The 70,892-nt window shown below is 41.0% G+C and overlaps 4 protein-coding genes across 7 annotated transcripts; 3 read left to right on the top strand and 1 right to left on the bottom strand.

Moving 5' to 3' along the window:
• Positions 1-12,659: 12,659 nt before the first annotated feature.
• LOC115685194 (malate dehydrogenase, glyoxysomal-like) lies at positions 12,660-22,640 on the top strand. 2 transcript variants are annotated; one of them, XR_008817923.1, is made up of 4 exons: positions 12,660-12,708; positions 22,149-22,238; positions 22,347-22,441; positions 22,541-22,640. XR_008817923.1 is itself a non-coding variant. In XM_056317751.1 (3 exons), the coding sequence occupies exons 1-3, from the start codon at positions 12,825-12,827 to the stop codon at positions 22,611-22,613; spliced, it is 264 nt and encodes an 87-aa protein (XP_056173726.1). In that variant the 5' UTR covers positions 12,810-12,824; the 3' UTR covers positions 22,614-22,640. The 2 variants fall into 2 exon arrangements, 1 of the variants encoding a protein (XP_056173726.1); XM_056317751.1 differs by lacking the exons at positions 12,660-12,708; positions 22,149-22,238 and adding an exon at positions 12,810-12,920.
• On the top strand, positions 14,427-21,902 carry LOC115685227 (disease resistance protein L6-like). 3 transcript variants are annotated; one of them, XM_056317691.1, is made up of 5 exons: positions 14,427-14,536; positions 14,703-15,216; positions 16,449-17,562; positions 18,023-18,295; positions 18,420-21,902. In XM_056317691.1, exons 2-5 carry the CDS (start codon positions 14,738-14,740, stop codon positions 20,028-20,030), a joined length of 3,477 nt encoding a protein of 1,158 aa, XP_056173666.1. In that variant the 5' UTR covers positions 14,427-14,536; positions 14,703-14,737; the 3' UTR covers positions 20,031-21,902. The 3 variants fall into 3 exon arrangements, with proteins under 3 accessions (XP_056173666.1, XP_056173669.1, XP_056173664.1); XM_056317694.1 differs by having other exon boundaries at positions 14,451-14,536; positions 14,748-15,216; XM_056317689.1 differs by lacking the exon at positions 14,427-14,536 and having other exon boundaries at positions 14,622-15,216.
• A 20,989-nt stretch (positions 22,641-43,629) lies between the features above and the next one.
• On the top strand, positions 43,630-50,216 carry LOC115665740 (disease resistance protein RPV1-like). Its single transcript, XM_056308647.1, has 6 exons — positions 43,630-44,141; positions 46,457-47,558; positions 48,031-48,303; positions 48,408-48,766; positions 49,046-49,751; positions 49,812-50,216. Exons 1-6 carry the CDS (start codon positions 43,630-43,632, stop codon positions 50,214-50,216), a joined length of 3,357 nt encoding a protein of 1,118 aa, XP_056164622.1.
• An 11,868-nt stretch (positions 50,217-62,084) lies between these two features.
• LOC115685200 (leucine-rich repeat receptor-like serine/threonine-protein kinase BAM1) lies at positions 62,085-66,395 on the bottom strand. The gene is made up of 2 exons (XM_030610223.2): positions 63,760-66,395; positions 62,085-63,153 (listed from the first exon to the last, which is right to left on the bottom strand). Exons 1-2 carry the CDS (start codon positions 66,353-66,355, stop codon positions 62,696-62,698), a joined length of 3,054 nt encoding a protein of 1,017 aa, XP_030466083.1. The 5' UTR covers positions 66,356-66,395; the 3' UTR covers positions 62,085-62,695.
• Between the last annotated feature and the right edge of the window lie 4,497 nt (positions 66,396-70,892).

Genomic DNA, 70,892 nt, shown 5'->3' with positions numbered 1-70,892 from the left:
GAGGCTTTAAATTGCTTTAAAAGATTTATGAGCTTAGTGGAAAATCAATTGGACAAAAAAATAAAAGCATTAAGATCCGATCGAGGTCGAGAATATCTGTTTGATCAGTTCAGAATTTTATGTGATGAAAAGGGAATAGAAAGACAACTGACTATTCCATATACTCCTCAACAAAATGGTGTTGCGGAAAGAAGAAACAGAACATTAATGGAAATGGTTAGATCAATGATGGCACAAGCTAACTTGCCTATCACTTTTTGGGGTGATGCTTTGTTGACTGCTGCCTACATACTTAACCGTGTGCCTTCTAAATCAGTTGCTTCTACTCCATATGAGTTATGGACAGGCAGAAAGCCTTATTTAAGTTTTCTAAAACCTTGGGGTTGTGCTGCCTATACTCGTGAGTCTTCTCACAAGTATGGAAAATTAGGCCCAAGAGGCAAAAAGAGTATTTTTATAAGATACTCAGAGCACTCAAAAGGATATGTATTTATAGGTAAGCAAGAAAGCGGAAGTATAACTGAATTTGAATTACGGGATGTCACATTCTTAGAGAATGAATTTCCTAAAAAGGGCGAAGTAGGTGAAGGTTACTCACTATACGAATCTGTGGATCGTGATAGTGAAGTTAGTGGGAGCATTGTGACAAATGAAGAGTTGAATGCAACCCAGTCTCAATTGCAACCACTTAAAGAGACAACACCACCATTATCTAATTCGAGTGGGAGCGCAATGGAACGTGGTGAATCATCAGGAGTACAGCATTCCATACGACAGTCAAGTCGTAATAGGATTTCCCGTCGACATTTTGACATTGAATGAGAAGCTTTCATGATCGCCCCACAAGATGAAGATGAGCCGAAGAATGTGAAAGATGCTCTAATGTGCCCTGATAAGGAAAAATGGATATATGCAATGGAAGAAGAAATGGAGTCATTAAGATCAAATCAAGTTTGGGAATTGGTTGACCTTCCAAAAGGACGCAAAGCCATTGGGAACAAGTGGGTTCTCAAAATAAAGCGTAAGGCTGATGGCTCAATAGAGAGGTATAAGACTTGTCTTGTGGCGAAAGGATATAATCAACAGGAAGGAGTTGACTTTGAAAAAACTTTTTCTCCTGTGGTTAGATTTACCTCTATTCGCCTTATTCTGGTAATAGTAGCTAGTATGGATCTTGAATTACATCAAATGGATGTAAAGACTGCATTCCTCAATGGAGAATTAGAGGAAGAAATTTATATGGAACAACCTATTGGTTTCATTACAAAAGGCCGAGAGCACAAAGTGTGTCGACTATTGAGGTCGATATATGGCCTTAAGCAGTCTTCGAGACAATGGTATATACGTTATCACAATGCCATAATAGCATATGATTTTGTAATGATTAGTGAAGACAATTGTGTATGTATCAAAAGATCCAAAGATCAATTTGTGATCTTGTCATTATATGTTGATGATATACTAATTGCCGGAAGCAGTATGGAGTTTGTTAATACAGTCAAGAATTGGTTATCTTCTAATTTTGAGATGAAAGATATGGGTGAAGCTGCATGCATTCTTGGAGTTAAGATTTTAAGAGATCGCTCAAAGAAATCCCTATCCCTTTCACAAGAGACGTATGTGAATAAAATCCTTGAGCGATTTCGTATGCAAGACTGTAAACCAATAGATACTCCTATTGCAAAGGGTGAAGCATTAAGCGACAGAATGTGTCCTAAGACTTCACAAGAAAAGGAGCAAATGGAACAAGTTTCATATGCTAGTGCTGTCGGAAGCTTGATGTACACTATGATGTGTACAAGACCTGATATTTGTTATACAGTTGGAATGGTAAGTAGATACCAATCCAATCTAGATCAAGCACATTGGATCGCTGTCAAAAGAATTCTGAGATATCTAAAGGGAAGTGCCGACTATGCGCTGACTTATCAAGGAAGTGATCTACACCTTGAAGGCTATATTGATGCTGACTGGGAAGAAGATTTAAAAGAAAGGAAATCTACTTCTGGATACGTATTCTTACTGAATAATAGCGCCATATCTTGGAGCAGTAAGAAACAACAGTGTGTAGCCTTATCTACAATGGAAGCCGGGTCCGTGGCTTTATCAGCAACGGCACAAGAAGCTGTTTGGCTTGGAAGATTTTTGGATCACTTAGGTGTTACTGAGAGTGCTGCAAACACAGTATTGGTCTATTGTGACAGCCAAGCAACAATAGCGTACACTAAGGATCCCAAGTACCATGGAAAGACCCAACATATAGATATCAAATATAACTATGTCAAGGACATAGTTGTACGAAAGGAAGTGACCGTGAAGTACATATCTACACAAAGGATGATAGCAGATCATATGACGAAGCCGATTCCTAGAGAAGTTTTCCATGGTCATGTGAGATCTCTAGGACTGTGTAGAATATGATGTATTGAATATTGTAATTTTCCCTAAATGTTCACTATTAATGAAGTTTGTTATTATCAATGCCTATAAGTTTGTATGACGTTTGTGAATGTCGATGCTGAGTGCATTATATTGAAAAGGTATGTTAGACAGATGAGAGATTAGCCCACTCACACGGGTAATCACCTCTACTCACTGTGTGATGAATAGAGATGAGACAGTTTTAAGCTTGTTATCTAGATGATAATTGAGAGCTCAAGCTTGAAGCATGGACGTCGCCTTAACAGAATGTTAAGATGAAGACATATAGATTATTATGTCCGAAAGTGAAATGACCCACATATTTCACTTTACCTGTCTTTAAATGCCAGATGTAAGTTCTGATAGACGCTTATGAATAGAGTAGATTTGTGAACTCAAGTTAGACATTGAGTATGTCTAAACTATCATATGTATGGTATTGAGAATAAAGACATACGCTCTATGGGAAAAGGAGAGAATACCGTAATACGTATTTCGTATTACGTATGCATGGGACGACCGATAAGAGTTGGCAAAAATTATGATCTCAATTTTTAAGTCGTGTGAGACTCGTGAGGAAAATAGTTTTTCTCAATTAAAGTGCCATCACGACTCTTACTTATTCTCAAAAATTCTATTCAGTGTTTGCTATCTTAGGATGTTGCCGATGATCATGATGATTCGGTCTAACGGGGCATTTCTAGAAAAGCGAGTTGGACTGAAATGGAGAGGTTTAAGGAAAGAGGAAGATCAATTTAATTTATGATGTCACATTCTATATTTGTATTCACAGGTCAACCAATTATGATTTGAGTAAATCATAGTTGTGAATACAGTATACGAGATACTAAAAGAGATTAAGAGAGATAAAAAATGTGACTGATCTAGGGAACTGCATACTAATTCTACTCTGGATAATGCCCAATTTGAGCTGTTATATATTCTTAACAGATGTATAACAACGAGCTCTCATAGTATGCTGGTCGTACGGATTATTTGCCGATATGAACATTGCAAGGAAGAGAGTTGTGTTTAGCCCATCGTGGGCGAGTGGGAGATGAAAGACATGGGTGGACCGCCCAAGATGGGCCAAACTCGGCCCGTGAGTCACAAGGGCCCACAAGGTAGTTATTTGCCTATCACTATAAATAGTAGGCACCCCTTGGAAAAACTAACGTGTTTTTCCATATGCAAAAGAACACACTCCTTCGAACATAACGTTTTCTCTACTTTTGCTTCGGAACGCAAACGAGTACGAAAGACGATCGAAGAACTCTCAAGCGTAAAGTGGCACTTAATCTGTGACAATACCAGATATGTTCGTTGTGTGATATGCATGTACGATCGGTGATACAAGTTGATGGTCCTCGGGCACGTTTTCCGCATTGATCGAATTCGTTTCGAATATGTTTCGAATGTGTCGATCGGGGATTGAGTTTTCCCAACATTCAGAATAAAAGATTTCCGAGTATATGTTTTTGCTGTTTCAATGAGAAAACAATTGATTTACAGAAAAAACAAAAACAGAAAGCTTTAGAAAGTTATCTTGAAGTTGGACGGGCCTCACAAAATTTGCTGCTTTCTCTGGCTGGTGGTTGGTTGCTCACCGACTGATGACGAATGAGTATTGCTTCAAGTTAAAGATCATTCGAAATACATTCTGCAAGTCTTGCTCTATTAGTCCTGAAATTATTTTTACATTGCAATGAAAATTTGGATCTAGATTGAGAGCCTTGCGCAGGACAAAAGAAGTTGGAGTGTGGTGTAGCATGAGCAATGTCACTCCTGAGCTTTGGAACCCTTCATACGGTTTCCTTAGAGATGCTCTGCAACGATACTTTGCAGTGTGGGTGGAGCAGTGCGATGGAGGCATGATGCACGAATTGTCTCAGAGTCGTCAACTAACGCCATAACAAATTTGATGACGCACGTAAAATCTCGATAACTAGCATACAGATTCTTATCAATCTTGCATTCTCATGTAGGTTCGGAGAGTGCAAATTGATCCCAAGTCGACTACATCCAACTGAAAAAACCGGGGATAGACTGCCCCAATTCCTATATATCTTGGTGAGCCAAATCACTATTGGCATAACATTGAGCGAGTAAATCTCACACCTGTTTGACAGTCTCAAAACTTAATAAACTATAGACCAGTGGATATTGTTGCAGATCCATATAATGATTGGGTGGTTTTTACTGATCTAATCTTCAAGTTTTTCGACATATTTTTTTTCTACAATTTCGTCAGGTGCTCATGTAGGTTCCATGGATGTCTCCTGTCAAATATTTTCGCCCCTTCAAAAAACTAGGCATGGCTTAACCCAGAAATAATAATTAGAACCATCATCGATGGTTTGGACGGGCTGTGAGAGCTCTGACTAATCTTTGTAGTGTACTGAAAGGTCGAAAGTAAAACTAACCTCAAACTTGAACAGGACAGTAAAGAAAGCTGGGGCTAATTTGAATCGACAATGAATCAGTCTAGAAGACCTCGAATCGATCAGTCAAGGTATTGAGCCAGTTCGCTCAATAACGCTATTGGGCTGCTGAAGTCTCCTGCTAACATGGCCTGTGACTTGGCCTACCAACATAGCGTGCTGACGTGGTAGGGTGACCTGCCAGGGCCAAACCCAACTTGGCGCTTGTAGGTGCGGGGGACCCCTGCCGGCCCAGGGGCGAGGGCCGCGAAGCCATTGCTGGCCGTGGGCAAGGGCGTCACAGCCCTCGCCCACCCTCACTATAGCCGGCGAGGGCGTTGAGAGCCACGGCGAGGGCCTGGGCTGTTGGAGTTGGCGAATACTTCGGGGATTCTTATTTCTCATACCGGACACGCTCACGTAAGCTTAGGGAAACCGAAGTATAATCCGACGATATGTAACCCCCGTGCACGGAATGCGGGGTTTCGAAGCGCGCCCACTGAACGGGGTCCCGCCGACCGAACAATGGGTGGGGGTTCCACTCCCCGATGCGCGGACGACGGCCCCGCTCGTTGGTGAGCAGGTGGGGGCTCGGGGGCAGCACCCCTGAAACAACATCAGGTTTGCTAGCCCGTTTATTATGGGATCAAAGGGATTTTTTATAGGTTTGAGCTTTGGGCCTATTTTAAGTCCTATATATATTGTACTCGTATGAGAGATCATTGTATCGAGTGGTTGTGGTTGTAAAATCTAAATATCATAGTGGAATCCCCTTGCAGGACGTAGCCCTATTTCTAGGAGTGAACCTGAGTAATCTCGTGTGTTAATTTTTCTATTATCTCTGTGATTGTTCTGATTTTGATTAGGATATAACCCATCATGGGCTAGGGCTCTCAATGCCCTCGCTGGCGCAAAGAAGGGTTGCGAGCCCTCGCCCGGCCGTCACCACCACAATGAGGGCAAGCGACGGCTTGCAACGCCCTCGCCGGCCACGGCGAGGACTTGCGAGCCCTCGCCAAATCCGGCGTGGGCTGCAACGCCTTCGCTAGATCTGGCGAGGCGAGGCGAGGGCATCACGGTCCTCGCCAGGCTATCACCGGCCATAGCGAGGGCAGGTGAGGGCCGCGACGCCCTCACTGTGGCCCGCGAGGGCCTGGGCTCGGGCTCGCAACCCTCGCCCAGATTTGGCAAGGGGCGACGCCCTCACCCATGGCCAACAAGGGCTTCACGGCCCTCGCCCACAGGTCGGCGGGGATCACCTGCCCTCGCCCGGGGGCCGGCAGGGGTCGCCAGCCCTTGCCCAGTGGCCGGCCACCTTCGCCAGCCCTCAACCAGCGACTCCCCGGCTCAATGAAGAAGAAAGGGAAAAAAAGAAGAAGAATAAAATAAAACAATCAATAAAAATCAGTAAAAATTTTGATTTTTTTTTTAAAATAGAAAATTATCCACGTCGGCGCCACGTAGGATGGCCGGCACCGACTAGACCGCCACGTCAGCAATTTCCAGCCAAAATTAGCCGAAATGACTAAATTGGCAATTCGTTAAAAAGTTTAAAACTAAATTGGCACAATTTAAAGGTTTATGACTGAATTTACGACTTTTTAAAAGGTTTAGGATTGAATTGACAAAATTGAAAGGTTTAGGATTGAATTGGTCGTCGTACAATTGATTTAGGACATTTTGGATAATTTTCGAGTTCACTAGCAGTGTCGATTGAGTTTGTGGAGGCACACTGTTGTTGTAGTGCACTTTGTAGACTAGGGTTGGAGTTCTAACGCCCATTATGTTCACTTGGAATGGTGCTGCAGTTGGATGGGATTGTCGACTATATGTGGCGACGATGATTAGGAGGAGGAGAAAGGCCACGCGTCCGATTGTGGTGAGATGGACGAGGACAGCAGTGGAAGGTGTTGCAGAGGAGGAGCAAGCAAACCGTTTCGTTGGTGGTGAGATGGATGAGGATGATGATGGAAAGTGTTGCTCATGGTAAGGTGATACTCACGGGGAGGGTGTGATGGGCTAAACTCAATTCGAGCGGAACTCTGGTTTCAACGCTGGAGGACTCCATGGTAATTGGCGCTGCTCTACGCCAACGAGATTTGCGAACCGAATCCCCACTGTAAATGTAAATGAACAGCTATTGAGTTTGCACGAAGAGATCATGGCATTGATACCAAGTTACAAATAGAACAGTAGTGAGAATGGTGTCATTTCTTAACTTCAATGTTATAACCCGTGGCTTATTTATAGGTCTCAAAGCCAATTGGAAAGAATACTGTTTCATTGTCAATATTGGTGAGGGCCCAATTTTTCAACTCACTTTGAGTGAACCAGGTTGCAAATGGGTCACTTAAACTTTTACAAATGGGTATAAATGGGTTTAAGATATCTCAGCCCAACTTCATATGGATTTGCACAACACCCATATTCAACCCATTTTGTTTATCAATGTCTTCATTTTACTCGGTCTTGACTCGCTAAAAAAAGACTCTGCTCGAGACAAAGAGCGAGCGGTCGTTTTCATTGACTTGACTCACTATAGTCTCCCTTTTTTACTTGGTCTTGGACTTCTATTTGATCTCCTCCTCTTCACCCCCATATGTCTTCCCTTCTTTAAAATTAGATTTTCAATTTTCAATTTCTTTTAATTTTTATGTTTTATATTAGTTTATTGGAAAAGTATGCGTTGCTATTCTTTTCCTATGTTGAAACAAACTTGAGTGGCAATTATATCCTACACCGCGAACACTTTTGACTCTCGCGAATCAAGTCTTAAAGAGTCGATAGTTGGAAAGTATAATTGAAAGTAAAAAAGAGAAAAGTTTAATATACGTTATTGACAAGATAAAAGGAAAACAATAGTCTTATACTTAAGTGAACCATAAAATTAAGAAAAGCTCATGTTAGCATCAAAATAAAGCCTCAACATATTTCTTAATTTATGGATGGCCTATGTTGGACTTTCACCACCACCTTCGCGCCTCCATCTATAACTGTACCCCAAGCTCCCTCAATAACTTAATGAGAATGTTCATGGAGCTGCCCATTCTTCAAAGGCAACAATTTAAGGGAAAAAATTGCTACAAATGGATTTGGGTCTAGTCGGGTACGGACGAGTCTGGGTTGACATATTTGTAGTTTACGTAAATTTGTCAAAACAGATTTGTGTCGGACCATTTTCAACCGAAGCCACTTATTTGACGGGTGTATATAGAATATACCTAATCTAGACACAAGTCTGACCGGGTATATATTACAGGAAATTAACAAAGATCAATATTCCACAACACACTACAGTTTTTGCTTATCTACAAAACAACATTCAAATGAAAAAATGGCATATTATAGGAAGAAAGACTAAACTAATGATTCATACTAGTAGAATTTTGTTGTTTGGTTGATAAATGAATGCTCACTTCGTAAAATTACACCATATATCTCCAAAACAAATATTTAAATAAATCAACTTCTAGTCGGTGCAACGCATGGGACTTCAACTAGTTTGGTAATAATGATTTATTGCCTCGTTCTTATACATTAGATTAATTTATTTTGATTAGATTATGTTTATCTTGATCATCAAGTTACTATCAAGAGGAAGTTTCATAGAAGGGAGTGGCAGGGATGGGGCTAGTTGGACTTGACGAGACTTAATAAATTAATCATAAAGGGCCTCATTGTTTAAGAAATTCGAGGCCCCGTCCCATGTGCATCACATAGGAATTTGGATCCACTTTTACTTTTGTTGCACTAATTTACCTGATTAGTGATGTTTCTTGGTATTAGCAACTCCGGTTAGCAACACCGGCTAGATGCATAAGCAACAACACAAGCTTTCAGTCAGTCTCATTCAGTAGGACAAGTAATATGGTAACCGTAACATGTCTTGCTTCAAACAAGCTCATTGACAATCGGGAGGCTTGGATCTAAGATCAATCTGCTCAAAACAGAATTTTGTTTAATTAGTGATGGGTAATCACATAGATAATAGAAAAATTGACAAACGAGTTTACCCAGATTCACCCCAGAATAGGATTACGTCTGCAAAGGGATTCCACTATGATATTTAGGTTTACAACCACAACAACTCGTCACAATGATTTCTCATATGAGTACAATATATACGACTTAAAATGGGCCCAAACCATAAGTCTATCCGAATTCCTTTGATCTCATAACAAACGGGTCAGCTTAAAACACAAGCCTAAACGAAAAAAACCCGATGTAGTTTCGAGGGCGCTACCCCCGAGCCCCCACTCGCTCACCGGCGAGCGGGCCCGCTGTTCACTCACCGGAGAGTGGAACCCCCGCCCATTATCCGAGCAGCGGGACTCTCGACATTCCGTGCATAGGGGTCACATGTCGTCGGTTCATATTTCGGTTTCCCTAAGCTCACGTGGGCGTGCCTGATATGAGAAATAAGGATCCCCGAAATATTCGTCAACTCCAACAATTAGGTCCCAAAACCAATTGGAAAAGATCCTTTTAAATATACAATATAACTAATCTAGACACAAGTCTTACCGAGTATAGATCACGGGAAGTCTACAAAGATCGAGATCCCACAATATGCTATAGTTTTTGCTAATCAAATATAACATCTACATAACAACATTCAAATGCAATATCGCATATTTTAGGAAGAAAGACTAAACGAATGATTCATACGTTCCTAGGAAAGTTTTGTTGTTTGATTGATATATGAATGCTCACCTCGTGAAATTATAGTATATATCTCCAAAACAAATATTTCAATAAATCAACTTTAGGTCTGGGGAACGCATGGGACTTCATCTAGTTTGGTAATAATGGTTTACTATCTCGTTATTATGCAATCTACATGAATTAAACACCACCAGAATATAGTATATCTGCTTATCTTGATCATTAAGTTGCTATCAAGAGGAAATTTCATGGAAGGAAGTGGTAGGGTTGGGGTAGAGTTAGGCTTGAAGAGGCTTAAATATTTAATAATAATAACTCCTAATACATTTTTCTAAAGGGGTCTCATGATTCATGGTAAAAAAAGTTCGACGTTGTCGGCTTGATTCTATCCCCATGTGCATCAGTTTTGATGGCAAATCTGTTTATTATTATTATTATTATTATATGTTTTGGTTTCCTGATATCAGCAACAGCAGCTGGAGCATCAGGAGGGCTTGGAAATCTAGACCTAAGGTGAATCTGCTCAAAAGGGCTTGCTCTTTTTTTCAGACTCTTTGATCCTGCCTGCAACATTTCAAAACAAAAAAGTGAACCAAGAGACCTATTCAATCACTGTACAATTGAAAGACGAAACAGGTTATTTTTAAGTGAAATAAATCATAACACCGGAGCCTCGTGATGAACAATACGAACGAATGTTATTCTTCGGCTTCGAAGGCCTTCTATCTCTTGAATGAGAGCCTTTAGCTTCATAATGTGGCGTTGGCAAGCGGGCATTGGGAATTATTCTGATCTTCCCTAGCAGGACTGGATTTCGTCATCAGCTTGCTTGGCGAGGCCAAGCACGATGGCGACTTTAATTCCCTCCTTCTTTCTCTTGGCAAACTGATGTCCTCCTCAATTCTTGCCGAGACATCATCGATCTCATCCACCTCGGGGTCTAACAATTTCTTGGGATATATGTGGTTTCGAGGGATATTCTATCTTGGATGCACTTTTATCGAATATTAGGATATGAAAGATTGCGTCCCCTTCATATGAAATGACTAGAAATGTCCATGATTGATGGAATAATAATCTAAGAAATTGCTCCATCATTTGGAAAGCCATACCGTGTCATTGCACTTAGCTAGGTCACTGACCAATTTGCATCCCCTGGAACTTCGAGAAACAATTGGTTTGGCAGGCGGTTACCGTACCTTATCATACTAAAGCGGCTCTTTTTCTATGAACCTCTTTCGTGTCATCTACGATGAAATTTTAAGCCTATGTCATTAGGAAAAAAAGTTGAATCGAAAGATAGTAAGATGCATTGGGTTTATGTGAACCCAATGCATCACAACTGTGGGATCGTGAGAAATGCATCACACCCAGCTATTAATTCATGCCATTCCAATGAGGGACAGTGGTGCAACAGGCTGGATGAGCTACCACAGTAAATGAACAACTATTGAGTTTGCACAAAAAGAGCATGGTTCTGACACTAAAGTTACAAATAGAATAATAATGAGAATGGTTTAATACCATAACTTCAAAGTTATAACCTGTGGCTTATTTATAGGTTCCAAAACCAATTGGACAAAGATCCTGTTAGATATAGAATATAACCAATCTAGACACAAGTCTGACCGTATATTACAGGAATCAACAAAGGTTAAGACCCCACAATATACTTCAGTTTGTGCGTCTCTACATAACAACATTCAATTGAAATATGACGTTTAGAAATAATGACTAAACTAATGATTCATATGTTCCTAGTAAGATTTTGTTGTTTGGTTGATAAATGAATGCTGACTTCGAAAATTAGACCATATATCTCCAGAACAAATATTTCAATAAATCAACTTTTAGTCGTGTAACGCATGGGACTTAAATTAGTTTGATAATAATGGTTTATTGCCTCGTTTTTATACATTATATTATTATTGCTACGTTAATTCAGCACCTACAGATTATTTTATATTTGTTTATGTTGATTATTAAATTACTATCAAGAGGAAGTTTCATAGAAGGGAGTGGTAGGGTTGGGGCAGAGTTGGGCATGAAGACACTTAATAAATTAATAATAATAATTAATAATAACTTTATCTAAAGAGCCTCATTGTTTAAGAAATTCGAGGTCCCGTCCCACGCGCATCACTTAGGAATTCGGATCCACTTTTACTTTTGTTGCACTAATTTACACTATTATAAATGTTTATTGGTACCAAGAACTCCGGCTGGACGCATAAGCAATAGCACATGCTTTCGATCTGTCTCGAATAGTTGGACGAGTAATATAGTAACCGCAACATGTCTCACCTCAAGCAAGCTCATTGACAATCAAGGATGCTCCGATTTCAATTTCCTGGCTTTTTTCAGAGCATCAGGAGGGCTTGGATCTAAGATAAATCTGCTCAAAATTGAATTTTGTTTAATTAGGTCCCGAAGCCATGAACATAGGAGAGCTTGTTATTATCTCTACTTGTGGAGGTCAAGGAGTTCGATTTACGAATGCCACCTTGGAAACCTATCCATTACCACTACCCAAGAAAAAGTGTTAAGAAAGATCTTTGTCCGAATTAACGGGACACCTCGCGTGTGAAAGTATGTACAAGGTGATTACTCTGTCTTGGGCTATAGGCAGAAGCAAGCAGTTGTGGAGAATATCTTAGTTTCTGATTATTTTGTCTGCTCCTCATCAATGGAAACAAAGGCAGGTAACAGAATGAATGTAGAAACAGAGCTCCATACATCATTTGTTGTTACGGCTAAGAGAATGACTTGCATTTTGATGATAAGAGGAGAAGTTCACACGGGGACAGAATTATTAAATACATCAGATTTTCTAGAAGTGATTGTTGATTTCTAATCGAAACTGGACTTTTTGCATCTGTTTCCACAATGAAATTATGACATGACATCTTAGTCTTTTTTTTTTTTTTGGTCGAATACATGACATCTTCACTTCTCTGTTTCCTTACATTATTTTGTGAAGCCAACTGAATTGTGTACGTCTGGGCTTTGACAACTTTCATGCTAAAGCTGGAGCTGGCTAGGCAACTCTCTCAATGAAATTATGTCCTGACATCTTAGACTTCGCTTCCCTACTTCCTTACATTTTTGTCGTGAAGCCAACTGAATTGTGTTCGTCCGTGCCTCAACAACTTTCAGGCTAAAGCTGGAACTCGCTCGAACTGGCTCGGCAACTCTCTCAATGGTCAGTCCTCTTTTTGTTCCTTGAGATATAGTCTGATCTCTTTCACGAAAAGGAAATTTGATGGCTCTTTGATATGCGGACTCTTTTCACATGCTCAAATAATGTGAAATTGAAATATGTGGGCATATGCTGCTTTGAAGTTTGCCGCTGCGTGCTTGCCTGGGTTGAGGGGCGACGCTGGTATTGTCGAGTGTGCATTTGTTGCTTCTCAGGTTTGGTGACTTAAAATAACTTGTTGAGATTGAAAAATCTTTGTATTTCTCTCAAATCCAAAATGAAACCACCAATGATGCTCTTTATCGTTGTCCCCATATTTCAGGTGATTAAGGGTGCGCATGGCAACGATTCTATAATCAGGAACTGATTCTGCTTAGAAATGATTTTTTTTTATTTTGTGTCTGGGAACAATTTCTAAGCATTTGAAGGCATTTGGTAACTGCCCAAAATTTCTATTCTTAGAATAGAAAAAGAACATAAATGCATTTGGTAACTGCACAAAATTTCTTTTTATTAATAAAATTTTAAATATTTTAATATTTCTTTCTCCTTTTTTTCCTTTTTTTTCTTTTTTTTTCCTTCCCGTCCTTGGCCATGGCAAGTCATCGGCGCCGGCGACCGGCCACAAGCCAGGGCCGGCGAGGGCGTCGCGGCCCTCGCCGGTTGCAACGGCGAGGTCGGCCTCGCCATGGTCGGGCAAGGCTTGACCTCGCCCAGATCTGGCAAGGTCGACCTCGTCGTCGCCACCCCCGGCGACGGCGAGGTCGGCCTTGCCATGGCTAGGCGAGGCCTCGCCGTCGCGGCCGCGAGCCGCCCTCGTCGGCCCTGACCGGTGGCCGGCGGCAGACTGGGAAGAAGAACAACAACAAACCAAAAAGGAAAAAGAAAACTAAGAAGAGTCAAAAATGGAAAAATTATTCCGGAATTAAGAAAATACTTTTATTTGCTTCTTAATTATGTTCCAAAATTAATTCTGGGAACAATTTTTTGCAAATTTGTACTCGGGCACAAAAATTTTAATAAACAGATTTCTGTTCCCAAACTGATTTTGGGAACAAAAGAACCTAAATTTTTACTATTTGACAACCTGCCAAACGCCCCCTAAGCTTCTGTTCTTTGCATCCAAAGTGTGCCTTGGTCGTACTGGGGCTGAGGAGGTTCTTCCCCGCGGTCCGCTGAATGAGTATGAAAGGTCTGGAGTTTTAATAATCTCGAATTTTTTATGTATGTTGTCATTGCATCAAAGGAAGAAGTTTTTAATTTCACGTTTGTTTGTTAACCTGTAGAGCTGGCTTGGAGTAAAAGACTATAGTATTTTCCCCACAAGTGTAAGGATTCATGTTTTTTTTTTACTTGCAAAAGTTCGAGTAAAATTTGTTCCGTTTGAATAATTAAATATTAAATTATGCTTTTATTTAATAATTTAAATTTTTAGAAAAATTGGAAGTGATTTCGTTAATATCCTCCATGTTGTAGAGTTTTTCTTTTGTTCTCCTTTTGTATTTGGGCATCGGTGGAAACTTCAAAGGACAGCCCCTGCAGAGGGCGGCTCAGATCCATAAGAATAATGCTAAAAAAGTACGTCACTCAGGCCTGGTAAAGATCTGTTCTTGGGAACCGGAGCTAAACCCTACAATACCTTGAATCTCAAACACTTTCCACTTTCTAGTTCTCTCTCAGATCTTGGCTCTCTCCCTCTTTTCTCCGGCGGCTCCCTTTGATCTCTCTCTCTTTAGTCTTGACTAAGTCCCTGTCTCATCTCATCTCATCTCTCTAGATCTCGACTCAGTCGCTGTCTCATCTCGCTTGGCCGTCGATCAGCGCATTCTAGGTACTCTCTCTTTATATCGGTTTCGTTTTCGATTTCTTGATCGAATGCCATCACCAATTGATGGCTGTGAGTTGGTGATTAACTAAACCCATCACCTGTTTTTCAGTTTTATCTAAACTGCGCTCGATTGATTTCTTGAGCAAGCCCATCGACTATTTTCGTTCAGCTCGATTCTGTCTCAAGTCTCAATTGCTTCGTGCCATGGCACCAGCCACTCGCACATCAGGAATGGAGTTCGAGGTGTTCCTGAGTTTCAGAGGACCGGATACTCGGCGCGACTTCACTAGTTGTCTCTACCGTGAAATGGTGGAGAAAGGAATCCGCGTCTTCAAAGACGACGAAGAGCTCCGAGTCGGTGAGAAGATTGAGGGAGAGCTCTTGCAAGCCCTTGAAGACACTCAAATCTATATCCCCATCTTCTCTAAGGGCTTCGCTTCCAGTCGGTGGTGTCTCCGTGAGGTTTCGCATATGATAGATTGCACTTTAAAGTCGGAAGGGAAGAAGGATATCCTTCCCCTTTTTTTCGACGTGGAGCCAGAGGATGTGAAGCTCAAAACTGAATTGTACAGGAATGCCCTGTCTAAGCATGCGGAGAAGTATGGCCCGGATGAGGTGAAGTGCTGGGAAGCTGCTCTTGTTGAGGTTGCAACTAGAGTAGGCTGGAAGCGGGAAGGGAAAGAGTAAGTTTCCGTAACTTTTTCCTGCTATTAATTTTAGTATAATCTGAAAAGAGCGCATTTTTTCTTATACATTTGAAAACATCCCAATTTCAATTTATCTTCGAGTAACTATAATTTATCTCTATAATTGATATAGTTGAAACAATTCAATGCGAATGTTTGAAGTCATTCTCAAGTTGTGGTTAAATGCTAAGTTTTAGCATCCTGTTTGGTTTGTGAAAAGCCTAAAACAAATTTAAATAGCAAAATAAATATTTTTCAACAATTTAGAGAAAAAGGAAAAGTACGAACAACAGAAAGACAAATATTAATGCTTGTTCAGTGTAGATCAAACATACTGATTTTATACTACTAGCACATGAACTAATTATATGTTTGATAAATCTCAAAATATTGCCTGCACATTAAAAATAACAAAAAATCATTTGATGAAAATCAGATTTCAACAAATAACAATTAATTTGTTTTATGTAGATAAGCAAGCACCTGAATCAGGTCACTTCGTCTCTACAATTACTAAAGGAAGTCTATTGTGTCTCCTAGATCTTATCGGGATTTAAGGAGAGAGACTTGGAGACGCGGCATAAAGTGAACCTTCTATGCCGCTCATATTTTTTTTTCATGAGCATTCTATGACATGAGTTAATTGTTGCTGATATTTAATTTTTAACCAGCCAAAGGCCTCGTTAATTCTCATTTATTTAATCTATGAATAAGTAGAAGGACAAAATAGTCACAAAGATATAATTAACTTCTTTTCCACTCTCTTCTCTGCTTCAACCAAATATGAAATGGCTTAATTTCCTTCATTTTCTTTTTTATCTTCCGTAAGCATACAAACAACTGTAAAATCAACCGTTTCTTTCTCTTGGTCATTACCCGAGTCCCTTCCATTTTCTCTTAGTCACTGCATCCAAACTGAGTGCTGGTGTTTAAACCCAATCAATGAGAGTTTGGGCAGCAGTGTTAGGGTTTAAACCCAACCAATGCAAGTCTGGCCAGTAGCCACGGTAGCTAATTTGAGCCCTTTATAAATTGAATAATTTCATTGTAACTTGGGGCTGTTATGTTTCAATGAAATCAAATTTGTTATTTGAAAAACTGCCACTCTTTGCAAAACAGTCTTAATATATGTAGATTATCTTATTCAAATCGGATATGCTTGAAAGCTAGGAATAGTACGTTTTCATCATTTTCTCAATCTGAATTTGTCCACCATCTTTGTATGGCAGGTATGGAGAACTTATAGGATCGATTGTTCGAGAGGTCCAACTTAAGCTGAAGGTGAAGAATAGATCTCTTCCTGACCATCTAGTTAAAGTGGACGATGAAGAAGCTATAGAGGAATTGTTGGATGTTGACTCTGATGGCGTACGATTCGTCATAATCCATGGTACGGGTGGTATTGGTAAATCAACTCTGGCTAAGGTTATCTTCAACAAATTCTTGTCTAAATTCGGTTGCTCCAGTTTCCTTGAAGATGTCCAAAGTCATCATCTTTTAGACATGCAAAAGAAGCTGTTATCCGACACAATAGGCGCGACCTCTACTGACGGAATCCATGACACTAACGATGGGATCAATCGCATAAGAAAAGGACTTAGCGAGAAAAAGGTTATGGTTGTTGTCGATAATGTGAACGACAAGGAGCAACTCGAGAACCTCGCAGGGAGCTACAAATGGTTCGGTTCCGGAAGCAGGATCATCATCACAGTCAGGGACAAAAGGACAATACCATATAGGACGATGCTAGATGAGGAGAACCAAACGCGACCTAGCTATTACATGGACTACCCAGTAAAGGAGATGCCTTTGGATCAAGCGATTTTGCTATTCAGCAAGCATGCCTTCAGAAGCGATACTCCTCCAAAAGATTGGCACAATTTCTCGAAAGTAGTCGTTTTAAGCATAGGGAGGCTTCCTTTGACTCTTGAAGTCGTGGGTTCTCTTTTCGCCAACACAGACAGATCGAAGTGGCACGAGACATTGAAGGACTTAAAGCAAGTCCCGCATGAGGAAGTCCGAGACACACTGATGATAAGTTTCAACAAATTGGATCCCAGAAAAAAAGCAATATTCCTAGATATTGCATGTTTTTGCATCGGGGAGGATAAGACGCATGCGTATTACATGTGGGATGATTGTGGATATTCTCCTCGTAGCGCAATTGATGATCTTCTCCTCATGTCGTTGATAAAGATTGATGAGCACAATAAGTTCTGGATGCATGATGAAATTCGAGATCTAGGAAGATACCTTGTCAAGGAAGAGAATTTTGAAGATGCTGGAAAGCGCCGTTGGGTGTGGATTGACAAGAACACTTTAGACGTGCTGAGGAGCAACAAGGTGAAAGTCACTAATGGTAGAAGATACGATCAATCCATGAAAATCTTTCGTCATGTGTTTAAAAATCTAGAATATCGGTTGATGACTTGCTTTGTTCACTAATTTATAAAGAAATAGAAAGCAACTCTATAAACAACAAAAGTATATGTTTTCATGCCTTCCCCATGTTCATTCGTTTCTTATTTCGGTGAGAATGAAAATGAGTTCTTTGTTTCTTTCCTTGAAAAGGTGTTTAGTCTGTGAAACGACAGAAATAGCAACACTGAATGAACATTTTAAACATGCTTGGTTTGTCTTCTTTTCAAATTGATAACAAATAAGGTGGCTGTTTTTTTTTTACAACATGGCGACTGATTTAATCAGTTTGGGGTCTAAGAAGAACTACTGATATTGATGACTACTTTGTTGGTTTATTGCTTTCTATGGTGCACTCATCTTTATTCTCTGATGCTACTGGCAGGAAAACCCAGATGTACGAGCACTCAGTCTGGGTATTAGTCACGACTTTACACCTGAAGAATTAGCTCGTTTTCCAAACTTGAGGTTCCTTGGAGGGGAAAGAATGGATTTCGTGGGCAACTTCGAAAATCTTCTTCCCAATCTAAGATGGCTTTCTTGGCGTTATCGCCCGCAGAATATTAGAGCGACGAATCTTCAACCGGTGAATTTGGTAGTGCTCAACCTTTCGCGGAGCGAAATCACCCACAAATGGGGTGGATGGAGACAAATCAAGGTACCAACACTCCTCGCTTACATTCCCTTCAAATTCTACTGATTGACCTTCGCTAGCTAGTTGTATGCTACTGTATTCTCATACTTGTCGTGGGCATGTCATTGGCCTTGTTTATCCACTGCAGATGGCGAAAAAGTTGAAAGTTCTAAATTTGGAAAATTGCTTTATGTTAACCGAGACACCTGATTTTTCCGAGTTTGGCCAGTTGGAGAAATTGATTCTCGCTGGGTGTATTGGTTTGTCTACAATTGATAGTTCAATTGGTAAGCTAAAACTGCTAAGTGCTTTGAATTTCGAGGGATGTAGCTCCCTTCAAGGGTTGCCCAAAGAAATCGGTTCCCTAAAATACTTGTCAGAGATTTTCCTTTGCTCAACAACGGAACATTTTAAATTTCCTGAGACACTAGGCAATCTAAAATCTTTGACCAAGTTTGAAATTTTTCGGTGTCCGGGTATCAGCCAACTTCCTCGGTCTATTGGAAAGTTAACGAATCTCACGCATTTGATTTTGCGTGAATGCGAAACTTTGCATGAGCTTCCGGACTCTCTTGGGGAACTAGAATCATTGGTCGAGTTGGATATACAAGGGTCATCTATCTTCACTCTTCCTGATTCCATTGGAAATCTGAAGAGACTAAAAGTCATTAGGGTGGCAAGTTCAAGGATACATATGATACCTTGTGCTCTTGGACAGGTGGAGACGCTCGAAGTGCTTGATGCCTCGTATTGTCAGCATATCATGAATGAAATCCCGTGGGAAATGTGGAGCCTGACTCGTCTGAGGACCTTGGACTTATGTATGATCCCAATCTCTACACTGCCGCCAAAAATAAGTGGTTTCTCTAGTCTCCAAACACTTAAATTTGAAATTGCAAGGGGCCGGTTTTGCCCATTGCCGGAGCTTCCCTCGAGTTTGAAATTCCTTGAGGTGGTGGGCGTTGTTAATTTCAATGTTCTTCCCGACCTCTCGAGCCTAGTCCACTTGGATCATCTCCACTTGTGTGGGCCATTTACTGCACTTTGGAGCGAGAGCGAGAACGAGGTCATGCTGTCCATCCATCGGCTTCCGCGTGGCTTATCAACCTTGAAACTTCACTATATCCCGCAATTGCCAGATTTTTCCGACTTCAAAAACTTGTCGATTCTCACCATCGGCGGATGTCCGATGCCACACTTCCCCGTCCTTAAATCCTTGGAGAGATTAAGGAAATTGGAGATAACTCACTGCAAATTCCTAGAGAAGACACCCGATCTTTCGGGCTTGAAGAAGCTAGAAGAGCTACAGCTCTGCCACTTAGACAAATTAGCTGAGATTCCAGGTTTGGGTGAACTGGAATCACTAAAGTTTTTACGCATTTGGTGTTGTAGGGAGATCGAACAATTACCTAACCTCTCGAAGTTGAAGAATCTACGTTATCTCATGCTATGGGATAGTTCTAAGATTAGAGCCGTGGAAGGCTTGGAAGAATTGATTTCTTTGAAGAATGCGGAGATCGAAGGATGCGAGTCCCTGGAAAGGTTGCCTGATTTGTCGGCATTCACCAAGTTGAAGACAGATTGGAAGCCGCCAAAATTTGCAGAAGACACCATTCAGTCTAATATGCCTGAACTCCCCCGCACCATTCGTGGGGTCGTCAAAAAAGCCCCGCCCCGCCCAGCCCGGTCCAAAATTTTGGGGTGTTTTGGGGTTGGGCCTTGGTCTTCTTTGCTTAAGGCTTTTAATCGTGGGCATTAGAAGGGTTAGGGCAGGGTCGGGTCCGACCCATTGACACCGCCGGGACCACCCAGTTACCCACTCATCTCTGCCTCTCTCTCGCCTTCTCCTCTTCTCTCCCTCTGCGCAGAGCGTGACGATAACCCAACACCGATCGCCCCTCCGCTCGCCGTGAACTTCAGGCGACTAATAGCCTTTGCCTCCATCACCGTTCGCTCCCTTGAGTGTGCGACGAAACCCTAGTCGCATGCAGTTGAGCGATCTCATCACGGCAATGGGCGAGAGATACGACAGCTCGTTTCCGCCTCTCTCTCTGTCGATTCCGTTGGATATCTTCTTGCGTGCTATCGTGAATTCTCGCGACTTGAACTCTGCCTTTTCGTTTGAATCGTGACAGCGGGGATCGAGGTGCACGAGCTGAGGCAGAAGTCGAAGGCCGATCTGCTGAGCCAGTTGAAGGACCTCAAGGCCGAGCTCTCCAAGACGTGTGTCGCCTTTTGGGTAGTAATGTCACACTAACAACACTAATTGCCTTGGAAAAGGCAGTGAAGGTACGATCGAGGTCTATGATGATTGCTCTGCTATTTGGAGGCAACGGGTATACTTAATTTAGGGTGGTTAAATGGTATTAGAGCTTGATTTTCCAGAGGCATTTTCTGGTCTTCTGACTCATAGAGAATTCGAATTGGTGAAGTTGTGTTATATCTTAAAAACAAAGTTTCAGTCGAAACTATGAGTGAGGAGGACAAATTGCTTTGTATGAGTGGTTGCATAAGTATCTGCTACATGGAAGGCTTTAAGCTCAACTTTTAATCCACCATGTAGCATTTGCTTGACTTTTTTGCATTGCAATCTGTGGGAAACTGGTATTTTGATGGGTGATGAATGTATGGGTGATGTGTACTTTCTGGTAATGGGTGGCAATGGCAACTTTGAGTTCTGTGCTGTAAGTCTGTCGGGTTATGGTAGCTTATTGGATGATTTTGTTGGATGCTCTACCGCTAATTATGTTATTTTGCCATTGTTTGCGATTATTCGAGTGTTACTACAAATATCGAGCTGTGTCGGCTTCTGGCTAGGTTCGGGGAAGTTTGTTGCGGTCTCAATGTTGGAGTGTACACAGTACGGTAGTTGTTAATTTGGAAAGATGAATGCAGGGGGATTTCATTAGATTTTGGTTTTACGCTCGATTAGTTAGTGTGAATATCGATTAAGGTTGTGCAGGTCAAGTTCTTGACTTCCTGTATTGATGCACTTGGATATGGAAACTAAAGAAAAGGGAAAATGGTCGTATATCTCACTAGGAGCTGGATCATCATTACATGTTTTTGATATCTTGTGTTGTGGCATTTGCATCTTCACCTTGATGGAGCAATTTACTTTTTGTATGTCATTTTGTTAATGCTTGTGACAAAAGCTTTGGAGTACTTAGGCTACCTAAGGGGTACACTGTTACAAGCAAGCAATTATGTCTCCCAGACACATGACTGCATGCTTAATCATGTAGAGTCTGTAAATTCTTTAAATTCACAAGCCATTTCGAAGATGTACTCTGCTGAGAAGTTTTTTTATGAGAAGGGTGAGATTTTTGCAAGAATCACTTCTTAGGTCCATGTGGGCATGAATCCTCTACCGAACATTAGAAAGCTTGTTATCATCTCTACTTGAAGAGGTCAAGGAATTCGATTAACCAATGCCACCTTGGCAACCTATCCATTACCACTACACAAGAAAGGTGTTAATAAAGATCTGTTGGAATTAATGGGACACCTCGCGTGTGAAAGTATGTAGAAGGTGATTACTTTGTCTTCGGCTATAGGAAGAAGCAAGCAGTTGGGGAGAATATCTTAGTTTCTGATTGTTTTGTCTGGTCATCATTAAGGAAAACAAAGGAAGGTAACAGAAAGAATGTTGGGACAGAGCACCACACATCTTTTGTTGTTACGGCTAAGAGAATGACTTGCATTTTGATAGTAAGTGGAGAAGTTCATCTTGAAGTGATCGTTGATGTCTACTCGAAACTGGATTTTTCTGCATCTATTTCTGCGGTGTAATTATGACATGACGTCTTTTCACTTCTATGCTTCCCTATATTATGTCTTGAAGCCATCTTAATTGCGTAAACAATGATATATGCAGGCATATTTTGCTGTCTAGTTTGGCGAGGCATGCCTACGTGGGTTGAGGGGTGATGCTGGCATTGCCGAGTGTGCATTTGTTGCTTCTCAGGTTTGGTGCCTTGAAAAAACTTATCAAGATCCAATCCTTTAACTTTCTTAAATTCAAACTGAAAAAACTAATGATTTGTTTTTTTTTTATTGTTGTCCCCATTTTCAGGTGACTGAGCTTCCATTCTTTGCATCCAAAGTGCACCTCGGTTGTACTGCGGCCAAGGAGGTTCTTCCCCTTGGCCCACTGAATGAGTACAAAAGGTCTGGAGTTTTAATAATCTTGAAACTTTTAGGTCTGCTTTGATTACATCAAAGAAAGATGAAGTTTTTTAATCTTGGCTTTTGTTTGTTAACCCGTAGAGCTGGCTTGGAAGAGGCAAGAAAAGAGTTAGCGGAGAGTATTCAGAAGGGCATTTCATTTATCAAGAAGTGAGTGGGTTAAAGACGTGGCTTTTCGTAACAAAGGTGTCCTCTTCATAGTTTCCGATTATTTTCCACTCAAAATTGGTTCTTGGGGTAAGTGGTTCAGACCTAGGAAGAAATTGAAGTTTATTCTGCATAGCTGGTGTAGAAAAATCACAAGTTTCTCTTTTCTTGCATGTAGCATACTTGTAATTTGTGTAATAACAAGGTGGACGGATATTTGTATATCATTGTCCTTTGTCCATCTCTCCATGTTCACGCCTGACTTTCTTATGCACCCACAATGTTGCCTCCATGTAGCACCATCAGTTGTACGACGCCGCAATTTGCACATGAGAGAGTGGCTGCTGAATAAGGTGAAGCTCCTCTTTGACTCAAGTGCAGCTTTTATGGTCTTGTCCATAAGATTTAAGAGACAAATGAGCAAGAGAGCCATCATGGAGGCTTTTCTTGGGTGTAGTGGGCAGAGGGAGTTGAAATCTATCTTCAGGACACAATAGCACAAGATTGAGAATTTTAAATTGGAGATGCCTCTCCGGAGATTCGCCCTAATCAACAGCAGCAATTTCTCAGCCCACATTCTCCTTACGTGGAGCATTCAGAATAAAAGATTTCCGAGTATATGTTTTTGCTGTTTCAATGAGAAAACAATTGATTTACAGAAAAAAGAAAAACAGAAAGCTTTAGAAGATTATCTTGAAGTTGTAGGGCCTCACAGAATTTGCTGCTTTCTCTGGCTGGTGGTTAGTTGCTCATCACCGATTGATGACGAATGAGTATTGCTTCAAGTTAAATATCATTCGATGTACATTCTGCAAGTCTTGCTCTATTAGTCCTGAAATTATTTTTACATTGCAATGACAATTTGGATCAAGATTGAGAGCCTTGCGCAGGACAAGAGAAGTTGGAGTGCGGTGTAGCAAGAGCAATGTCACTCCTGAGCTTTGGAACCCTTCATACGGTTCCCTTAGAGATGCTCTGCAACGATACTTTGCAGTGTGGGTGGAGGAGAGCGATGGAGGCATGATGCACGAATTGTGTCTGAGTCGTCAACTAACACCGTCAAAAATTGAATGACGCACATATGATCTCGATAACTAGCATACATATTCGCATCAATCTTACACTCTCATGTAGGTTCGGAGAGTGCAAACGGATCCCGAGTCGACTGCATCCAACTGAAAAAACCGGGGATAGACTGCCCCAATTCCTATATATCTTGGTGAGCCAAATAGCCAAATCACTATTGGCATAACATTGAGCGGGTAAATCTCACGCCTGTTTGACAGTCTGAAAAATAAACTATAGACCAGTGGATATTGTTGCAGATCCACATGATGATTGGGTGGTTTTTACTTATCTAATCTTCAAGTCTTTCGACATATTTTTTTTTCTACAATTTCGTCATATGCTCATGTAGGTTCTGAAGAATTTAGAGGAAAGAATTGTGATAATTATGTATCTCTTTTGTACAACGATTACAAGCTATTTATAGGACTACTTTAAGTACAAACTAGGAAAAAACATATCTGAAAAATACAGCTATAATCCCACAAATTAAGGGATACTACGAAATCATTTCCTAACTAATTATTTGCAGCTATTCCCTAATAATCAGGACCAAAAAATCAGGATCGAATATTCCTAATAATCAGGTCCTAGAAATCAGGATAATTCAACACTCCCCCTCAAGCTGAGGAATAGATATCTTCCATTTCCAGCTTGGAAATTATTTCATGAAAGATCCCATCATTGAGTCCTTTGGTTAGCACATCTGCTAGGTGATTTCCATAAGGTATGTAGGACATGCAGATCAACCCCTCTTCTAGCTTTTCTTTGATGAAATGTCTGTCAATTTCAATAGGCTTTGTCCTATCATGTTGTACGGGGTTATGAACAATGTTAATTGCTGATTATTGTCACAATATAGCTTCATAGGACCCTCCCACTCGACTTTCAAATCTTCTAGGATGATTTTGAGCCATAATAGCTCACATATTCCTTGGGCCATTGTTCGAAATTCTGATTCAACACTTGATCTTGCAACTACATTCTGTTTTTTACTCCTCCAAGTCACTAAATTTCCAACAAGAAATGTGCAATAACCAGATGTTGATGTTCTGTCCACCATGGATCCTGCATAGTCAGCATTGGTATAAGCTTGTAGCACCAGTTTTTGATTTCTTCTGAATAGGACTCCTTTTCCGGGACTTCCTTTTAAGTAATGTAGCACTCGATTGATGGCTTGTAAGTGTGATTCTCTTGGGTCATGCATAAACTGACTAATCACACTCACTAAATAGGCAATATCAGGCTAGTATGAACAAGATAAATGAGTTTCCCAACCAAATTTTGATACATTTCTCAATCTACAGCAAGTTCTTCCTTTGCCTCCCCAAGTTTTATATTAGGCTCAATAGGTGTAGCTACTGGCTTACAACCAAGTTTTCCGATTTCCTTCAAGAGATCGGTCACATACTTTTGTTGTGAGGCAAAAATTCCTTATCTAGAGTAAGAAACTTCAATGCCAAGGAAGTATTTGAGTCTTCCCAGCTCTTTTATTTCAAACTCTTTAATCAAACACCGTTTTAGCTCATGTTTTTTCTTATCATCATCACCCATGACAATAATATCATCAACGTACACTAGAAGTGCCGTCACTCTCCCTGTTGCCAAATGCTTAATGAAGAGGGTATGATTGCCTTGGCTTTGTTTGTAGCCCAAAGCTTTCATAACTCTGGAAAATTTCCTAAACCAGGCTCTAGGCGATTACTTGAGCCCATATAGTGCTTTCCGTAATCTACATGCTTTGTTTGTTTTCCTTTCTCCTTCAAAGCCTGGTGGAATACTCATGTAGATCTCATCTTCTAGGTCTCCATGTAAGAATGCGTTCTTTGCATCATACTGTTGAAGTTGCCAATTAAAATGAGCCGCCAGAGAAAGTAAAAGCCTCACAGTGTTCATCTTTGCCACCGGAGCAAATGTCTCCTGATAATCTACTCTATAAGTCTGAATAACCCTTTGCCACCAATCTTGCTTTATATCTCTCAAAAGAACCATCATCTTTGTATTTCAAGGAAAAAAACCCATTTGCAGCTGACAAGATTCTTTCCCTTCGGTTTTTCGACAATCTCCCAGGTATGATTTTTTTTCTAGTGCATCTATTTCTTCTCTCATTGCATTCCTCCATTCTTCTTTAGACAATGCCTCAGATATAGTATTTAGAATAGCAATGGTGTTCAGACTCAATGAAATTTCTATGAGGTGGTGATAAGCGTTCAAATGACACATAGTGAGATAGTAGATATAATGGTCGTTTTGTGCACTCTTTAGTACCTTTTCTAACAGCAATGGGAAGGTGTGAGTCATTTTCTAGCATATCAATCAACTAATTATGCAAATGAGAGTCAGAACTTATCGGTAATTCATTTGCAAAACCCAATCTTGAACCTGTGTTTGGTCTAGAACAGCTACCTTTCTTGAGTACACCTGAGCAAATCTCATAGTCATAAATACGAGTAGATACGGGGGTGGACACTTGTTCCGGAATAGACTCGGACGTAAGGAGTGAGTCCGGGATTGAAGTAGCATGAACTGGTTCATCAGAAACTGACTAGTCAGGAGCTGATTGATCAGAGGTGGGAGCTTGGATTGGAAGATTATTGGGAGGCAAGTCAAGATTAAGATTGTCAAAGTCTTTATCTTTCACTGATGATTTCTCCCCCTGAAGATAAGACTGTGGAAAGTAAGGTTTGTTTTCTACAAATGTAACATCAGCTAATAAGTAGGTCTTTGTTGATTATGAACGTGTACAAATGAGGTGCAACCGAAGACTCTAGGTGTGAGATTATTTGTTGTAACATCGTCAATTTCAGTCCCTGGAAAATGGCTATGGTTTAAATTTGGTAGTTTTTCAATTGGAACCAATTTTTACTCTTGTTTTGGAAAACCCAATTTCGGATCCTTTCTACCCCCTTCATTTTGTTATTTTTGTGGAGACTTTTATGATTCGAATTTCCAAACACTTCCTTCTTGAAAGTTTCTCCAAACATCTTGACGTTTTACATACTTTAATTTCAGAATTTTTGGACTTGATATGAGTAGTACAACAGCCTAATTTACGGACCATGTAAAACTGCCTAGAATGGGTATTTCGGTGATGTTCACACTTTCTTTATTTTCTACAAGCTTTTCTGGGCCAATTTTGGAAAATTTTCCTTCACAAAATTTGTTGAGAACTTTTATTTCTATAACATATATAAATTTGGGAATTTTTCGAGATGATTTGGATACTAGAAAGAGCTTACTTTGAGAAACAAGAATTCTGTTCCAGCGAACTGTTTTTAGTTTGACTTTGAGCTCCTAAAAATTGTGTTTATAGAAAGATTCAGATTTCGTGTTCCGCATGAAAAATGTTTTTTAAGGCCTTTTTTATGACATATTCAAATTTGAGAATTTTTGAGGTCTATTTACTATGTTTTCAAGTCCGATTTCGCGAACAGTGCAAAACTATTCGGTTTTGTCAGATTTCAAAGATTCATCATTTTCTACATAAGAACGTTGGAATCTCGACTTGATGTCTCTTGGTGATATTTGAGGATATTCCCGCGCCGAACCTCGGGTTGAACGAGATTATTATACGTGTTTTGTCGCGGAAAACCCTCGGAAAATCTTGAGAACTAAGCATGATGCGGGTTGTGATTTTAGTGCCAATGAGTCTATTTCGTGTGACCCGATTGGCCCGAATCAATTACGCAAGAAACCAACAAATCTAGAAGGCTCTAGGGAGTCCACGGTCTCCACGGTCTGGAAAAATTTAGAAAAGACTAGAAGATAAGGTTTTGACATAGTCAAAACTTCTCTTTCAAGCTTCCATTATTAAGGTTCATCATGACTCATTAAATGGCCTTTGACTTAGAAGCCCCCTTCATGATGACAAGCCTTAAATGAAGTTGGACTTTGAAGGCCCCTTCATCATGGCTTTTGTCCATTCTTTATTAAATTCTTGAGTGATGACCAAGGAAAGACGTCTATAAATAGGGAGAGAGAGAGAGAGAGAGAGAGAGAGAGAGAGAGAGAGAGCCTGACGTGAAGCCCTCCTCCCTCACGCCATTTCCTTTTCATTCTCATGCCATCACCATCTCGCTTCTTGCTTCCTTGCTTCTTGTTTACGCCAAATAGAGAGAGGGGGAGAGGAAGAACCGCACCGACCACCCTACCTCTCTAGTGTTCGGACACATAAAGTCCACGTTCAAGGGCTGTGTGATAGTGTTCAAGCCACACGCAACTTACTTTCTTTCTTTATCACGTGTGCTTGTTCCATCGTTGTGTAAGTAAACTTCATAATATCGGGAAAGGAAGTTGTGATGCATTGTGACACGGTTTGCTTGAACCGTTTCTCGGTCGTTTGGTTGGTCGTAGTTGGTTCAATCCCTTGATTTGACCATGTTTCATGTTTGATGTTTGTCTTGAGCTAGAACCGAGATTTGGCTAGTAAAGTGCACAGGTTATAGCTATGCGTGATGTTCTCTTGTATGAACTTTGCTATTGATTTGCCGTTGATGCGGGTGCAGTAAGAGCCGACTTGTGTTAACGGCGATCCCCTCGTCCTCGCTTGATATTAGTAGGTTTACTTGCTGAGTCTCCCCGACTCATCCCCGTTATTTTCTTTTCAGGTCCGAAGAATGGCGTCTCCCCCGACCCGGTTCGGCAACCCCGTGGAAATGAGAGCCGAAGTACTCATCGTGATAGATGCCCAAGAAGGCTGAGCCTACTACCGGATCATGACGTATGTGATGGTCGATGAGGGCCTAACAGACTTGGTGCCTCACCCGTACGTAGCATGGCATGGCTACACTGACGGAGAATGGGTTGAACCCCTACGTGGGTTCAATGGACCTTTTAGCGGTGTAGGCGGGCCGGCTCCGGGGCATGCCACGGGTGGGGTGTGGATCGGCCATGCGGACGGGAAACGGGGAGGAGATGTGGATGGAGTTAGAAGCGAGAAGATGAAGTAGAGGGGATAGGATCACCTAGGATCACCCAAGCCGAGTTTTGCTATTCATAGTCGGCTAGGAACGGATGAGCCTCTAGAATATGCATGTGAAATATGTGATGTTTGCCATGGCCCGAAGGGCTTATTAAAATATGGTTGCATGCACTGTAAACATAAGATTTGCTCATTATGTTGCTTGTCTAAATTCCGCCGTTGTTCTGAATGTGATTATCTCGAAATTATGCTTCCGTTTGTGTGTAAAGAAAGATAACAACGAACGGGGTGTCACGTTAATGACCCCGAGGTGGGGGCGTTACATTTGTTGTCTTGAATTGGGGATAAAAGTTGGAAAGAACTGTCATAGGAGTTTTGAAATCTAATACTCTTGATGGTAGTCTATTAATCATGTAGGTAGATGTAAGAACGGTTGCCCCCTAATATGACTTAGGGACATTTCCATGAAACAACAATGCTCTAGTAGTGCTAAGCAAATGACCATTTTTTCTTTTAGCAATCCCATTTTGTTGTGATGTGTTTACACAAGATGACTCATGAATGATCCATTCCTTTTGGAAATAGGTTGACAAGATCTGATTAAAGTAGTCTCTGGCATTATCTGACCTAAAGCTCTTAATTTTAACTCCAAATTGATTTTGAACCATGGAATGGAAATTAGGAACAATAATGCTTACATCATATTTGTGTTTGAGTAAGAATATCCATGTGACCCTAGTGCAATCATCGATTAGAGAAACAAACCATCGAGCCCCCGAGATATTTGGAATTGTGGAAGATCCCCAAATGTCACTGTGAATCAAATCAAAAGGATGAGAACTTCTTTTGTTGTTAATAGGAAAATATACGTGGGTGTGCTTGGCAAATTCACAAGTATCACACTGAAATTCACTCATATCTAATCCTTTAAACAAAGAAAGAAACATGATATTTAAGACACGGAAAGATGGATGACCAAAAAGAAAATGATAAAGCCAAATGACATCCTTATTTGAAGTACTAAGAAATGACATGGATGAATTATTCGTGACTTTCTTCGAAATACTCAACATCTCAAGATAGTGTAACCTATTCCTTTCCTTAGCAAGTCCAATCTTCCTCTCCGAATCCTGTTCTTGAAAAACACAGTAGAAAGGGTAAAAAATTGCATAACATTTGAGGTCTTTGGTGAGCTTTTGTATGAAGACAAGATTGGCGGATAGTTTCGGTACATGGAGGACACCATTGAAAGTGAGAATGGGTGTAATATGGATATCACCAATTCCTACAAACAATGGCCACGGAACCATTTGCCACCACTATTTTTTTATTGCTTGGACATGAGAGAAAATATTCAGTGGTTTGTACACGCCACGTCACGTGCCTACGTGGCGTGCACAAATTCACGTGGACCACTGATAAAGGGACACATGGCTCTGATCTGGAATTAAAAAAAAGGCTATATTTTGAGTCTCTCCTCTTGCACCCTAGGCAGACGAACTCTGCCTCTAGGAGGGGGCGTGAGCAAAAAGCAAAGCAATTAATGCGTGCATTAATTGCTGTGTTCTCTCTCTCCCCCTCCCCCTCCCCCTTTCCCTCTCTCTTCTCTTTCACTCATCTCCTTCCCTTCCATCTTCTATGAAAAAGAAGAAGCCCGCTTTCTTTTTTTTCAAAATACTCTCCCCATCTCTCTCTCCCTCCCAAGAGCCCCGCGGTTGCATCTCGAGCCCAGATCCGGCGCCTCTGACACGTCGCCTCCAGAGCCACTCCCTCTCCGTCGCTCCCAAGAGCCCTCGTCGATCGCATCCCATGCTCAGATCCGACGGCAAAGCCCAAACTCGGCCCCTCCGCATCCGCCGTCGCCTCCAGGAACCACTCCCCCCTCTCTCTCTCTCTCTCTCTCTCTCTCTCTCTCTCTCTCGCTCCCAAGAGCCCCCGCTGGTCGCATCCCGAACACCGTCTCCGCCTCCGCCGTCCCCTGCCGGTCGTCGTTGCCGGGTCTCGAGCTTATATCCGCCTCCGGCACGTCGCCTCTGCCTCCGCCCTCCTTTTGCATTATTTTCTTAGATTTCCCGAGCAGAGGGTTCGAGATTTGGAAAGTCCCATTGGATTTAGTACTTCTTGAACGGCGGCGGTGATGATGAGGATGAGAGGGTTGAGCCGTTCAGGTTGGTGCATTTGCCTCTGGGTTGTTTGCGAGGGTGGTGGTTGCAGGTTTCCTTCCACTGTTGATGAGTTTCTTCGTAACGATCCTCCTAGTTGAAGATTCAGGCCAAAAAAGATGATATTTGAGCCATCTTTACAAGATTGTGTAGTTGTTTGAGGTTGATCCTCGTGATTATTTTAGTTTTTTGCGAGGAATTCTCAGTTTCTTTTTATGGTTTATGTCGTGTTCTTGTTCGTCGGAATGTAATACTCTCAAGAGTGATTTTAAGTTTAATGCAACAAGAAGATATATTTGCGTAGTTCTTGTTTTTGGGCTTTTTTCTCTGATCAAGGTTTGTTCTACTTGTCATTGCCATTTTATTTTCAAGTTCGATCTTTAATTTTGATAAAGGAAGCTCGGGACAAGCAACTGGATTCTTTGATGTTTTAAGCATATCCAATGCAAGTAACTAGACTGTCAAAGTTATTCCGGACACTGAAGGGCATTCGCGTCGCTGTTGCAAGGATGAAGTCCATTTATCCGTGATGATCGCTGAAATGAAAACTTGACCTTGGACTCCATTCATTGTTGTGCAGGAATAAACACGTCTTTTTAGCTAATGAAGCAAAGCAAAACAAACGCAATTATGACAGTGATAATATTTAATTAAAAAACAAACAATGTACAGCCTACCTAAACTGAAGGACAACTTCTCGACCGAAAAAAACTGAAGGAAAACTTAGACAAAAAAAAAAACTAAAGAGAACCGGTTACACACCGGCACACCCAACATATAGGTAGGTTACAAACACCACCCTCATAAACCCGAGTAGAACAAATGATACATTATTTTCTTCCAAAACGAGACAAAAATGCAAATACAAATGAAAGTTCCCAAGTCCATGCGTTTCCGTTTCACTTGGACTTCGTCTTATCTTCCGCTGGGGAGAGAATGAATACACGAGAAGGAGAACGCTCAGCTCAGTTATGTGCAAAACCCAAAATGCCACGGCGGAGACGGTGTTCGGGATGCGACCGGCGGGGGCTCTTGGGAGCGAGAGAGAGAGAGAGAGAGAGAGAGAGAGAGAGAGAGAGAGAGAGAGAGAGAGAGGGGGGAGTGGTTCCTGGAGGCAACGGCGGATGCGAAGGCGCCGAGTTTGGGCTTCACCGTCGGATCTGAGCATCGGATGCAATCGACGAGGGCTCTTGGGAGCGACGGAGAGGGAGTGGCTCTGGAGGCGACGTGCCAGAGGCGCCGGGTCTGGGCTCGAGATGCAACCGCGGGGCTCTTGGGAGGGAGAGAGAGATGGGGAGAGTATTTTGAAAAAAGAGAAAGCGGGCTTCTTCTTTTTCACAGAAGATGGAAGGGAAGGAGAAGAGTGAAAGAGAAGAGAGAGGGAAAGGGGGAGGGGGAGAGAGAGAACACAGCAATTAATGCACTAATTGCTTTACTTTTTGCTCACGCCCCCTCCTAGAGGCAGAGTTAGTCTGCCTAGGGCGCAAGAGGAGAGGACTCAAAATATAGCCTTTTTTTTTAATTCATGGTCAGAGCCATGTGTCCCTTTATCAGTGGTCCACGTGAGTTTGTGTACGCCACGTAAGCACGTGACGTGGCGTGCACAAACCACTGAATATTTTCTCTGGACATGGGGTATAGGTACTAAAAAAATGTGAAGCGTGAGTCATGTGATCAATAGAACCTGAGTCTATTATCCAAGCTTCACTCGAAAGTGTTTTTGAGGCATTTAGACCAAAAGAGAATGGAGGCTTACCTAAGAGTGCCAAGGAACGTTCACTGGAGGGTTTTTCAAGAGACCCTAAAAGGCCTCTAATTCTTTCTATTTCCTTACTGTTGAAGGATTCTTTCTCCTGTCCTTCACTGTGATTGATTTGCTGGCTGGTCTGCTCAATTAGATGAGCCTGGGGCCTTAGCTGCCCTCCTTTATTTCCCCACTCTCGGCTTGAGGGTGTTGGTTTTCCATTCAGCTTCCAGCAACGCTCCTTTGTATGCCTTGGCTTCTTACAATAGGTACACCACATACTGTCTCGGTTATCCCTCCATGCGGACTTTGTAGCATCCATCCTTCCTCTTTCTTATGTTGACGCATTGTGAGTTATTAATGTTGATCCTTCCACAGCTTGAGGCTCTAGCATTATTCCCCTTGAACTTTCTTCTGCCCGAATTAGAGAGATTGTCTCTTCTAAAGAAGGGATTTCTTTCCTTCCAAGTATTTGAATCCTGACTTGATCAAACTCAGAAGTAAGACCAACGAGGAAATCATATACTCGATCCTTTTCAATGAAGGTTTTTAGAGTTGCAACATCATCCACGCACTTCATCTCAAATATTCGATAATGATCGAGTTCTTGCCATAGATTTTGAAGAGAATTGGCATATTCCGTCACGGTTTTGCTCCCTTGTCTTGTTGCACTTGTCTTAATCTTGATTTTTCATACACTTGTGCTGCATCTTGAGCCTTTGAATAAGTCATGAGAATAGAATCCCAAATCTCCTTTGCAATCTTGAGAAACATATATGTATCACTTATGGCCGGATCCCTTGAATCCCATAGCCATAACATGATCATTGAATCTGCTTCATCCCATGCGTTGAACGTGGGATCTCTTAGTTTTGGACCTGTTCCGAGAAGGTGGCTGAGTCTTCATTTACCCTTCAGATATGTCTTGACGAACTGTAACCATTTGAGATAATTCTTTTCATTCAACCTATAAATTGCCCTCACATTCTGTAGATCTCCGGTCATATGGTTGGTGTTGGCCTCCTTAGTTTGACCCGAAGTATTTGGGTCTTGAATTTTTGTTTGAGACATGGATATTTCTAGGCACGGGGAAAGTACTCGGAAAGGAAGAGCAAAACAAAAGCGATAAAGGCTAAAGAGATCACAACAATGAAGGTTGCGATCAGATTGTTAAGCACAAAAAACAAATCCAGCAATGAAGGTTGTGTATGAAAGATTAATCCTAGAAAAAAAAACGAGCCTAATGCTCTAATACCATGAAGAATTTAGAGGAAAGAATTGTGATAATTCTATATCTCTTTTGTACAACGATTACAAGCTATTTATAGGACTACTTTACGTCAAAACTAGGAAAAAATAGATCTGAAAAATAAAGCTATAATCCCACAAATGAAGGGATACTAAGAAATCATTTCCTAACTAATTATTTACAGCTATTCCCTAATAATCAGGACCAAAAAATCAGGATCGAATATTCCTAATAATTAGGTCCTAGAAATCATGATAATTCAAGAGGTTCCATGGACCTCTCCTGTCACATGTAGCATCATTTTCTCCCCTTCAAAAAACTAGGCATGCCTTAACCCACAAATAATAGGAAAATTGTCCCAAAAAAATCCTAAACCTATTATACTTTTGCCAATTCAGTCATAAACATTTTAATTTTACCAATTGAGTCTTAAATATTTTCATGTTTTGTCAATTGAGTACATCCGGTCAATTTTGGCAGGAAATCGCTGATGTGGATGCCGGTTATCTTACGTGATACGGCCGGCGCTAAGACTGACAATTTTTAATATTTATTTCAATTTGTTTTTCTTCCCTTCTTTTTTTTCACTTTTCTTTTTTCTTTCTTTTCTCTTTTCTTTTCTCCACTGCCAGCCATCAACGAGGCCCATTGACATCAGCACATGAATGAAAGGAAAAAGTAAAGAAGGAAAAGAGAAGAAAAGAAAAAAAAAGGAGAAGTAAAGAAAAGAAAAAAAAAAAAGGAAAAAGAAAGAAAATAAAAAAATTAATTAAAAATATTAAAATATTATTAAAAATTATCAATGGCACCAAATGAATGATTTGTTACTATCAAGAGGAAGAAATCATATTATTTCAATAAATATTTGATAATAAATCAACTTTTGGTCGAGGCAACGGATGGGACTTCAACTAATTTGATAATAATGATTTGTTGCCTCGTTATTTGACATTACATTATTGTCACTACGTTAATTCAGCACCTGCAGATTATTGTATATTTGTTTATCTTGATCATTAAGTTACTATCAAAAGGAAGTTTCATAGAAGGTAGTGGTAGGGTTGGGAGAGAGTTGGGCATGAAGACGCTTAATAACTTAATAATAATACAGACCAAATTTTTTTTTAATAATAATGATAATAATTATAATTAATAATAACTTTATCTGAAGGGCCTCATTGTTCAGGAAATTCTGAGGTCCCGTCCCCATGTGCATCACGTAGGAATTCGAATCCAATTTTGTTTTTGTTGCACTAATTTAAACAATTATAGATGTTTCTTGGAACTAGCAACTCCAGCTGGACGAATAAGTAACAATACATGCTTTCAGTCAGTCTCGTACAGCTGGACGAGTAATATAGTAATCGCAACATGTCTCACCTAGCGAGACATTATGTGCATACATTTGACGTTAATTTCGAGATGGATTTGCTTTAAACAAACGCGTGAATCATTTTATTAGATTAGGACGCAGTGATGATAAATAAATTTGACAAAAGGAAAAGGATTACTTACCAAATTCGTTTTTGTTCTTTTGCTTTGTTTTTTCCTGATTCCACCAACTCCGCAACTATACATGCTTTTAGTCTTTCTCGCACGGCTGGACGAGGAATACAATAACCGCAACATGTCTTGCCTCAAAGCAAGCTCATTGTCATACTGCGAAACAAGGTTTGTTCTGCTGTCGCTCTTCAAATCTCTTGCAAATAGCGTTAGTGAATGACACATCCAAAGGCAACTTATGCTAAAATTTGTGGAACAAAGTGGGGTTAATACCATAAGAATTCTCAAACTGGTATATTCATATCAATTTCACCTCAAACTAATTATGTCACAAAAACTCTCAAATTAGTATACCTGCACCATAATTATCCCGATCTAATTTTTTGTTGCACAAAATTAATTTGAGATAAATGTGGCACGAATTTACCCGCTTGGGATTTTTCTTTTATACAAAAATTAGCTTGCGGGAATGTGAGATGGGTCGATTAGTTTGGAATTTTTGATAATATAAAAATTAATTTGACATAAATGTGGCACGACGATACCGGTATGAATTTTTTTTTGTGCTAGTGACACTTTTTCTGCTAGCACTTGGTAAATGACGCCATGTCATTATATGGTCGCGGAAAGAGGAAAGAAAGTAAACATTTGGCACGATTACCTTCTCTTATTATTTTTACGTCCTTCGTTACCTGCATCGGGCTATTAGCTATCAAGAAAAGAAAAAGCATATTTTATCGTCCTCAAGACCTAGGAAAGATTCCAATAGTCAGAATAAACAAATTTCTTATAGGCTTAGGTCCTAAGAGGAAGCTATAAACTAGATTATTGTTGCTACAAAATTTCAACATCTGTACATTGTTTTAATATTTGGTTGTCTATATCATTATGTTACTATCAAGAGGAAGTTTCATAGAAGGGAGTGGCCGGGATGGGGGTAGTTGGGCTTGAAGAGGCTTAATAACTTAATGATAATTTCATAATAAATTTTTCAAAAGGGTCCTCATTGTTGTAAAAGTTCCACCTAATGCGTTTGATTTCCTCCCAATGTGCATCACATTTAATATTAGAGTTGTTAACAACAGCACGAACGCGGACTTCTTACCTAATCCATTTTCGTTTTGTTTTGTTGCACTAATTTACTCAATTATATATGTTTACTGATATCATCACATTCAATATTAGTCATGCATGTGTCTCCCCCTTTTGCTTTGGAAGAGATTCTCCCTCCCCAACCAACCCCACCCCACCCACCCACCCCCCAACCCCAACCCTTTTTTTTTTCTGCATGAAAGATGTTGAGAGATGGATGATTGACAGCAATGAATTTTGCTAAACTTTGCTACTAATTAAATGAGATTTTGTATCTTTGTCTAGTCATTCTTTTGTTATAGTATTTTGATAGGGAGGAGTCCCCATCACTTGGCTCATATTATACGTTATACAGATTCCATTTAAATGACATGTTTTATATATATATATATATCTAAATTTCATTTGTTGTCTTCTTTTCTCTCAATTTCTAAGACACTTCGGAAAGCCATTTGTGAGGACACTTATAGTATCATATGCTTGCTAGGATTTTGACGATTGCGCCAATGGAAATAGCAAATCAAGTGATGAGTATTAGCATTGATCATACAGACCAATGTTAGCTAGAGAGAACGCTGACATTAACCGCAATGAGTACATTTAAAAAGAGACAGATTCGGTACAAAGCTAGCATAATAAGTTGCTTGTCCACAAAAACTTCCCACTTCCCACTTGGGCATGTGATTTGTCTATCTGTGTTAGAGTTGGGTTTCACATGCAGAGCGGCGTGTTATCTTGTGAAAAGCGCTTTCTTTAATCTTTTTGTTAATATCAGATATGAGTCAAGAAGTAGTTCAATTGATTGAAATTAAGTGTTGAATTCAAGAAGGATGTTTCGTTGTCGGGATGGGACGGGGCGGAGTGTTGAGGTTGGGATTCTAGACCAAATAATAGAGTCGTGCCCACGCATTTTCCCGAAGGAGTTGAATGGAAGCCACCGTCTTTATCTTTTCGTCTTTTTGACTCAAGTCGCCCATTGTTACTTTCAGACCAAATGGCTTTCTTCTGGTGGGAGTCGGAAGTCTTGGATGCAATCTAGCTCGCTCACCCTGCACAGTTTTTTAAAACACTTTATACTAATTTGAGCTAACGGGAGACTTATTTATCAACAGAATAGGTCTAAACATGGGCAAATATGAATGAGAGACATATCTGATACCCAATATCCCAAATAGCTAGAGAGATTGTTTGGTACAAAGCTAGTTTTGTGATCACATTGCCCCCCAAGCTTTTTTAAGCGAGGGCCAGTGACCCACACACGATAATTGGCTAGGGTTGCTAGCCCTTGCTTGCATCACGCAGTAATGGTGCCACTGTCGCCACCACTGTGCGAGGGTTGGCCATGCGAGGGTCGTCCAAACCTTGTAGCGTGGTGGCAATGCTAGCGCCACCATCGGGCAACACAGGTTAGGATAGGTGACTATCTTTGGCCCTTGCCTATACCCCGGCGAGGATCGGCGTCAAAATCCTTGCTACAATATGCCGCTTCTTCGTTAAATTTCACTAGATAATTTTACAAAATCCTTGCTGCAATATTCTCGCTCACTAACATCGAGGCAATTATGGTACGTGGAAATTGATCCATTTTCTTCATTATCTTCTCCCTTCTCTCTATATCCATCATCTCCAATATTGCTCCTTTTCTCACTTTCTCTTTTTGAATCTTTTTTCCCTTGAAGAGGAGAAAATGAAGGCATCTCTCTTATGACCCGGAATGCTTGATGATGTACAATAGGATGGCTTTCTACTGGAATTTTATCTGATTAGTTTTAAAATTTTAGTTTTATCGGCACTTTCGATATTATTTGATTGAGATATCTAATTTCCTTATTTAATCAGAATTCTTGTTTTAGCTTATTAAAAAAAAGTAGTTTACGCTTCATAATTATCAGCTATTTTGTAATGATCGAATATTAAACTGATATTGATTCTTATGCCCTCTCCTATCGTTTCTATTATCTTCTATCTATTACCAATCTTTACGTCTTCTCATTCTTCTCCTCCTTCTAGATATGTTCTTCATCAAGTGGTGTTAGAACAATATTCGTCCTGCTTTATTTAGTATTAAAGCCATGAAAGTACTGGTCATTGGGTTGAAGGTCTTTCATCATTTGTAAACTGGCTCACGTGAGTCTTATCATGACAAAAAGTCTAAGACGTGAGTGAGTGCGCCATGTTCAAGTCTTGCACGAGTTGGTGAGTGAAAATTCAATGAGAAAAGTCTCGTTCGTCGCTTAACCGACGGAGCACTACAATCAAGAGCACATATTGTACCATTTAGATATTGTGCTAGCCGCTTGTCGGTGTGAAAATTTGTCCTCACAGCCAATATGCCAATTTCGCTGCTAATCTAAAAGTTTCTTCTATAACTATGGATAAATAGGCCAAAACAAGAAAAGAAATGCTTTGGCAAGCCCGGGAGTAGTAGAGTTCTTCTCAGTGGGAGAGACCAATGTAGGATGGACGTCAAATTATAATATTTGGTTTCCTTATCAAACTAGATTCTCGTTTTAGGTTTTTATGAGGGAAAATTACACCAACAATCCTGACCATTTGGTTGAATATGCAAACAAGTGCTAAATTTTGAATTCGTGCAATCAAGTCCTAAACGTTATTTATTAAGTGCAATTTAATCGATTCGGCAAGCTCACAACCAATTTGCTAACGTGCATGCCAAAATTTGACTTGGCGTTTTGTAATTTCTTTTTGCATAAATGGCTCTAATGTGGCGCTAATGTAGCGTTATGTCAGGAAAATTCAAAAAATTTTAAAAAAAATTAAAAAAGTTTAGAAAAACCAAAATAATTTGAAAAAAATTGGAGACAACGGAACTGCCCCCACTTCGTCGCTTTCTCCATTCTCTTTATAATGTCCATGAGCAGAGCCTGCACTTCATTTTCTTTGTCCTTCATCCTTCTATTCATCCAGTAAAATGTTGAATAGGATAGCTTGATTTTTTAGAATGTCATGTCGATTCAATGAGCTTATGGAAAATGAGAGTTTTTACCTCCAGTCAGAGATGTAGACTGATTAAAGGGAGTAATTGTTCCTCCTGAAGATGTAGCCTATGACTCCTCCCTCCCTCTCTCTCTCTCTCTCTCTCTCTCTCTCTCTCTCTCTCTCTCTCTCTCTCTCTCTCTTCTCTCTCTTGAGGATTCTAGAATATTTGCACATATATAGTCATCGTTTTTTTCGCTTTCAAAGAGATTAGCTTATACTGGAAAATGGATAGAACTAAACGCGAACCAAATCACGTGCAGGCATAGAGATATATACATATACAAGCTTTATATTGTTTGGTATTAAGTATTTGATTCTTTGAAAGCATCCAACCAATTTTCATGAGTCGTGATATAATCCCACTGCCTAAATCTACTTTCGTGTCACCTCCTTTAATTGTGTTTGTGTTTTTCAGGATGCCCTTTTTCATGGTTAAAGTTGAAAAATGGACAACCCACCAGCGAATTTTATGTGCTTCACCGAAAAGGCAGGTTGATTTTGATTTTGATTTATTTATTTTAGGACAAGCAAAGGCACCTTCCGACCCAGTTTCTATAAAGTTGTTTGGCATTTTTGAGAAACTTCATAACTCCGTTCAACTTCTTTTTAAACTATTGCTTTGCTTCCATAAAGTATGCACATGCGAGGGTTTCCTTGTTTTTTCGTTTCACCCTTTTCAATTGCATTATTGTCCTTCTCAAGTTCACATCGAACTCCTCTGCCTGATAATGGTTGCCACATCAAGCTACTCTATGCATAGAGATTACTAGGTGGATCATATGCGTAAGCCCCTGATAGCACGTTATTAAATTATAGAAGCTCTTCCTGGGTACTTCTTATGGTTCTCCCTCTGTATTTGGCTATCAGTAAAATCTTCAAGTTACACCCATGAAGAGGACAACTCACATCCGTAACAAAAAAAGTCTGCCACTCCGGTCTTCTAAATCGGTTCTTGGACCAATTGAAAAACCATACCCCAAGATGTTAAATTTAAAACACACTCTACTTTCTAGTTCTCTCCCCCAGATCTGGCCCCTCTCTCTCTCTCTCTCTCTCTGTAGTCTCTACAGCTGCCACCTTCGATCTCTCTCTCTCGAGTCTTGCCTGAGTCGCTGTCTCTCTCTCTCGATCTCGCAGCTTGCGGCTTCGCCATTGCAAAACTCTTCAACTTAATATCCAATTAACTAAGAAGCCTCAATTTCCTCACAATTTCCTCTAAAAAACGTTGCAAATTCATTTTATTTCCCTGACCCCACAATTTCTTCTCATTTTCAACTTAACATCCAAGCAACTAAGAAGCCTCAAGAAGTTTCGAACCCTATTGCAGAAGTCTTCGTGCCGCCTTCCTCTCGTCTTATACGTATGCTTCGTGCATTTACTCGCAATTGAGTTGAATCGTCAAAAAAAGAAAAAAGGGAAAGGTTGCGGAAAAACACAAAAGAGATAAAGTCATGCACGTGTCTCCCCTTTTGCTTTTTCCTAAATATAATAGAGTCGGGCCAAGCGTTTTCAGTCTCCTTGCGTTTTCCATGGGGGCTACTTTCACAAGGAGTTGAGGGGAAGCTTCATCTGCTCATTCCATATGGATATGGCTTGAAAATAGCGATCCTATTCCACGCGTTTTCGATTTCCCTGCGCTTGTCGGTGTGCATATTTGTCCTCACAACCAATATGCTGTCTTTGTTGCTAATCTGCAGCTGGCAGAAGGATAGGCCAAATCAAGAAAAGAGATGCGTTGGAAAACCCATCATTAGCGAAGTTCTTCTCGATGGGAGAGACCGATGTAAGATGGGAATCAAACTAGGATTTTTATAACCGCCATTTGTTATTATCCTGATATTTAGTTTCCTATGTATCAAGTTTGAAGTAGAAGTGAAATCTGTGTTTCCTCTTATCTAGGGGTGTGTAAAACGGATTGTCCAAACTGAAAACCACCCGGACCGGACCAAATTGGTCGATTGGATCCGATTCCTAAGAGTGTCAGTCCCGTTCCCGATTCCTGAAAGTGGAACCAGTGTCCGGGTGGTCCAATTCTCGATTCCAAGGGCAACTGGGTCGAACCAGATCGACCGAACCGAACAGGTTACATATATATTTTTTTATTTTTTTTATTTCTTCAAAGAAATAAAATGTGAACTAAACCCTAAGTGAACTTCATTAACAAAAATTAATAAAATGTGAACTAAATTCTAAGTGACCAGTTTTATTGGACCGGACCGGTTGAGTCCCCGGTTCTCAATTTTAATGGTTATCATTCGCATCTTTAGTGGCTAGGAAATACGATATTCATAGACTCTTTCATGATGAAGTAAATGCAAGGAAATGAGAAGGTGAAATCAAGACATGATGCTAGTACTTGGCAAAGGCCTTGAAGGGCCAATGGCTACCAAGTCAAGGTCTGCATCCACATGATAAGAAATTTCATAACATTGGAAGTAGTCATGGCCACGGGCCGATTTTGGCCCGGAACAGGCCCGATCAAACCTGGGCCCGGCCCGTTGACTGGGCCCGCGGTTTGGAACCGGAACTGGCCCGTGCCCTACGGGCCCGGTTCCGGTTCCAGAAATTTTTTAACCGGCCCGAAACCGCCGGTTCCGGGCCCAGTTCCACAAAAAAAAAAAAAAAAGAAGTAGAAGAAAGCTGCAGACCTCTGGCGAGGCTCGACCTCGCCGGCGTCGGGCGAGGCCGGCCTCGCCCGGTTGCGAGCGAGGTCGAGCCTCGTCGGCGTCGGGCGAGGCCGGCCGCCGATTCGGGCGAGTCGGCCTCGCCCGGCGCCGACGAGGTCGAGCCTCGCCCGGATCTGAGTGAGGGTTCGACCTCGCCGGCCTCGAGGAGGCCGGCCTCGCCCGGTTGCGGGCGGCGGCCGCCTCGCCCGACACCGGCGAGTCGAGCCCTCGCCCGTCTGGCGGCCGGCCTCGCCCGGCCCGAGCAAGGGCGGCCCTTGCCCGACGCCGCGAGGGCGGCCCTCCCCCGAAGCCGGCGAGGACGGCCTCGCTTGAGGCCGCGACCTCCGCCGGCCCCGGCTATGGCCGGCGGAGGAAGAAAAGAAAAAAAAAAAGAAAAGGAAAAGGAAAAGACAAAAACAGAAAAGAAAAATATGAACCGGTTCCGAACCGGAACGGGAACCGCCCGGTTCCGGTTCATACTTGGCCACGAACCGGAACCGGTCGGTTCCGAACCGTGGCCATGACTAATTGGAAGACTTGGGAGTGTCTGAACCGTAAGAATCAAATTTTGAAGTCTGTTAAGTATTGCTAAGGTTTTGTTTTATTAGCATGGCTAAACTAAAGATTCATACGTTGGTAATAAAATTGTCTTGATTGGTTGATAAATGAATGCTCACTTCGTAAAATTACACCATATATCTCCAAAGCAAATATTCGAAGAACTCACTTCAGTCCGTTGCAACGTAGGGAACTTCAACTAGTTGGATAATAATGGTCTCCTGTCTCGATGTTATACATTATATTTTTGTTGCTACACAAATTCAGCACCTGCAGATTTTTTTACATTTGTTCAATAACTTTAATGATATTATCTCAGAGTGAATTTCTCACAACAAGTTCTCCTTACATGGAACATTCAAACTAAAAGATTACCGAGTTTATATATCTTTTTCCATGAAAAAATAATTAATCATATGGAGGGATCATCCGTAAAATCTTCCAATAACGCCCATGAAGAAGACAACTCGTATCCGTAACAAAATGCTAAAAACGAGCACGCCTCCCCGGCCTTGCAAAATCAGTTCTAGGGTGAAACCGGTTCGGAACTGATTTCGAAACCGGTTCTCAGTTAAAACCGGTTTAACCGGTTTAAAACCAAACCCTAAGTTGTCTTAAATTTAAGAACGCCGTATCCTTTCTACTTCACGCTCCTCAGATCTGGCCACTCTCTCGTCTCTCCAGCGGCGCCCTTCGTTTCTTTCTCTCTCTCTAGTCTCGCCTGAGCCGCCGTCTCGTCTGGTCTCTCTCTCGATCTCGTGGATTGCGGCGTCGCCTTTGTCTGTTGGCCGTCAATCAGCCCACTAGGTACTCCCTCTTTATGTCGGTTTCGTTTTCGATCTCTTCTTGGAATGTTTCGATTTCGGTGTGCTGTGATTTTGATTTCTTTGGCAGTCTGCCATCGCTGATTGATGGCTGTGAGTCGTGACTGACCACACCCACTCCTGTTTTTTCTTTCTTCTTTTGTTTTTAAACTGCCCTCAATTGATGTCTCGCCTCAAGCATGGTCATTGACAATTTTCGTTCAGCTCGATTCTGTCTAAAGTCCGGTTTGCTACTTGTGATGGCACCCTCCATTGACACATCAGGAATGGAGTTCGAGGTGTTCCTGAGTTTCAGGGGATCGGATACTCGGGACAGCTTTACTAGTTGCCTCTACCATGACATGGTGGAGAAAGGAATCCGCGTCTTTAAAGATGACAAAGAGCTCCAAGTCGGTGAGAAGATTGAGGAGCTTTTGAGGGCCCTCGATGACTCTCAAATCTACATCCCCATCTTCTCTGAGGACTTTGCTTCCAGTGCGTGGTGTCTCCGTGAGGTTGCCCGTATGGTCGATTGCACTTCAAAGTCGGACGGGAAGAAGGAGATCCTCCCGCTTTTCTTCGACGTGAGGCCGGAGGATGTCAAGAGCAGTACCGGATTGTACAGTAGTGCCCTGTCTAAGCTTGAGAAGGAGAAGGTGAAGTATGGCCATGAGGAGGAGAAGGAGAAGTATGACCCCGATGAGGTGAAGCGCTGGAGACATGCTCTTCGTGAGGTTGCAACTAGAGTTGGTTGGAAGCTGGAAGGAAAAGAGTAAGTTTCCACAACTTTTCCGTGTAATTAATTTTAATATAATTTATCAAGAAAATATTTATTTAAGATGAATTCTTATTGGTCGTCTTATACATTTAAGGTATGGATCATCTCTGTACTTTTACCTCATATTCAATCTAGTCTTCGAGTTATTAATTTCTCTATTACTTAGATGAAAAAAGTTAACTTGAATGTTATGTCATCGTCAAGTTGTTGAATGCTAAAGTTAGCGTCCCGTTTGGTTGTCAAAAACGTAAAACAATTTAAAACAGAAAAAGAAATAATTTTTAACAATTTAGAAAAAAAAAAAGTGGAAACGACAAACAGACAAATATTAATGCTTGTTCATTGTAGATTAAACGTACTGATTTTGTACTACTAGCATACGAACTAATTATATATTTGATCAATCTTCAAACTTCGCTTTAATGAAAATTAGTGTTCAACAAATAACAATTTATTAGTTTTATGTATATACGGAAACACCCGGCTATTATTAAAGTAACTAGATAGACGGCTATGGATGGTGAATTTTATCTGTAAAATCTGACCGCTCTCCCTCGGGTTTTAATGGTGCTTCTTGCAAAAAACAAAAAAATATGAAACATTAACATCACATTTAGTCACAGTAACAGCGTTATGTTCTATAATTATGATTGTAGGAGTATTTTGGAAATTTTGATAATATGATTCCTTTATTACATATCTTATTCATGAAACCAAAAGGCATATATATATATATGTTTTACCCAAAGAGTAATAGCTATTAAATTTCAGCGTAATAATTATTACATGGATGGTTACTAGAAGCGACAGTACACTTCGATAGCTCTCATATGTATATTGGTTCTCGTGAGTCTTATCATAACAAAAATTAGTTTTCAACAATGAACAATTTAATAGTTTTATGTGGAAAAGGAAACACGCGGGTCAGGTTACAAGTTCTCTAATATTATTAAAGGAACCATACAGTCTGCTATGGATGGTGAATTTTATCTATAAAATCTCCCGGCTCTCTCTTGTTTTTTAATGGTGGTTCTTGCAAAATTAAAAAAAAAAAAACATGTGAAACATTAAGAGCACGTTTAGTTGCATTAACACCCATATGTTTTATAATTTTAATTTTAGGAGTATTTTAGAAATTCTGATACTATTCCTCCTTTATTACATATGCTGTTCATGAAATTAAAGGGTGTAAAAGATTTATATTTTCAAACCAAGTAGAGTAATAGTTATTAAAACTTTATTATTTTTCAGCATAATAATTATTACATAAATGGTTATTAGAAGCAATAATCTTGCATCACACCCTCACTTTCTTTATAACTAATTTGACATTGGGAGAAGTTTAGGCTCCATTTGTTTACGAAATGTAACATTTTTGGAAAATATTTTTTGGGAAGTTATTTTTCAGTAAAATGACAATATTTTCTGCTGGCTGCCTAAGACCTAAAAATGAACTAAAAAATATATTTTGTCGTTTAGTAAGGAAAATTAATAGACACACTATTCGGGCGGAAAAATTACCAAAATTGCTGACGTGGATGCCTGCCGTCCGATTGACACGGCCGGAACTGACGTGAACAATTTTTACAATTTAAAAAATAATCCAAATTTTTAATAAAATTTTTATTTTAGTTGAGTTTTTTCTTCTTTTTTATTTTTATTTTTCTTTTTCTTTCTTCCTCCGCCGGTGGCCGGGCCTCGGCGACTGGCCACAAGAGAGGGCCGACCTTGCCGGCCTCGGGCGAGGCTCAAGCTCGCCAAATCTGGCGAGGTGACTTGGATATGATGTGTAAAGTGAAAATTTGTTAATGAGCATTCTATAACATGAGTTAATTATTGCTCATATTGAATATTTAACATGTCAAAGTTACTAAATTTAATTTTCGTTTATTTAATCTATGAATAAGTAGGACAAAATAGTCATAGAGATATAATTACATTCCTTTCAACTCTTTTTTCTTCTTCAACCAAATATTAAATGACCTAATTTCATTCATTTCCTATTTTTTCCTTTCGTAAGCATACAAACAATCATAAAATCCAACCACTGCTTTCTTTCAATCAACTTCGGAATCTTTTCCATTTCCTCTAAATCACTGCAATCAATAAGAGGCTTGGCAGTGGTTAGTGTTTAAATCCAACCAATGGGAATCTGGGCAGCAGCCCCAACAACTAATTCAGGCCCCTTACAATTTAGATAATTTTCATTGTGACTTGAGATTATTACATGTAAGTGGATTCAAATTTTTTATTTGAAAAACAGCCACCGTTTGTAAATCGTTCTTAATATATTTAGCTTATGTTGGCAGGTATGGTGAACTTATAAAACTAATTGTTCGAGAGGTTCTACTTAAGCTGAAGGGGAAGAACAGACGTCTTCCCGACCATCTAGTTGAAACGGATGACCTAGAATATATAGAGGAATTGTTGGATGTTGACTCTGATGACTATGTACGTTTCGTTATAATCCATGGGACGGGCGGTATTGGTAAATCAACTCTTGCTAGGGTTATCTTCAATCGATTCCGATCTAAATTCAATTGCAGCAGTTTCCTCGAAGATGTCCAAAGTCATCATCCTTTAGACATGCAAAAGAAACTATTATCTGAAACACTGGGGTCAAACTCTGCTCAAGAAATCTATGACACCAACGACGGGATTGATCGCATAACAAGAGGACTTCGCAAAAAGAAAGTTCTGATTGTTGTTGATAATGTGGACAAGGAGAAGCAGCTCGAGAACCTTGCAGGGAGCTGCGATTGGTTTGGTTGTGGAAGTAGGATCATTGTCACACTCAGGGACCTAAGGATAATACGAAATAAAGAAAACCAAACGCGACCTAGCAATTACATGGACTACTCAGTAAAGGAGATGGCTTTTGATCAAGCGATTCAGCTTTTCAGTAAGCATGCTTTTAGAAGCAATACTCCTTCGAAAGATTGCTACAAATTCTCAAAAGAAGTCGTTTCAAGTGTAGGAAAGCTTCCTTTGACTTTGGAAGCCGTGGGTTCTCTTTTCGCCAACACAGTCAAATCCGAGTGGGACAAGACATTGGAGAAGTTAAAGCAAGTCCCGCCTCATAATGTCCGAGAAACACTAATGATAAGTATCAACAAATTGGACAACACAGAAAGAGCCATATTCTTGGACATAGCATGTTTTTGCATCGGGGAGGATAAGACTTATGCGGACTACATGTGGCGTAGTATCAACCATTTTCCACACAGCGCAATTGATGTTCTTCTGCTCATGTCGTTGATAAAGATCGATAAAAACAATTGTTTCTGGATGCATGATGAAATTCGAGATCTAGGAAGGTACATTGTCAAGGAAGAGAATATTGAAGATGCTGCAAAGCGCCGTTGGGTGCAGATTGATAAGAATACTCTAGACATACTGAGGAGCAACAAGGTATAAGTTATTAAGGGTAGAAGATATAATCAATCCAGCAAAATCTTTATTCATTTTCTTTAAATTGAGAATATCGGTGGCCTGCTTTGTTTTCTAACTGGTAGAGAAATAGAAAGCAACTCTTAAAGAACAATAGTATATGTTTTCATGCCTTGCCCATGTGAAACGAGAAGAAAACTAACGCTCCGTTAGGTTAGTTGAAAATTTTCATTTCTTGGTTCAGTGAGAATGAAAATGACTGCTTTGTTTTCTTGAAAAGGTGTTTAGTTTGTGAAAAGATAGAGGACATTTTAAACATGCTTGGTTTGTCTTATTTTAAGTGAAAAAGAAGAGCAGCAATTATTTCGTTACAATTTGCGTTTGATTTAATTAATTTAGGGTCAAAGAAGAACTACTGATATTGTTGACTACTTGCATTGGTTTTTTACTCCTATGTTACACACTCATCTTTATTCTCTGTTGCTGCTGGCAGAAAAAAAGAGCCGTACAAGCACTCAGTTTGGGTATCAATCATGATTTCACACCTGAAGAAATATCCTGTTTGCCAAAGCTGAGGTTCCTTGAAGGGGCAGGACTGAATTTCGTAGGCGACTTCAAAAATCTTCTTCATAGTCTGATATGGCTTTCTTGGTGTGATTGCCCGCTGAATTTTTCGGCAACAAATCTTCACCTGGTGAATTTGGTTGTGCTCAACCTTTCAAGGAGCAAGATCACCGATGACTGGGGTGGATGGAGGCAAATCAAGGTACCAACACACCTCATTCATGTTCGCTTCAAATTCTATCAATTGACCTTGATAGTCTCATACTTTTTGTTAGCATGTCATACGCCTTTGTTTTTCCACTGCAGATGGCAAAAAAGTTGAAAATTCTAGATTTGACGCAGTGCTACAAGTTAACCAAGACACCTGATTTTTCAACGTTTCGCATGTTGGAGAAATTGATTCTCGCAGGGTGTAAGAAATTGTCTACGATCGATAGCTCAATTGGTAAGCTAAAATTGCTAAGTACTTTGAATATCAATGGATGTGAATCCCTCAGGGGGTTGCCCAAAGAAATCGGTTCTCTAGAATGCTTGTCAGAGATTATCATACCCTACTCAGACAATCGGTTTAAGCTTCCGGAGACGCTAGGCAATCTAAAATCTTTGACGAAGTTTGCAATTCCAATGCATCGTGGTATCAACCAACTTCCTTGCTCTATTGGAAGGTTAAATATCAAGCATTTGGTTTTGACTTTTTGCTTTCATCTACATGAGCTTCCGGACTCTATCGGAGAACTAAAATCATTGATCGAGTTGGATTTATATCATTCGGCGATCTCCATTCTCCCTGATTCCATTGGAAGGTTAACAAGTCTCACACATTTGCGTTTATCTAGATGCAAAAACCTACATGAGCTTCCGAACTCTATTGGGGAACTAGAATCATTAGTCAAGCTGGATTTAAAATTCTCGGAGATCTCCATTCTCCCTAATTCTATTGGAAGGTTAAAGAATCTCAAGCATTTGCTTTTGCATGGATGTTGGAATCTACATGAGCTTCCGGACTCTATCGGGGAACTAAAAGCACTGATCGAGTTGGATTTAGAATCCTCATGGATCTCCTTTCTACCTGACTCCATTAAAAATCTAAAGAGACTAAAAGTCTTAAAGATGGCACACACAAAGATACGCACAATACCTAGTGCTCTTGGAGGGGTGGAGACGCTCGAAGAGCTCGATGCCTCATTCTGTCAGCATCTCACGGATGAAATCCCGTGGGAAATGTGGAGCTTGACCCGTCTGAGGATCTTGAACTTATATGAGACCCCAATCTCAACAGTGCCCAAAAAGATCAGTGGTTTTTCTAGTCTTCAAATTCTTAAAGTTACAAGCTACCGACTTTGCCTGTTGCCAGAGCTTCCCTCAAGTTTGAAATGCCTAGTGGTTAAAGCTGCTTACTTCCCTGTTCTTCCCAACCTCTCGAACCTAGTTCATTTAGATCATCTTGAAGTGTGTAGAACACATGCAATTATCACATTTTGGAGTGCGAACGAGGTTATATCACCTTGGAAGGACGCCCGATCCATACATCAGCTTGCACGTAGCTTGTCAACCTTGATACTGGGTTGGATCCCGCAATTGCCAGATTTTTCCAACTTCAAAAGCTTGGCGGTTCTCTCTATCAGCGGATGTCCACTGCCGCACTTCGCTGTCCTTAAATACTTGGAGAGGTTAAGGGAATTGATGATATCGTCGTGCGAATTGCTGGAGAGCACACCCGATCTATCATGCTTGAAGAGTCTACAACAATTAGAGCTCGGTGCCTTAATCAAACTGGCAGAAATTCCAGGTTTGGGGGAGGTGGAATCACTGAAGTTTCTACACATTACCATGTGTAATATGATCAAACAATTGCCTAACCTGTCAAAGTTGAAAAATCTACATAGTCTCAAGCTAGAACATTGTGAAAAGTTGAGAGCCATCGAAGGCTTGAAAGAATTGAATTCTTTGAAGAAGGTGGAGATCAAACATTGCATGTCCCTGGAAAGGTTGCCCGATGTGCTGGCATCCACCAAGTTGGAGACAAATTGGATGCCGCCAGAAGCTGCAGAACACACCATTCAGTCTGCCGTGCCGGGGAAGCGATTGCGGCTTTGGGAATTTTGGGACGAATAAGCCTGAAGCGAAATGCATCATCCCGAAAGTGCAGAGACTTCCGATATAAACACACCGTGTTCGGGTTCAAGCTAGTGCCGTACTAAGGTGAGTGAGTGGCTTTGAACTCCTCGCAGATTTTCTTTGCATCCAAAGTGCGCCTCGGTCGTACGAAAGGTGGGGAAGTATAGCCTTGCCGAAATTGTCTGGTGCGTTTGATTACATGAAAACAAAACAGAAGTTTTCATTTCGGCTCTTGTTTGCTAATCTGCAGAGCTGGCTTTGGTAAAAAGCCAAAGAAAGAGCTGGCGGCGAGTTTTCAGAGTTTTGAGGCCCTGCACGTGGAACAGAGCCATATTTGCAACACACATTCACCACTTACATGAACTAATCCAAGTGATGCATGAAGTTATTATGCTTTATTCATTTCAATTATCTCTGAAGTATGAATTTATGATGTATCATTAGGCCTGGTGGCATCTCCTAGTGTTTGTGGTTTTTGCCAACGAAAGACTAAAACTACATACAATTTGTCATCCATCACACATTTGAGGAAACAATAATGGGGACTGCTGCAATAACCAAATCCGCTTATGGAAATGGCACCTACGTGCTACTCCCTGGCCAATGAGTTGTATCACACACATCAAGGACTTGTTTTGTATTTGAGGTTCAAAACAGCACATACTGATGGTTTACATTGAAGTAATATTATAATTACCCTAAGTTTAGAGAGTGGTCCTAGTTAATTGATTCGAGTGCTCTATTGGAGCTCGAGAACATGTGGAATCAACATTAAAGCCCATAGAAAATTAAAAAACGCTGCTGGAGATATGAAAAATTTAAAGCATAAGGACACTAAGGGCCCGTTTGGTAACGTGCCAAATAGTAAAAATTTCTGTTCTTTTGTTCCCAGAAATAGTTTGGGAACAGAAATGCGTTTGGTAAACTTTTTATTTCTCGGCACATTTTTGCAAAAATTTGTGCCGAGAAACAGTTTTGGAAGAGAAACAAGAAGTAAAAAAAGTTGCTTCTTGTTTCTCGCACAATTTTTGAGAATCAGTTTTTTTTCTTCTTTTTTTTTTTCTTTTCTTATTTTGTGGTGTTGTTCTTGGTGGCCGGCCGCCGGCGACCAGGGCCCGCCTGCCACCGCCCAGCCCGGCCGGGGCGCGAGGGCGTCATGGCCCTCGCCGGCCGCCGCGGAGGCGAGGTCGCCCTCGCCGGCGAGGGCGAGGGCCGGACCCTCGCCGCTCGGGCGAGGCGGCCTCGCTGCATCGAGCGAGGCCGAGCCTCGCCGTGGGTCGCGACGGCGAGGTCGGCCTCGCCCGGAGACGGCGAGGCTCGGCCTCGCCGTCGCGACCCACGGCGAGGTCGGCCGCAGGTGGGTCGCGACGGCGAGGCCGAGCCTCGCCTCTCGGGCGAGGCCGACCTCGCCGTCGCGACCCACGGCGAGGTCGGCTTCGCCGTGGGTCGCGATGGCGAGGCTCGGCCTCGCCGCTCCGGGCGAGGCCGAGCCTCGCCGTCTGCGGGCGAGGCCGCCTCGCCCGGGCGGCGAGGGTCCACCCTCGCCCTCGCCGGCGAGGGCGACCTCGCCTCCGCCGGCGGCCGGCGAGGTCCGTGACGCCCTCGCCGGCCCTGGGCTATGGCCGGTCGCCGGCAACCGGCCATGGCCAAAGAAGAAAGTAAAAAGAAAAAAAAAATTTAAACAATTCAAAATATTATTAAAATATTATTTGGGAACATAAATTTTGTGTAGTTACCAAACGCATTTATGTTCTTTTCTACTCTAGGAATAGAAATTTTGGACATTTATCAAACGCCTTCAAATACTCAGAAATTGTTTCCGGGCACAGAATAAAAAAAAATCATTTCTGTTCAGAAATAGCGCCCGGGCACAGAATGGTATTCATGCGCACCCTAAAAATGCCGAAAGTTTTATACAGCGCATACTTTAGTGCTAAAAGTTTTCACCGGCTTACTTAAGTGCTGAATCGGAGAAAAAACGATAACTTAAATGCCTCCAACGAGAAATTCTAGTAAAAAATATTACATAGCTTTTATAGTAAAAAGTTTAATCTGACTTGGCATTTTTACATAAAAAATGAGTTCACGTGGACTTCCTTAGCTAATGCCCCACGAAGAAGAAAGAGTAGCCCGCGAATCCAGGCCTCAATTCTCGGCTGTCAAGTGCAATTCCGACAGAGAGAAAGAAGACGAAGACACCTCCGTTCTGGGGCCTTTGGGGCGGCAATCCCGGCAACGCCCAGCTCATGACCTTCTTCCTACTCTGCTCTTTAGCAACCTCTCTCTCGTCCTTCGGATCTGTCTCCTTCAGGTTCGGTACCTTCATGAGATTTTCAAATGCTTTAACCAAATGCATCACTCTCCCGCAGCCGCTCACACGCACACTCTTCCTCACCTCTTCCATCAACTTGTCCCTCCTTCTCTTAACTGTGGGAACCCTCACTTGAATCAGAGCAGCATCGATCTGACCCAGCTCGCAAAATTTAGAATCCTCGAGTGGAGATGACCAATTTTCCTCAATTTTCCCCTGAAACCCGTCTTCATTCCCCAAATCATGTATCATCAATCGATTCTCTATCTATTCTCCTAGTTCAATCAACTCACTGCCCCCACCGTCCTTGCTCTTAAAAAACTCCTCCTGCGGAGTTTAGGGTTTATATTTGGGGCAAAATATGTAGACGACGTTGTTTAGGGATATATATATATATATATATATATATATATATATATGCTAACTGGGCACACCGACAAGCCACACGTTGATAGGAGAAATTAATAAAATACGGCCACGTCGGATTTTCGGCAACCCAAATCGGAGTTGACACTTCAGTGGTCGTTTTTTTTCAAAAGTGGCACTAAGTGATTCGAAAAAAACTTTTGTCACAATAGTGAACGCCGTACGAAACTTTTGGCACTTCTAGTATTCATATTCGGTACATACAATGACTCTTATGAAGAACCTATATGGTCATATACTATTTGTATTTGTGATCATGACCAATGTCTTTCCGTAATATGAAAGTATTAAGATGCAGTTATAGAAGCAAGCTGTTGTACCCTAGTAATTAGACCGTGTTTTTCTCCATTTCTACTCGGAAGAAACCAGCCTTCCTATTGGTGAGTTACAAATATAAACACTACCCGCATTTCACTTTTATGAAGTTTACATGTGAGTGATATCCATATTTTATAACCCATCGATCAAAATCATTGTTGGAAAAAGTTTCCTCCAGCCACAGGTGAAGGAAAATATGACCTCTATCTTGCAATATTCTGAATCTCCTTTCCGGATGAATAAATAGATGTAACTAGATCTCTTCGAAAGAGGGAAAATTGTCTAAAAAGTTATAAAGTTATTGCACTTTTGTCAATTCAGTCATAAACCTTTCAAGTTTGTCAATTGAGTCTTAAATCTTTTCACTTGTTGCAAATTGAGTCCATATGGCCAATTTAGCCACTCGGAGCTAACGTGGATGCCGACTGTCTAGCCACCGTTAACATGGCAATTTTAAATATTTTTTTGAATTTTTTATTTTTTTTTCTGGCTGTCTTCCTCTGGCCGGTCCGGCGACCGGCCAGACACCGACGAGGTCGAACCGACTAGAGGCGAGGGCCGGCGAGGTCAACCTCTCCGGCCTCTGGTGAAGCTCGCCCCCGCCGGCCACTAGCGAGGGCGAGCCTCACCGGCCCCTGGCTGGGCGAGGCGAGCGAGGTCAAACCTCGCCCAACCTCGCCGTCCCGACCCAGGCAATGGCAACAACGAGGTCGGCCTCACCCAGCCAAGGCGAGGCCAACCTCGCCATCGCGACCCAGGGAGACCTAAGCGACAGTGACGGCGAGGTCAACCTCGCCTTGGTTGGGCAAGGCTAACCTCGCCATTGCGACCCAGGGAGACCCAGGCGATGGCGACGGCGAGGTCGGCCTCGCCCAGCTAAGGCGAGGCCGACCTCGCTGTCGCGACCTAGGGAGACCCAGGCAACAGCGACGGCAAGGTCGGCCTCGCCTTGGCTAGGCGAGGCTGACCTCGCCATCGCAACCCAAGGAGACCCAGGCGACGGCGACGGCAAGGTCGGCCTCGCCTTGGCTGGGGGAGGTCCTAGATCTAGCGAGGCCGACCTCACCGTCGCAACCCAGGCGACGGTGAGGTCAGCCTCGCCGTCACCGTTGCTTGGGTCGGGACGATGAGGTCGAGCAAGGTTCGACCTCGCTCGCCTCGCCCAACCAGGGGCCGGTGAGGCTTGCCCTCGACAGTGGTCGGCGGGGGCGAGCTTCGCCAGAGGCCGACGAGGTCGACCTCGCCGGCCCTCGCCTCTGGCCGATTCGACCTCGTCAGCATCTGGCCGGTCGCCGGACCAACCAGAGGAAGAAGACCAGGAAAAAAAAAAGGAAAAAAATCAAAATTAAAAAAAAATCAAAAAAAATTATTAAAAAATATTTAAAATTGCCACGTCAGTAGTGCCCGGACAGTTGGCGTCCACGTCAATTCCAAGTGGCCAAAATTGGCCGAATGGGCTCAATTTGCAAGAAGTAAAAGGATTTAGGACTCAATTGGCAAACTTAAAAGGTTTAGGACTGAATTGGCAAAGTGTAATAGGTTTAGGACTTTTTGGATAATTTTCCCCTTCGAAAGACGTATACATCACACATTCTCTGGATGAAGGAAAATCTTTGGTTTCCAACAATTGAATGCTTTATAAAGTTTGTCTTGCAAATATAAATAACTGACTAGAGTGGACTTAGTTCATGGTTGGTTGCAAAAGAGAATGCAAATTCATGATATTTACCTGCCCCACAATTTCCTCCCGTTTTCAACTTTATCCTAAAATATCCAAGCAACCAAAATGCCTCAAAAAGTTTCGACCCTATTGCGAAAGTCTCTTGTCCACTGCATTTCTCTTTCCTCTCTTATATTTTATGCATGCCTTTGCAACTGAATTGATTTGTCAAAAGAAGTCGTGGAAAAACACGAAAGGTAGAGTCACGCATGTGTCTCCCCACTTTCGCTTTTTTCCCAACATATCATTTCAGATTGTACCAGCGAATTATGAAGAGATTCTCTCTTCATTTTTTTTTCTGTTTTTTTGCATGAAAGATTCAATGATAGGAACTTCTGTGAATGTACACGCAGTGCATGGAGTTTTCATGCAATGGATCATGCTAAACTTTACAGCTAATTGAATGAGATTTGCATTTATGTCTAGTTATTCTTTAGCTATAGTATTAAGGTAGGGAGGACTAGGAGTCTCTATCACTTGGCACAGATTATAACTTACATTGATTCTATTTGGACAACATGTTTTCTAATTTAATATGGCATTTACTTTGTCTGCTTTTATCTCGATTTCGAAGGCATTTGGCAGAGCCATTTAAGTGAGTACCCTTATTGGCTCATGCGCTTGCCAGGATTTTGTCGATTTGCGCTTATGGAAACAAAAAATCAAACAACAAGTATTAGCGTCAATCATACACACGCTCGTGTTAACTAGAGAGAACACTGACATTAACGGCTTTTAATACACTTAAAAACAAGACTGTTTGTACAGTGTTGCAGCTTTATTAGGTGTCCGGCAAATTTTTCGTTAGTTATAGGAGCTTATTGCAGCATTGCTTTTCAATGATTTCAATTCCATGTATTTCCTTTCAATGTAGATTTTCAATTCCAATGTCAAAAGGGTTCGTAACCCTAGTCAAAGGGAAGAAGCAACATTAAAACTAGGTCTGCCATTTTACCAGCATCGTGGACTTTTCACTTTTCTCTCTTCTTCTGCTCATGATTCGCATTTATGTCCGACACCAAGATCTTCCTTCCCAATTATATATTGCTCATTTATATTCACGGCGCCATTCAATGCCCACTCTTGTTCGCATAACGTGCATGCGCGGCAATTGAGTTATGTACCCGGAAAGTTGTTTTCATTAAAAGAGTATTTCTTTTGTGAAAAACTTTTTGATGGAGAAAAATGTTCTTCGTGAAAATTATTTTCGAAGAAATGACTGGTTTTCGATCGTTTGGTGGTGTACCTGAAAACGAGACGAATTTTTTTTTCGATTCATAGATGTTACTATCTTTCAAAAATATAAGTCCCATACCCAAGTGAAAAATTATAAAATCAAATGATGATTTAAGTATGCTTATTTTCCTTGATCGAAAAGTCTTTTCCATTGACTATCATCCACTTTCAGCAAACCAAGCACATGAAAATTTGATAAATCATTTTATAAAAATCATATGCATAAAAATAAGGGTTAATGACACGAAAAACCCCAAACTGATACATATGTGATAAATATACCACAAACTAATTTTTTGATCATAAAAAAACCCCAAACTGGTACACTTGTAACAAATTTACCCCAAAGAAATTTTTTGATTATCAAAAACGCCAAACCGGTACACTTGTGACAAATTTACCCTCCGTTAAATTGGATTAATACCACGAAAAATCACAAATTGATAAACATGTGAATAACGAAGGGGTAAAATCTAAAATCGGTACATCCATTAACTATCACGTATCATCCAACCCAACAATTTGATGGTAAATTTAATGGAAACAAACGAAGGGTAAATTTATCGCAGGTGTACCAGTTTGAGATTTTTGGTAATTAAAAAATTAGTTTAGAGTTGTCACAAGTGTATCAGTTTAGAGTTTTTTGTAATATTAATCCTAAAAGAAAATACGCCCTAATTTCGCTAGATAATTTAAAGAAAATCATTGCTACTATATTCTGCCTCACTAATACAGAAGTAATCATGCTACGTGGATATTGACCCACTTTCTTCATTGTCTTCACCCATTTCTCTATCTCCAATGTTGCCCCTTTTTCTCCCTTTCTTCCTTTTTTTAAATTTTATTTTTGACATGCGTTTATCTGTGTCTCGTTTAATTCTTTCTTTTCTTTTTTCCGGTGAAATTATTAAACTAGTGAACTTATGGGAGAGACTAATGTAGGATGGGAAACAAACTAGAATTTTTATCTGATTAACCGGTATTTGTTGTTTTCTAGAAAATTTAGGTTCCTTAGCATTCTAGATTCTCGTTTTAGGTTTTTAGAGGAAAACTGTACCAATAGTCCCAAACGTTTCTCCAAATGTATAATCAAGTGCTAAGTTTTTTATTTTGTGTAATCAAATTCTGAACGTTTCGTATTGGATGTAATTTAGGGCACGGATGATAATCAGTTCGTTCTCCGACCCAGTTTCCAGTTAGAAATGAATTTTTCTATTTTTATTCCCCATATGAGTTTCTGAGCAAAAAAGTAACGTTTGATAACGACACAAAATTTCTATTCCCGAATTAGAAATTCGTTTGATAGCGTCGATATAGAATTTGTACATCGGCGGGTGGAGGGCGGCGGCGGAGGAGGAGGTGACAGCGGCAAGCAAAGGCGATCGACAGGAGGCAGCGGCCGGTGACCAATGGGCATGGGCGGCAAGGGCAAGCTATGAGAAGAATTGTTATTTCTATTTATGGAAAAGTAGAAAATTTCTACTTCTCATTGTCGTTCCAAACCTATTCCTTGACTAAAAATTTGTTTCGAAAATAGAAAAATGAAATTGCGTTGCCAAATGAATTTCTGTCCCAAACCCCATTCTTGGAAACAAAAAAATAGAAAAACAGAGAAATACAATGGTTATTATTCGCGTCCTTAGTCCATCACGAGTTGGACTCGTTCCTCATGAAAATGTAGTCATCTTTTTTGTTTTTTCCCTTTCGAAGAGATCAGCTTACACTAGAAAATGGATAGAGCTAAACGTGAACCAAATCATGTGCATGCAGGCACTAAGAGATATATGCAAAAATGAGTTTTATGTTGTTTTGGAATTGAGTAATTGATTTTCTGAGAGCATCCAACCAATTTCATGAGTCGTGAAATAATCGCATTGTCTACCAATAAGCATGCGGCCTTACTAGTAAAGGGATTGGGAGGTGGGGACGATAGTATTATAGGTGCGGGGTTCGACTCTCACGCTCTGCAAAAAGGCAGAGCATAAATCTGAACGTGAGAAGAGTTAGAAATAGGACCGATCAAAAAGAAATAATCCCGCTGCCTTAAATTACTTTTGTGCCACTTCTCACACAAATATGTTTGTCATTTTCAGGATGCCCTTTTTCAAGGTTAAAGTTGGAAAAATGGACCGACCCAGAGCAGAGAATTTCATGTGCTTCACCGAAAAAGATGGGTTGGATTTTTGTTCGTTTAAAGACAAACACAGGTACCTCCCGCGCAGGGTCGTGCGTTCCGACCTAGTTTCTGCAAAAGTTTTTTGGCATTTTTGAGAAAAAAAACCAACTTTATGTCTCCCTTCAACTTTTCTACTTTTGCTTTGCTTCCACAAAATAATGCAGACTAAGTTTTTTTCTTGATTTGGTGGATTATTTTATTTTTTGTAAATATAACATTAAGAATTAAACTTATTCTTTCATTAATTTTGGTCGGTTGAAGCTAACATGTTGATTAGGCTGACCAAAAGTTAATTTTAGAGACAAGATAGAAAACTGAATTATGGCATGGCCATTGAAGCGTGTAGTCACTTTCTAAAAGGCAACTATTGCCCTCGGGATACATTGAAACCTACAAAAACTCTCAAAATATACAAGAAAATTGGAACAAGAGAAATTAAGTCCGAAAGAAAATATTTATAATAAATGGAATGCACCAATTGTTATCTGCAATTAGGCTACTAACAACCGTAATTGTTCATAATTCGAATTCAATAGATGTAAAAATAAGTAACGATTGCAAAAAAAAAAAAAAAAGTGAACACTTGTTCAAAACTCAAGCCCAAGATGCCCAAGTGCTTAGTCAAGATGAATAATGACGTAAGCCCATTTAATGCTCTTAGACCATCAGTGAGTCCCACACACTTAAGCAATAACAGTTTTATCTTTCTATTAACTTTAGGATGTGGGACTTGTTCCAAATACTTTTAACATTACAAACTATACTTACAAAACCTATTGAAAATCCGGTTGATTTTATAATCGATTATCGATCCTATACTTTGATAAGCCCAAATCGATCTTTTATTTTGGCATCGATTTTCCACATCATATTTTTTGCTGGGAAATTTCCCAATCAAGCCTAAATCTTTTTGTATGGATGTCAATTGAGTCCTAAAATTTTTAATTTTTATCAATTTAGTCATAAATATTTGCGCGAAATGACAATGCAATTCTTTAGCCCAATTTTCTCCATAAATTGTTAAAGTGGCAATGTGCCATGTAGGGTGGCCGGGGACGACTAAAACATCACGTCATCGTTGAGTGTATTATTTTTGACGTGAAATTTAATAAATAGAAATAACCGAAAATCTGTTCATGAACAAGCATCACAAAGGAAAATAATCTACATTTCACTGTGATATTTGTTATTGCAGAAATCGCCACCCTTTTTTTTATAAAAAAAAAAGAGCTTATTATTTTTTTTAGTGGAAAAAAAGAGCTTATTAGATATGGCAAAACTTTGAGAAATTATTCAACGAGTTTGGTATATATTCCAAAATGCATCTAAATTGTCGGGTGCAATGAGATTAAGATTCATCACATTTATAGATGCGACATTTCATATTTGACGGTCCAAATACATACATGCATACATACATATATATATACACATACATATATATATACACATATCTTTCTCACTAAATAATGGCTTAAAATCAATCAAGTCATTGTCGAACACGCCATACAAACCCCAAAACCCACCACAAAATATTAACAAACACAACCAAAAAAAAGAGGACGACGCGGGGTTTTTGTCATGGACCAAGCACACGCTTCACGCATGAAACCAAACTTGCCTAAATCATGTCATGCTCTAAAATATAGGACTATCCGAATGATTTTTCGTGACGCTAATAAACTCCCATGAAATAATTGTCGTGTCATATCATGTCATGCTTAAAACTCCCGATTTTAGATTTTTCCTGCTTTTTTACTATATTTTTAAATTCCCAATGAGATGAAAAGGTGTTACCATTCTAAATTGCGTAGTGCTATTTACATGATAAGATGAAAGTTAAATCCCCCCATGATACAATAAAAGTGCAATTTAACTCGACGTTTTGCAATATAAAACCTAAAATGAGGGAAGTCCCAAACTTTGTTAAAACTTAAATCTTCATAAGTTTGGTTAAAAAATTTCAAGTTTGGTGATAAACCAAACCTAAAGTGACATAATTGTACACTATTGTAGCACAAAATACCAATCCATGTACCGTATTTCATATTTACGAAAGGACTAATACTAGGCACACAGGCTGCGTAACATTTTTTCTACACATGCCGCATCTAACACCATTGATAGTAGTAACTTGCTAATATTCAAATTACTCATATCAATGGTGTTAGACATCGGATGTGTATAAAAGATTTGCGCGGTCGTGTACCAAACGTTTAATCTTTGCGAAAATGCATTTCACATTCAATCAAATACAAACGGACTTGCGAATATCCAATTTGAGATTTATGTAAAAGAGGAGTCAGAAGAAAAGTGGTTTAATTGCCTTTTTTCGGTACAATAATAACCCATGAAAACCAAAGCTTATCACATCACTCAATGGAAAAAAGGAATTACTAATGATATCAAGGAAGAGAGATTATCAACATTCTTCAGGATATAATGTAAATATCATATGGTCATCTATTGAATCCTAAACCAAATCAAATGCCTCACCCCCAACAAGCTGGTCAATTTCATCTTAAAGGGAAAGGCAGTGGTGGTGGGAGAATTAAATGACCAAATTGGACCATGTCCTCTCCTGCTTCTGCCCTAGGGCAAAGTGTTGCTACCTTAGCTAACCAACTGACCTCTCTTGCTGTTCAATTGCGATTCATGTAGGCCCTTATATATTCCAAAATGCATCTATATTGTCGGGTGCGGTAAGATTAAGATCCATCGCATTTATGGATGCGACATTTCATATTTGACGGTCCAAATACATTTTGATATATAGGCATTTTATATTTGACGGTCCAAATACATTTTGATATATATATACACACCCCTTTCTCACTGAATAATGGCTTGAAATCTTTGGAGGGAAAGCTGCTGGCTCCCACACAATCAATCAAGTTGCCTATGTCAAGTCATTGTCGAATACACCATACAAATCCCAAAACCCACCAGAAAATATTAACAAACACAACCCAAAAATAAAAGAGGACGACGCGAGATTTTTGTCATGGACTTAGCACACTTCACGCATGGAACCAAACTTGCCTAAATCATGAAATCAAATGATGTCGTGCTCTAAGATATAGGACTGCTTTCGAACGATTTTTCGTGACACTAACAAACTCTCAAGAAATAATTATCGTGTCATGTCACGCTCGAAGTTACCGGTTTTAGATATAGGATTTGCCTAAAAAGATTGCGTGGTCGTGTACCTAATATTTATCCTCTGCAAAAATGCATTCCACGTTGAATCAAATACAAACTTGAGAATACCCAATTTGAGATTTATGTAGAGCAGTCAGAAGAAAAGTGATTTAATTGTGGTTTTGGTATAAGAATAACCCATGAAAACTAAAGCTTATCGCATCACTCAATGGAAAAAGGAATTACTTATGATATCAAGGAAAGAGAGATTATCTACATTCTTTAAGATATATTATTTTATGGTTTTGTCTTGTATCCAAAGCCAAATCAAATGCCTCACCCAACAAGCGGGCCAATTTCATCTCAAAGGGGAATGCCAGTGGTGGTGGGAGAATTAAATGACCAATACAATAGGACCATCATGTCCTCTCTTGCTTCTGCCCAAAGGCGAAGGGTTGCTACCTTAGCTAACCAACTGGCCTCTCCTGCTGTTCAACTGCGATTCATGTAGGCCCTTACAGAAAACACATAGTCCCGTTTTACCAAAAAGACAAAATATAAAATAGACCAAGTTAGAATAAACTTGGAAACCAGCCAATGGCATCCCCAAACAACCTAAAAGTCTTGGTATAAAGCCCTGAAAAATAGAAACTGGGAAAGTCATGGTTGTTAAAACTTAAAACCTAAAAGTGCCTCACTCCCAATAAACAAAATGTGTATGTAGATCAGCACTCACCCATTGATGTCCCTTTCAAGAGCCATCTAACACCAATTTAAAACTTACTGTACTGACTCTGCTCCTCCATCACTCACCCTTGTTGTTCACCTCTGTAAAACTCAGTTTCTGCTGCAGAGGAGGCGGCACTCACAAACTGTGCCATGAAACAGGACACAGAGGATTGATGAAGACAAGGCACCATAATTTATAAAATCAAGAAAAGAAAATTTATCAATCCTGCTGTACAAAAGAGAGAAAAAAAAGAAAGAACTTCAAACATTTGAACTCCTTAAAGTTAGAACACCCCCCCAACCACCCAAAAAAGGAAAAAAAATTCAGAAAAAATAAGACAAATTTATGAAAGAAAATGCTAACCCAACTCATTGAAAACCTAGAGAGGTAAAAGAAAGAACACTCCCAGCAAAACAGATCAAATGCTAAGAAGATCCACCGGGGGCGATTGCGGCACCGGTTGTTGTTGCTCCTTCCCGTCTTTCGTCACCGAAGACTCGAGTGCTGAGCCTTGTGGTGGCAAAGACTGCGGCACTACCGCATCTCCCTTGGCCGAGCCCGGCGGCCTCGGGCGCTCCGTCAGGATCTGGACGACCTCTCGCATCGTGGGGCGCTCCACCGCCTGTTCCTCGACGCACAGCATCGCGACGTAGAACACGTGCATGGCCTCGTGGAGCGGAACGGACGGGAGCCTCAGATCGAGGATCTTCTGGACCTCCTCCTTGTTCGAGTTCGTCATCTTTCGCACCCACTGGACTATGTCCACTCCGTCCCCAAATTCTCCAACCGGCCTCCTCCCGCTAACTAGCTCTAATAGAACCACCCCGAAACTGTAGACGTCGCTCTTCTCGTCCACCTTTAGAGTGTACGCATATTCTGCATACATCAAACAAAGAAAACAACTATTGAAAAACCGTCCAAGCAAATCAGAGAATTAAACAAGCACCAAGTCAAAGGTTAGTTGACAAATTTCGCTAAATCAATTGACAAAGGAGGTACTAAGAAAGTATCCGGATTTGAATTCACGAGTTGGTCAGTCCAAATGGTCCCTGTCAAAACACTAGGCCACAGTAGCGGATAAGATGTCTCGGTGGTTCAGGCCTTGAGGGTGGACCGTCATATAATTCATGTGCTATGAAAGCTGTATCAATCTTTACTTTCGGGCTGTCGAAAAGGATTGATTGTGAATTTTTTAAGTTCCAAGAAGAAAAAATAAATAATTCATTGGAGACAAATTCTTGTAACATGGACATGAGGATCAAAAACAGGCATAAACAAAGGAAGAAACTGGAGCACACATATGTTACCCAAAATTCAAACAGTGACAGTAAAATCTCAGTCAAAGGTCAGCTCAGCAAATTTTTTTGATTATTGACCAAGTGAATCATAGCCTCTAGTACAGATCGAGTACTTTCATTTCACAAATCAAACAAAACATCTATCATAACAATTTGTGACTAAATTTCAAGATCGAAAACGCACCTGGTGCTATGTACCCATATGACCCGGCAATAGCCGACATGCACTCCGATGTACCCGAGTCCTGTAGGAACTTCGCGAGCCCGAAATCGGCGACGTGAGCTTCGTTATTCAGGTCGAGGAGGATGTTATTCGACTTCACGTCCCGGTGGACGATCAGCGGCGAGCAATCGTGGTGGAGATAGCACAGCCCCTTGGCCGACTCCACGGCGATCTTGTACCGCGTCTCCCAGTGCAAGTGCCCGCCTTTCTTGCCGTGCAGGACCTCGCCGAGGCTCCCGTTGGGCATGTACTCGTAGACCAGCAGATTCGTCTCGTGGTTCGAGCAGAAGCCGAGCAGCCTCACGATGTGGCGGTGCCGGATCCGCCCGAGGGTCTGGATCTCTGCGTTGAACCCGTGGTCGTGGGATGACCCCCGACTCATGGCGGGGAGTCTCTTCACGGCGACCTGGTCGCCGTTGGGCATCGCCCCTTTGTACACGATGCCGGCCCCGCCCTTCCCGATGATGTTGTCCTCCTTCAGGCAATCCAGGATGTCATCACAGGTGAAGTCCAGGCGCTGGAAAGCAGTCAGTTTCCACGCTCGGGACTCGCCCGCCTTCTTCAGCGACCGGGCTTTGATGATCGCGGCGATCGCGAACACGATCGAGCAGACGAGCAACCCAATCACAAGCAGTAGCTTCAGGGAGGCAGAGAGCGGACCCTTGGCGTGCGCTGGATGAGTCCCATTCCCTACCCCGTCCTTGCAGGGACCCAAGTAAGGACCACACAGATCAGGATTGCCCAAAAACGATGTGTAATTGAAATAGCTGAACTGGCCGGTGCCCGGAACCAGACCAGAGAGATTGTTATATGAAAAATCGACGGATGTCAAGCTCTGCATTGTGGATATTGAGGTAGGGATATTGCCAACGAGATGATTCCTCGACAGGTTCAAGTAGTTCAGTATCCTCATTCCGGTGATCTCGTTCGGAATCTCGCCCGAGAGGTCGTTCCGGCTGAGATCGACGAAAGTCAAGAGCTTGCACCGGCTGATCTCCGGGGTGACTGGGCCCGAGAACTTATTGTGGCTGAAGTCCATCTTGGAGAGCTGCTGCAACCGCCCGATCTCGGCCGGGATCGGGCCCGAGAACTTGTTGCCGTCCAAGAGGAGCTTCTGGACTCCAGAGAAGTTGCCAATGCTCGGCGGGAGAGACCCAGATAACTGGTTATTGGAGAGACTAACCTGACCAAGTTTCGCAGCAACAGAGCCATCGGTCACAGGGAACTCGCCCTCGAGAAGATTGTCCTGCAATTCGACCTGAGAGAGCACGGGGAGCCCGAAGAGCCCCTTTGGGATCGACCCGTTGAGGAAATTCTCGCCCATTCGGATCCTGCTCAGAGACTGGCACTCGCCGAGCGATTCCGGGATCGGGCCGAACAAGAAATTTCCGAGCGTGATCAATGTGTGGAGCTTATTGCCCTTGCACATATCAGGAGGTAGAGTGCCGGTCAGTTTGTTGGAGGAGAGATCAAGAAGCTGGAAATTCCCGTTCCCTCCGAGCTTCTCCGGGATGCTTCCGGTGAAGTTGTTCTCCCACAGCTGCAGCACCTGCAGCTGCGGCAATTCGCCGACGAAGTCGGGTATAGAGCCGTGGAGCTTGTTCCGGAACAGGTTCAGGAGGGTCAGGTTCTTGAGCTCGGCGAAGGAGGCGGGGATTTCGCCGGACAGCATGTTGTTCGACAAGTCCATGGACTTCAAGCTCTTCAGCTGGCCGACCTCCGGGGTCAGAGACCCAGAGAGCGAGTTCACCTGGAGGAACAGAGTGTCGAGCTTCTGCAACCTGCCGATCTCCGGCGGGATTTCGCCGGAGAGCCCGCAGCTGGCGGAGTCGAGCCGGACCAGCTCCGTCAAGTTCCCGATCTCCGGAGGCAGGCCGCCGTCGTAGCTGTTGTAGTACCCGATGTAGAGCTCCCGGAGGCTGGTCAGGTTCCCGATCTCCGGCGGCACGGCGCCCTCGAGCTCGTTGCCGGAGACGGCCAGGTACTCCAGGGACTCCCAGCGGCCGTACTCCGGCGGGATTTTGCCGGTGAAGAAGTTGCCGCCGAGGTGGAGGTGGCGGAGGCTGGGCAAGTCGACGACGGTGAGGGGCAGCTCGCCGGTCATGTTGTTGTTGTAGAGGTCCAGGACCTGGAGCCGCTTGAGAGCGGAGAGCTCCCTGGGGAACGTGCCGTTGAAGACATTGTTGGAGAGGTTGAGGAGGCGGAGGCCGGAGAGGGCGGAGAGCTCCGAGGGGACGGGGCCGGAGAGCTGGTTGGCGGCGACGGACAGGTTGGAGAGGAGGCGGAGGTGGGCGACGTCGCCGGAGAGGGTGCCGGAGAGGTTGAGGCCGGAGATGTCGAGGGCGACGACGCGGCGGCGGGGGTCGCAGGCGACGCCCGGCCACGTGCAGTGGCTGGTGGAGGCGTTCCAGGAGGCGAGGGAGGAGGAGGCGGGGTCGCCGGTGATGGCGGACCTGAGGGAGAGGAGGGCGCGGTACTCGGGGACGGCGGCGGAGAGGGAGAGGAAGGGGTGGCGGTGGAGGTGGAGGAGGAGCAGGAGCAGGAGGAGGATGCGCATTTTGGGCTGTTCACTGTCTATCTGTGCAAAGAACTCCAAGGTTGTCTCTCTCTGCCCCTCTCTCTCTCTCTCTATCCTCTGGTCCTATGGTTCTAGAGAGAGAAAGCTCTACCCTTGTCCTCTGGTTCTAGAGAGAGAAAGGTAGGGGGGGAAGGAGGAGGAGGAGGAGGAGGTGGTTTGGGAGGGAGTGGGGGGGAGACAGTGAAGGGCAGAGGCAGAGAGACCAGAGAGAGTTGATTATATTGTGCCATTTTCTTTTTAATTGGATTAGTTTATTTTTGTTTTTATTTTATTCTATTTTTTGTATTTGGATAATGATTTTTTTTGTTTTTTTTTTTTTCTGGGTGAGAGTGAGAGGGGGTACATTTTACAGATGTAATGCAGTTTTGAGGGGAGGTGAGATATTTGTGACTTTCACTATCAAGGGGCAAGAAAGGAAGATGAAAATTGTGTTTATTTCTTTTTATTTTCCTCTTCTGAACTTTTCTTTGTGAGAGTGTGTTTTTTTTTGTGAGCAAGGATCATTATTTTTCTCACTTTTTGTGGGGAGAGTTGGTTTCCGCCTGATAGGTCGCTTTTTATGTTGCGTTTGGCGTGACCGAATGGAATTGAGCGATGGAATGGAATGAAATCGAAACTCTGATTTTCTTGTTCGATAGTTTGTGGAAATGGAATGGGATGGAACGAGAATTCTTCCGTTTGGTTATAAAAGAAATATTACAGGAATGAGGCGAACAAGATGCAGTAGATTTAGATAAGCTCGCAATTCTTCGAACGATAGCATTGTTACTATACGATATAACCCTAATTTACTAATAATATAATATACCCAATATTGGGCTAAATCATAAAAACTAATTTATAGTATGACAATTGATATTAAGTATTTCTTAAAAGCTCTATTTATATTAGAATAATTATTGCAGTTAATTTTCAAAATTACTAAATAAATTATCAATATCGATGACTATAAATATAATCAACCAATTCAATCCAATACCCATAAGAACTTTTTTAATTAAACTGCTAAACATATTCCTATTATGTTGCAGTATAAGGCTAGTCAAATAGTTTTGATATAATAATAAATCATGATACCAAATATATTTTATTACTGAAATAAATTATATTTAATTAAGTTATCAAACGACTAATTAATCAATTAATTTTACATTTTAATTAATTATTCAATAAATATGCTTTCTTAATCTTTAATTATAAAAACAGTTTTAAAAATATAAATACAATAATCAATCATGATCATTATTATTTTGCTATTCAAATTTAGTAATGGTACTAGCAGAATTTCATCAATTTTAGCTTTTTATTAATTGATTATCGCTCTTTTTTATAAAATGTCGGTGCAAAATTGGAATTGAATCGTGATTCCTTCAAATCCTCTACAACTGGAATGGGCATTCTTTGTTGGAACGCCATTCCATTTCTAAAAAAAAAAAAAAACCCAACCAGACAATTGTGCAAAAGAATACTCATTCCTTTGAACCAAGCACAATGTAAGTTCCTTTCTTATTTTTTACCGCGCTTTTGTTTTCTTAAATTGTATTGTTGAGTTTATGATTCATATAAATCAATTTAATGAAAACCTAAAATAGTTTATCATAAAATCATGCACCTGGAATGACTTCCGCAAGGTGACTAGGTAAATTGGCTGAAAGGACATGGTACTTCCATTTTCGAGATAACCTACAATAAGTAATTATTTCAACACTGTTATTTTTCTTTAAAAGAAAATTATCTTTTATGAAATTTAATCGTATTTCTTTGGTAAATTTACCAAGGGCTATTTGAAATAGCGATCCTCGTATTCAACTACTTCAACCATTTCCCAACACCTCGTGGCAATTCGGGGCGTCTGAGGATTCGATCATTTACATATGATTTGATTTCTCGTGCACGACCTTCTTTAATTCTAACATGTCTCAAAGATTAAAAAGGCCTTTCTTGGTCCATAACCTAACTAGTTATATCCATGAAATAGATTTTTTTAGTTGTTCCTATTTTTAGTAAGTACTTGGATCTTGAATTACCCTATGAATCTTCAATCAGATGGATAGATGTTTCGAAAAAAAATTTCAAGGAGAAAGGGATCTTTTCTCTCGATATGAGTTGATCATTAATGCTAGGATCAATCGCACCGCCCGACAATAATATCATGATATTCCAATTTCTCAACCTAAACTCGATTTTCGTACAATAATCTCATAAATGGTACATCGATGGAGTAATTTGAAAAAAGAAAAGAATAGAAATTAAAACAAGCTTCTATATTTCAAAAAGATAAGTTAGAAGATTAATAAGTTTTCCTGTTAACTAGATTTAGAAAGTAATGAAATAAAAGAGGGAGAAAGGCGGGGACAAATAAGGTATATGAAATCCAATGTTTGCTTGGGAACAAGAGGAAAGATAAATTATTATTTTTAAATGACAAAAAAATAAAATAAAAGATGGATGATTTGGAGCTTCTCCCTTGGTACACCATCTTTATTAAAGAAGGTGTACTTTAAAGTTGAGGAGAAATTCCAATGCGAGATACAAACAAGCCACTTGAGTCAAATAACTCACATCGCTCCCATGTGCTTTACATCATTCTCCCTTAATCTTTGTACGGAAAACGTCATTTATTACTAGTTGAAGCGCTTAATGTGAGAGTTAATCAATACGTAAAGATTTACACATTAGTAGGAGAGGAGACACCATTAATAGTAGGAGTCGATAGTCGCCACTACTTTTGAACCCTAACGAGTCTTTTGTCGAATTGAGCTACAAAATCACAAAGGGTTCTGTTATCTTTATGTTTGTCAAGAAATTATTGCATGAGCATAGTACATGATGTATTGCAGTAAATACGAATAATTAAAAACGATGGGTCTCACCGGATTTACCGGTCAATGTCCAGTTAGTATTTGTACTAGATACGCCCGAATAATTTCTCTTGCTTTCCCTCATCCTCCTAATTAATGTCCCACCCTTTTCTGTGATATCCTCTTCTTCGCAGGAAGAGACATGAACTCATTCAATCGACCGGCCTTTTTGCTGCATCATTCAAATCCGAAAAAATCATGTCTGGACATTTAATTAATACGCCATCCAATAATCAAAATGACAATTAATTCCGGATTTGTGGTGCGCATTTTTGCAACATTGCGACTCGGCCCGCGGCCACATTTGGAACGTGGTACAGAGTTTGAATAATTTCAATTTTTGAGTAGGATGTAGCCATGGAGACACTCCTAGGACTCAGAAAATCAGTGTCCGTAAGAGCAATTAATGTCAAATTATTTCACCATTATTATCGTGATAATTCATTGCAAAACTATAACAACATGGATTTTATAGGTAGATCGAATTGAATGCCCAATTATTAGCAGTTTCCTGAAATTTTTTCCATGAGTCTAAAGGCTAAGCCTAACTCATGCTAGATTGTGGCGCCAATCATAGTTTTAGCATTAACTCCCTGTTTTTTAATTAGCAGTAATTTTTTTAAAGGTAAACCCTAGCTGCTAATTATGCTTTAGATTAATCAGAGCTGCCAATAGAAGCATTTCCCACATTTTCATTTTTCTAAATTATGTACGAGGACAATGTCATATTGAAAAAGTTAATCTTACTAGCGTTTGAGTTTAGTACTAGCAGTCATTTTGTTGAAAATTAAGCATCAATCTTTTACTTTGCCATCTGATATTTGAATTTAGTACGAGCATGCCGGCTTCGGAGATAAAAGTGGGAGCAAAAATTGATGGAAATCGATCAAAATGAGAACGAAAATAAAGTGCCTAAAGTTAAAGTTTGAGAGCAGGAAATCAAAAAGAAACTAATGTGTAGCACTACAAACCGACAAGAAATTAAAGTGCGGGACAAGAAATGACAAGGAAATTCAGTGCGATGCCTAAATTAAAGGGGAAATTAAAGGTGCATGAATGGAAATTAGACATGGGAAAATTAAACATAAGTGAAATTGGAACTGAAATCGTACGCAAGTAACAGCTCAAATGGAAACGTTATACACAAATAGTACAACTTTTTTTCTCAAGTTACATCACGAAACGCGAACCTAACATGAAAGTTAAAACTAAAATCGAACGGCATTGTGAAAAGCACATATAAAAGATCCGATAAGTGTTTTTGGCATGGGCTGAGTTTTGCACTTTCATGACATTTCTTGATCCTCGATGAGTTGATTCACTTCTTTCTCAACTTTGCCATATGATATTTGAATTTAGTACTAGCATGCCGGCTTCGCAGATAAAAGTGTGAGCAGAAATTGATGGAAATCGATCAAAATGAGAAGGAAAATAAAGTGCCTGAAGTAAAAAGTTTGAGAGCCAGAAATCAAAAGGAAACTAATGCGTAGCACTAAAAACCGACAAGGAATTAAAGTGCAGGACAAGAAATGACAGGGAAATTCAGTGTGATGCCTTAATTAAAGGGGAAATTAAAGTGCAGTACGAGGAAATTAAAGGTGCATGAACGGAAATTAGACATGGGAAAATTAAACATAGGTTACATTTGAACGGAA

This window comes from Syzygium oleosum, unplaced genomic scaffold (assembly GCF_021117445.2).
Source record: "Syzygium oleosum isolate NSW1041296 unplaced genomic scaffold, Sole_v2.1 Sole_v2.01, whole genome shotgun sequence".
Lineage (NCBI taxonomy): Eukaryota > Viridiplantae > Streptophyta > Magnoliopsida > Myrtales > Myrtaceae > Syzygium > Syzygium oleosum.
This window is presented reverse-complemented; position numbering and strand designations above follow the sequence as displayed.

What these genes read in the sequence shown, in the direction of transcription:
- LOC115685194 (XM_056317751.1), top strand. Translation starts at nt 12,825, where the DNA reads ATGTGGGCATATGCTGCTTTGAAGTTTGCCGCTGCGTGCTTGCCTGGG. An exon ending in GTGCATTTGTTGCTTCTCAG is followed by an intron (nt 12,921 to 22,346) that starts GTTTGGTGACTT and finishes CCCCATTTTCAG; the next exon opens with GTGACTGAGCTTCCATTCTT. An exon ending in CCACTGAATGAGTACAAAAG is followed by an intron (nt 22,442 to 22,540) that starts GTCTGGAGTTTT and finishes GTTAACCCGTAG; the next exon opens with AGCTGGCTTGGAAGAGGCAA.
- LOC115685227 (XM_056317691.1), top strand. Translation starts at nt 14,738, where the DNA reads ATGGCACCAGCCACTCGCACATCAGGAATGGAGTTCGAGGTGTTCCTG. An exon ending in ACGTGCTGAGGAGCAACAAG is followed by an intron (nt 17,563 to 18,022) that starts GTGAAAGTCACT and finishes TGCTACTGGCAG; the next exon opens with GAAAACCCAGATGTACGAGC. An exon ending in GTGGATGGAGACAAATCAAG is followed by an intron (nt 18,296 to 18,419) that starts GTACCAACACTC and finishes TATCCACTGCAG; the next exon opens with ATGGCGAAAAAGTTGAAAGT.
- LOC115665740 (XM_056308647.1), top strand. Translation starts at nt 43,630, where the DNA reads ATGGCACCCTCCATTGACACATCAGGAATGGAGTTCGAGGTGTTCCTG. An exon ending in CTTCCTTGCTCTATTGGAAG is followed by an intron (nt 48,767 to 49,045) that starts GTTAAATATCAA and finishes TTCTATTGGAAG; the next exon opens with GTTAAAGAATCTCAAGCATT. An exon ending in GTCCACTGCCGCACTTCGCT is followed by an intron (nt 49,752 to 49,811) that starts GTCCTTAAATAC and finishes GAATTGCTGGAG; the next exon opens with AGCACACCCGATCTATCATG.
- LOC115685200 (XM_030610223.2), bottom strand. Translation starts at nt 66,355, where the DNA reads ATGCGCATCCTCCTCCTGCTCCTGCTCCTCCTCCACCTCCACCGCCAC. An exon ending in ATATGGGTACATAGCACCAG is followed by an intron (nt 63,154 to 63,759) that starts GTGCGTTTTCGA and finishes TGATGTATGCAG; the next exon opens with AATATGCGTACACTCTAAAG.